Consider the following 72,089-nt stretch of genomic DNA (forward strand, 5'->3'; position numbering starts at 1 on the left):
ATCCAAGAGTTTTTGCATCTGTCAGGCTTTGCTTCAGTGCTGTGAACGCTTTCTTCTGCTCAGATCCAAAATGAAATGGTACACCTTTCCTTAGTGGTTCTGCCACTGTAGCGAAATTAGGAATGAACTTTGCACAAAAATTGAGCAATCCCAGGAAACTCCTCACCTCTGTTGCGTTCTGAGGTGCACGTGCCTCTGCAATAGCTTTCAGCTTGGCCTCTGCAGGGTTTAGTCCTTCCCGTGTAAGTCTGTGTCCCATGAAGTCCATTTCTGACACACTGAACTGGCACTTGTTTCCATTCACGGTAAGGCCTGCCTCCTGTAGTCTAGATAGTACACGCCTCAACCGTTTCTCATGCTCTTCCTTCGTTGGTGCATGGACTATGATGTCGTCAGAAATGTTGGCAACTCCAGGAATGCCTTGAATCACTCGATGGATTTCATACTGGTAGATCTCCGAAGCTGCATTAATTCCAAATGATAGTCTCTTGTAACGATACAATCCACAGTGAGTCACAAATGTTGTCACAGCTCAGGAACCTGGATCCAGCTCTAGTTGATGATAGCCCCATTTCAGATCAATTTTTGAGAAAACCTTGCTGGTAGTTAGTTATTGAAGTATTTCCTCCACTGTTGGTATAGGGTGTCGTTCTCTAATTATAGTTTAATTGGCCATTCTCATTTCAACACATAGTCTTATGTCACCATTTGGTTTGGGCACAATCACAACGGGACTGACCCATTGTGTCGAATGTTCCACCGGTTCAATAATGTCTTGTTCCATCAATTCTTTAATTTTGGCTTCGACTTTCCCACGAAGTCCAAACGAAGTTCGGCGCATTGGTTGTGCCTTGGGTTTGACCTTTTCATCTACCGCTAGCTTCAATTGTCGACCTTTCAGCTTTCCTACTCCTTGGAAGACTGCGGGGAATTCTTGCTTCATATCCTCGTATGACTGAATTGAATTGACACAAGCTCCAATATGAAGTATTGCCAGATCTTGCGCTGTGCTACTACTCAGCAATGGTTCTCCCCTCTCTTCTATGACCATAAACTCTGCTTCGCTGTACTTATCTCCAGCTTCAACAGTTGCAGTAAAACATCCAATGGTCTGCAATGGCTTGGTTGCTGTGTATGGATACAGTTTCTTGGAACACTTCCTTGAGGTACAGATGATCTTTTTCCTTTTCAACTTCTCCCATAAATGTCGATCAATCGCATTACTGTCACTGCCTGAGTCTACAATGACCTGCACTGTCACTCCACCAATGATCACTGGGACCTTCTCATGATGTACTTCATTCAACGTAAATTGGTAACAACTCTGTTCCTCCTGGGTATCATCATCGTCAACGTCTATCTGGCGAATGGTATCTTTCTTTCCAGGATACTTTCCTTTCCCCCAGGCTTTGGCTTTGGAAGTTGTACTCTTCCTATTCTGGTCTGCATTGGACTTGCTTTTCCATTTCTTTGCAAAGTGGTCCTTACCTCTACACTTTCTGCAAACTTTGCCTTTGGCTGGGCAATATGGGTCTTTTCCAAAGTGACCTCGGTTTCCACATCGATAACACTCCACGTCCTGTGTCAACGTATATCTTGGCTGGTTATGGCGATGTGAGAGCCTCTTAATTTGCTGGCTTGAGTTGTCTTTCAGGGTCATGGTATGAAATTGCCCTTCAACAGCCTCTAATGCAGCAGCAATGGTTAAAGCATTGGTGAGTTCCAACTCACTCCCTCTTTCCATTAGACGTCTTCTGAGTTTATCTGATCTGCAGTGCTGTACGACTTGATCCAATAATTGGTTGTCCAAATCAGCTGGCATGTAATTGCATCCAACAGCTAGCTTGCGTAGTCTCGTCACGTACTGAGCAATTGTCTGGCCATCTTCTTGTCTCGTTCTCCGAAACAAATGGCGTTGAAATGTAGCATTCGGTGTCGCTACATAGTGTGCATTTAATGCATCTACCGCTTTCCGGTACTCATTCTTACTTCCAGTATTTAAAAGTGTCTTAAATGTTTCCCGAACTGCGGGTCCAGCAGTGAAAAGAAGTAACGCCCTTCTCTGCGCTTTTTGTTCAACCGTACCGGTGTCTAGAAATAGGCCACGACTGTCGGCGTAGGATTCAAATTCTTCCAGCCATGCCTTCCACTTCACACTTCCAGTGCTTGCATCACCCGTTGGGTCAAAATGAGCAATTCCACTATGTGTTAGAAAGTCACCGTCTGCCCCAGCTATGAGGAAATATTCCAGCCCCAAAAGTACTGAGTCAAAGAGAAAATTCTTATCACCTTGAAGTTGTCTGTAATCCTCTGTAATCTTGTTTAGTCTTTAATTTTCTTCAAGCTTCTTTCATCCACGTCGCCAATGTCACTTTTGTGGCCCGAAATGTGAAGTTAATAAAACATTTAACACAAGTTTTATCAGGTAAACTTCTCAGAGTCTTTATTCTCCAGTTTTCCTTTGTTCTCCTGCTTGCGCTCTTATCTCCCTCTCATACCACGTGACTTCCGGTACATCTCATACATATTCATTATCATGACAATGCCCAGTTACCCCTAATTCATATAACTCTGTTGAGTTTGGATTGGGAGTAAGCTGGGGTACCAATGGGATTCCCATGCAGGTCACGGCAGGTACTACGTTTAGACATTTCCCGGATTCTGAACAGACGCTGTGCTGAAATAACGTTACAATCTCGCTACCTAACGGCACAGCCAAAATTATCCAAAGAAAATATTACTAAATCGCTACAACCGCGGGACACGGACGAGAACTTCAATGTTATCCTCAAATATCCTTCCAAATAACACCGTCAAAATACTTCCAGCGTCCCTGAAGAATTTGTATTTGAGTCGCCTGTCCTTCGATGTAATAATAGTTGAATATTCAGCATTTATTCAGTTGCCTGTAGCTAATTTGTCAGCGGAGAGCACCGGCTGACTAAATATAGATCGTTCTGCAGTATAAAAGTTCGGTGAACCGATGTACACAGGCAACTGTTCTGTGTCGTACAACCTTTCGCAGCACCGGGCCAAAAAATGGGATATCCAGCAATTTACCAGTTAGTCAGGATTTAGTATCCTGTTCTGGTGGCGGTTGGTAAGCCAGAAGATAATTTTAGTAAGCATGCCACAATGTAGATCAGTTGTCTATTAATATGCATTTGCTGAATCTAGTTTCGCGGGATGTTATTTGAACGAAAACACGCTGGCAGATTTAAATCTGAAATATAATTGATATCAATGCTAACTGTTACTTTACTGTCAGAAGTTAATTTTTTTAAATCTTCATTTAATTTATTATAAATTTATGCATGAACTCCGAATGTTTCTTGTATCATTTCCATCAAACAGAAGAATTGGTGTTGCACAGCGGGGAAAAAAAATCCACCAGGTCCCCAATTACATTTTCGCCATATGCGTCCCTGCCCTGAGATGTGTCACTCTCCAGCTGAGACCAGGACACAGCCAACCTCCCTTTGAGCGCTAATGCTGTTCTCTTGCTTCTGACTGTCTGAGGTTCAGCTCCTTCCTTTTAAAGGGGAGCATTAAACCATATGTGCCTGATGACGTTAATCTCGCGGATAATGGGCCGTTAATTTGCTTGAACACGTTTACCATCTCACCAGGTCATCGGTTAATTTCCAACCTTTTTTCTTGGATGGGGTCTTCAGTTATTTTCAGATATTATTTGAATTGCATATTTCGCATCTTATTTGCAATAATCGCGATTTTCCCACCAACATCTGATGGAGAATCTAGAATTACAACATGGAAAATCGCTTTACTGGTCAGCTTGCCCTCACCAGATCTTATTTCACACTTGGCCCATATTCCTTGAACACGTTCCTTCACATGTTCCGGTGTGGTTGAATTTGGAAGGGTACAGTTTTTCCGATTCTCTCACCTCCTCTGGCTGTTCGTTCACCGATTATTTTAAGTCTACGTCCTGCTGCTGTCTATTAGAAATTGGAGAAAACTGCTGGAGAAACTGGCCCGCATTCCCCTGGGAGTCAAGGCTTTACAACCTGACCACCTTCCCCCAGAAAAAAAATAAATAAAATGAAAAAATAAAAATAAAATTTTTTAAAAATTGGAAAAAGGATTATGAAAGTAAATTGGCACAAAATATTAAAACAGAAAGCAAAAATTTAAATATATAAAACGGAAGAGGGTGGCCAGAGTTAACATAGGACCCTTGGAGGATGAGAAAGGAAAACTAGTAGCAAAAAATGAGGAAATGACCGAGGCATTAAACAAATATTTTTTGTCAATCTTCACGGTGGAAGACACATCCAGCAAGCCCAAGTGCGGAGTTAAGGATGCGAATGTTGGGGAGAGCCTTGATAAAATAGTTGTTACAAAGGAAGTAGTGATGGCAAAACTAATGGGACTAAAGCCAGACAAATCACCTGGTCCTGACGATATGCATCCAAAGGTTCTGAAGGAAATAGCAGAAGTTATAGTTGATGCATTGTTGGTCATATACCAAAATTTCTTGGATTCTGGGCAGGTCCCGGCAGACTGAAAGACAGCAAATGTCACGCCACTTTTCAAGAAGGGATGTAGGCAGAAGACTGGAAATTATCAGCCAATTAGCTTGACGTCTGTAGTTGGTAAAATGCTTGAAGCCGTCATTAGAGATGAAATAGTGAAACTTTTGGAACGTAAGGGTTCAATCAGGCAGACGCAGCATGGTTTTAGAAAGGGACGATCTTGTTTGACAAACTTGTTAGGATTTTTTGAGAATATAATGGGTGCGGTGGATAGAGGGGAACAGGTTGATGTATATTTGTATTTCGAGAAAGTGTTTTATAAAGTGCCACACAAGAGACTTATCAGTAAGTTACAGGAAAGTGGAGTCTGGGGAAGTATATTGGCCTGGATTGAAAATTGCTTGTCTGACAGGAGGCAGAGAGTCGGGAAAAATAGGAGTTTTTCAGGTTGGCAGAGAGTGGTAAGTGGGGTGCTGCAGGGGTCAGTGTTAGGCCCACAAATGTTCATCATTTACTTTGATTACTTGGAGGAGGGGACAAAATGTGGTGTAGCCAAGTTTGCAGATGACACCAAATTAGGTGGAAGAGCAAATTATAATGAGGATGTGGAGAGTCTTCAGAGGGATAAAGGTAAGCTTGATGAGTGGGCAAAGGTCTGGCAGATGGAGTACAATGTTAGTAAGTGTGAGGTTATCTACTTTGGCAAGAAAAATAAAAGGGCTGAATATTATTTAAATGGTGAAAAACTACAGCATGCTGTTGTGCGGAGGGACTTGGGAGTGCTTGCGCATGAATCGCAAAAAGTTAGGTTGCAGGTGCAGCAGGTTATTAAGAAGGCAAATGGAATGTTGGCCTTCATCACTAGAGGAATTGAATTCAGGAGTAGGGAGGTAATGTTGCAACTGTATAAGGTACTAGTGAGACCGCACCTGGAGTACTGTGTCCAGTTCTGGTCTCCATATTTGAGGAAGGATATATTGGCTTTGGAGACAGTCCAGAGGAGGTTTATAAGGTTGATCCCTGGGATGAAGAGGTTGACTTATGATGAAAGATTAAATCATCTAGGATTGTATTCGCTCGAGTTCAGAAGAATGAGAGGAGATCTTATAGAAACATATAGGATTATGAAGGGTATGGATAGGATAGATGTAGGGAGGTTTTTTCGAGCTGGCCAGGGAAACTAAAATGAGAGGACACAGTCTAAAGATTCGGGGGAGTAGATTTAGGACAGAGATGAGGAAAAATAGTTTTTCCCAGAGAGTAGTGAATGTTTGGAATTCTCTAACCAGGGATGTGGTTGAGGCTGCCACATTAAACATATTTAAAATTCTGTTAGATAAATTTTTACATGATAGAGGAATTAGGGGAAATGGGGAGAAGGCAGGAAGGTGGAGTTAGGTCATAAATTATATCAGACATGATCTTATTGAATAGTGGAGCAGGCGCCATTGGCCATTTTTGGCCTACTCCTGTTCCTACTTCCTATGTTCCAATGTTCATATTCACGCAATCTAAGTACCAAACTGTTAGCATTTAATTTATCGTTTCAAATCTTGGATTCATGAACTTCTGTGAGCAGTAATTTGGCGTCATATGGTCCATCTTCTCCTTGTAATTGAATCTTTCGGGCAGCAATTCCATCTTCATTTAATGTTTCCAATGTTTGGGTTTCATTAAGTGTGCCTTTTCTTCCAATTGTTTTCATCCACTCATGGAACACTTTCTTCGTGAGCTCCTTACACTTCAACCCAACTTCTGGACTGATACAAGCCAGCGAGGAAAAAATATATCTTCATCTCCCTGTCCACCCTCCTCGTCAGGTTCAGAGGAATATGAGCCTATTCTCTTAATATTAACCTGAAAAACTCCCATTTATCCCGACTCTCTGCCTCCTGTCAGATAACCAATTTTCAAAGCGTTGAGCCTTAATCGCTCAACGCTTCCCGCTACACCACCATTCAATGTTCATTCTCTCACCAATTTGACTGCAAATTGACATGAACTTCTGATCCCAGAATATTCCGTAAACAAATTAACACTGGACGGACTCATCTGATCTGTAAATATCCAAGGACATGAACACTCATAAAACGTTTTTTAGGCCAAGACCTTGAAGTAAAAAATAGTGTGACGTTACACATTTTTAATGCGGGGTGGGTGTGGGGGGAAGAGGGCGATACCTATCTCTGAGAATGAAACAGAAAATGGGAATAATGTGAGAGTGGAGGGGCGGTTACCAAAGGGTGAGGAGGGGGAAGGAATGGAGATGGAAAAGTGCGTGAGGCGACGGTGAGTGAAATTTTGAAATAAATATAGATGGACGCGCAGTTGCATTGGAGACGTCTCATGAGGGAAATGATTTTTTTTTCTAGCATTAACGTTCGGCCTCAGCCGACAAGGGAATAGGGTGATGACCGGCATCTGTAGAGGATTTGAAATTATTAACCTGTCGGGGTTAAATCTTAGACTCGCACACAGATATAAGGGAAAGCATTCATTAATTCAAGGTGCCAATGGACCCATATACTTACTTGCTCCCGCCGCTCATGCACCTAAGTGATACCTGCTTTCATGAGATAACATATAAGAGAACAATATGATTTGGGCAAATAAAAAAGATACAAATAAAATCATTCGTGAATAAATGTTCACAATTGCATTTACTGGAAGAATAAAGGTGATGTTTAAAGAATCCAATTCCACACGACCATTTATCATTGGTCAATCACCATTGTATATCCTGCAACAATTTGGGCTCATGTTAAAGTTGCTCTGTACCTGCACCACCACATTTATTTATGGACTGACACAAAGGAAGTTCAGAGAGGAGCTGAAAGGTTTTGTGAAATATTTGTTCAGAGTAAGCGGGTAGCTCCTCATTTAAATTGTAAGCGGATTAATCTGTTTGATTACTTAAATTTGATACGTGAAATATTCGCCCTACCCCAGGCATCAATAAATCTGATAATTCACAATGAGGTAACTCTTCGCTTGGTGATATCAAAGGATCATTTACCCACTCAACATCATCTTAAGGACTGCTCTCAGAATAAAGAAAAATACCAACTTGATCCAAAGAACATTAAACCATAGAAAACAATCCATTCGCCCCTTCTAATCTGTGCAGAAATATTATTCCGCTAATCCCACCAATTGCATAATCCCTCCGACATCTCCAATCCATGTTTCTATCCAATTTATTCTGAAAACTCAACAGTGAGCCCGCATTTACCACGTCTGATGGCAGCTCGTTCCACACTTCCACCACTATCTGAGTGCAAACGTTCCCCCAGTGTTCTGCCTTCGGAAAGAGTCTATTGCTTTGACTCTACCTATAGTAATGGATAAATAATGGGAGGCATTTGATAAAATTAGAGTAGGTTACATACATATACAATTTTAAAACATATTATTTGAAAAACTGGAGAATTTATATTCAGTAAAATTGCAGGATCTATGGAGAATTTCACAAGTAGGTGCTAATTCAAATGACATCATGAAATAAATAGCTATTGTTTAGATTGGATACAGGCTGGCTGTTTGCAAGTACATACAGGGTGCTCACAGAAAGGTCAAACCTGGGTTTTGTTTATATAAGACTACAACTTGACCAAGAAAGCAGAACTCCTGTTGATTGTTGAAGAAGCTGGTGGTTTTTCAAAGTGAGAGAGTCACATTGGATTTCTGACAGTTTCAGTTGGAAAAAGGGAGAGAGGGAGAGAAAGATAGACACAGAGAGAGAAAGAGAGAGAGAGAGAGAGAGAGAGAGAGAGAGAGAAAGGGGTGAGAGGAGAGAGAGAGAGAGGAGAGAGAGAGAGAGAGAGAGAGATAGAGAGAGAGAGAGAGAGAGGAGAGAGAGAGAGAGAGAGAGAGAGAGAGAGAGAGAGAGAGAGAGAGAGAGAGAGGTGGAAATTTAGTGATTGCCAACGAAATTAACTGATGTGAGCCTTGAGTTTTGTTTTACAGCCTCTATTTCACATGGTGCATCATTGCTATTTGGTGGCAGTCTTCATACTTACAGACTCCAAAATCACATCTCGAAACATCCATATTTATGCAGAGGTGCTAAAAAGCTGTTACAGGAAATAGTATTATATCACGGAATAATAATATCTTTCATGTATTTTTTGTATATTAGCATCTTAGTTTTATCATTGGTCAATCACCAATGTTAATGCCCTTGACTATATTTTCAGCTACCATTTATGTTCTGTAACCTATCTCGCTAATTAGGTGCTGCCTTAAAACGGGCTGTTTGCCAATAATGTCAGTGCCAATGTCAAAGCTGTTATCTCTATCTTTCTTTCACACATCGGTGCCAACTATATTTTCTTCTTATTTGGCTTGGCTTCGCGGACGAAGATTTATGGAGGGGTATGTCCACGTCTGCTGCAGGCTTGTTGGTGACTGACAAGTCTGATGCGGGACAGGCAGGCACGGTTGGAGCGGTTGCAAGGGAAAATTGGTTGGTTGGGGTTGGGTGTTGGGTTTTTCCTCCTTTGTCTTTTGTCAGCGAGGTGGACTCTGCGGTCTTCTTCAAAGGAGGTTGCTGCCCACCGAACTGTGAGGCGCCAAGATGCATGGTTGGAGGTGATATCAGCCCACTGGCGGTGGTCAATGTGGCAGACACCAAGAGATTTGTTTAAGCAGTCCTTTCCCTCTTCTTTGGTGCACCTCTGTCTCGGTTGCCAGTGGAGACCTCGCCATAGAACACGATCTTGGGAAGGCAATGGTCCTCCATTCTGGAGACATGACCGGCCCAGCGCAGTTGGGTCTTCAGCAGCATGAATTCGATGCTTGTGGACTCTGCCAGCTCGAGTACTTCGATGTTGGTGATGAAGTCATTTCAATGAATGTTGAGGATGGAGCAGAGAGAGCGCTGATGGAAGCATTCTTGGAGCCGTAGGTGATGCCAGTAGAGGACCCATGATTCGGAGCCGGACAGGAGCATGGGTATGACAACGGCTCTGAACACGCTGATCTTTGTGTGTTTTTCAGGTGATTGTTTTTCCAGACTCTTTTGTGTAGTCTTCCAAAGGCGCTATTTGCCTTGGCGAGTATGTTGTCTATCTCTTTGTCGATCCTTGCATCAGATGAAATGGTGCAGCCGAGGAAGGTAAACTGGTTGACCGTTTTGAGTTCTGTGTGTTCGATGGAAATGTGGGGGGCTGGTGGTCATGGTGGGGAGCTGGCTGATGGAGGACCTCAGTTTTCTTCAGGCTGACTTTTATTACAGTGTGAATTGTTCTTTGTTAAGTATCTTCCACAGTTTCCTCCTAATTAATAATTAAAAATTGAAACACAACATATTTTCGTTTTAATTCATCACACTCATTTATGTTTACACTGTATGAATTATACAGCTTCAGGTATTATTCACCATAAATGGGTTAGGGGGTGGGCTGTTATAAACCATAAGCTCCACACATTCCTTGAAAGACATTTATTTTTATTTCATATCTCTTGGTTCCGTAATTCCTTTCCAGGGAAGCTGGTTTGTTTAATTGATGACCACAGACTAACTAATAGCAATGTGTCCTTTATCTATAACGTTAAGAAACAGCATCCACCAAATTGCATCCAATTTCACATTCGCTTCTCCTGACCGCACTTCTACTACTGACGACTCGCAGAAATCATGATTGCCCTCTCTCGTGTGACCTAACACTACGCCATGGACATTAATATCGATTGTAATGAGGCAGGTACAATTTCAGGAAGGCGATGATTATGTATGCATGCTGGAAACCAGTACTGGAGATCTGGAGCGTTTGAATGGTCACCGGACCTGTTTCGGCTAGAAATGATGGAAAAAGAGAGATTACTCCTTTAACTTGCTTAGTTCGAACTCTATACCAATAGAGATCCTGCCGTCAATGACAAATTTGGTAACAAAACTAAGTGATTGGAAAACTCGGGTCTCTTTTTTGAAGAGCTATTGGCGATCTAGTTAAGAAGGTCTATAAGAGGTACAGGCAACAAGGAGCAAATGAGATACTAGAAGAGTATAGAAAACGTAAGTAAATAGTTAACAAGAACATTATGACTGCTATAAGAAGACATGAAGTTTATTTGGGAGATAACGTGGAATGTAAACTCGATCGTATTGTCTTGGGTAAACTTATACCTCTCATTTAGTTCGTTTTAGATTGGTCACAGTGTTTGAGCTACCGAATGAAAATAGACACACATACCGAGAGCAGTTCTGTTTATACAAATGTTTATTACAAATTCAAAAGCTGATTTCACACTACAATATGCAAGCCCTTCCCAACTATACTTATCAATGCTTGGACTGGTCCCAACTGCCGAAGCGAGGCAACGATTGCACACTTTAGTAGGTTGTCAGGGCGCCGGTAGTAGCTTCTCCACCTCCCCTGACCGGGACGTTGGCTGGACTCCAAAAGTTCTTCTTCTTGCTGAGAGATGTTGCCACCTCTCAGAGAGTCTCAAACTTCAGCAGCGGGACCATAGCTTATATTACCCAAAAACTGCTAACCCAAGCATTTATTCCCAGCACAGCAAGAAAGATAAGGAAGCAAGCTAGCATGCTAGGCTTCTAACGAATAACATAATTTTCAGCTTATCACTTTGAATACAATGGTTTATTTTGCATCAAGGCTAGGCCTCCGACAGTCTGTGACCAAAACAAGCAGGAAGATTAAATGTTCTTGATACACAGATGTCCTTTCGTCAGATAACTGCAGCTCTGGCCCCTTGGTGGAATTTAGCTTATGTCTGCTGATTCTAAAACACAAGCAGGTTCTCAGCCTTGCAGAACCCAAAGCTGCAAGTTTTTTTTAAAAAAAAAGGTTCTCAGCTCTACAGAAGCAAGAGCTGGGAATTAAGAAAAAATAGGTTAAAAAATAGGTGTTAAAAATAGGTTAGAATCTTCCATTACATTCCACCCCTTGGTCACAGGCTGTCAGACACGAGACTTGACAAGCATTTGAGTACAAAAGGAGCGTAAAAGAGAAATTAAAACTACAATAATCACAAAAACAAGCAATAATGCGAGCAACCAACGGAGAATATGGTGGCCCAACCCCCCAAATGTACCAGATAACCATGAAAAAGGATTCCAACCAAGGCTCACATTATCCTTGTTGGCCACAATACGCAGACACTGGAGCTCACGAACAGATTTTGAAACATGCTGAACAATAACATATTTATATAAGCTGCACTTGAGGCGGGTGACCGAGTACTTCCTTGATGTAATGCATCGGACCGTGTCTCCCACGGGCAACACACTCGGAACGTCCTCGTTATTACAAATCCAATTGTTGTTGGCACCAAAGCAGCTGTTAAGCCAAATCACCAGGAGCGTAAAACGGAGAACCTGGAACAAAGAAGCCTGACACATGTCACTCACGATACCGTAAGCGTTCAGTGTTTAAACAGACTAAATCATCCTGTCCCTCAATAGCTACCCATCGAGTGTTACCCTGGGCAGGTATCACTATTTCTCCTTTTACAGGAGGGCCACTACCTGGTGGTGCCACCCATACCTTTCGTCCGGCATTCTCTAGTTCAGGAGTGGGGGTCAATGATTATTTTTCCTCTGGAATAGGCTGTAGTTCAGAGGCGTGAAGAAGTCGGTGGAAAGGTGTACCTCCTTTTAAAGGGCGATGATTGAAATTGTCGACTGCTTGCTGCAGCACATGACACCACCCCTTCAGGGTTCCCAGTGGTGTTAGCAAACGAATTTGTTCCTTCAGTAAGCCATTCATTCGTTCAACTAATCCAGCAGCCTGCGGGTAATAAGGAATATGGTGAACCCATAAGATACCGTTGTCATTTGCCCAATCACAGATTGCTTTCCCGGAGAAGTGCGAGCCATTATCAGACTGAATCTCCTCTGGAACATCATAGCGAGAAATTAAATTATTTAGTCCTTGTATAGTACTAGCTTGGTCAGCCGTCTTGGTGGGAAAGGCAAAAACCATTACTAGAACGTAACGTTTACCCATACAGTCTGGCATGGGGCCTATGTAATCAATTTGCCAAACCACAGCTGGGCGAGCCCCCGTTTTATTCGACCATGAGGACCAGGAGGAATGACACAGGACTTCACAAGTTGATATTCTGGGCATGTACGCATGACCATGCAGGCATCATCCTGATGGACGGGTAAAGCATGTGTTTGGGCCCACATAGCTGATCCCTTCTTCCCCAAATGACCACTCTGTTCATGTGCCCATCGAGCCAGGGGGACGGTATCAGCACGGCTGATGGTAGCAAGCTGATCTGCAACTGCATTATGTTGTGCCATGTTAGTCACCACATTAGTATGGCCATCAACGTGATACACAGTTATCTCACGGTGGTGGGAAGCATCCCACAACAGCTGCCACAACTCTTTGCCCCACACTGGGCGGTCATGTATCATCCAGTCATTCTTTTGTCAATCAGGCATCCATACTACAAGTCCATTAGCCACAGCCCAGGAATCAGTAAACAGACGAAGAGGGTGATCATGGGGATCTAATGGTAAAGTAACTGCCTTCAACTCAGCATACTGACTGGAGCCACCATCCCCCTCCTCTGATACGTGAGTTCCTGACTTGGGATGGTAAGCACTGCCTTCCACTTTTGCTTTCCTTGCACCCACCGGCTGCTACCATCAGTAAACCAGGCATCCTCTTGTTCTGCTGGAGTGAGCAAATCATATGGTTTACCCCACTGAACTGGTGAAGGGGGTAAAGGAGGGGGAAAGGCAGGTTCAACGTCCTCATGACGAGACGGAAGATAAGCCACCTGTTCGTGTATGTGGCCCACCCCTTCAGGCCCTCTGGTTGCACGACTCTGAATATACCACTTACATTTAACAATAGAAGACTGCTGCGCCTGCCCGATCTTTAGATTAGCATCATTAGCCAAAACCCAATTCATTATTGGAAGTGCAGGTCTCAATTGAACATCTGCATCACCTGTCATTCTTTCAGTCTCCAGCAGGGCCCAGTAACAGGCTAGTAAATGTCGTTCAAAAGCAGAATAACGAGTGGCAGCCTCAGGCATGATACGTGACAAGAATCCCAGCGGGACTCGGCGACCCTCTTGTTTCTGCCAGAGGTTCCAGCAGACCACATCATCAGTAATGGAGACCTGTAGTTCGTAGGGGGTATCTGGAATGCGGGGAGCAATGGGCAGGGCCTGAAGAATAGCCTGCTTGGCGGACTGGAACGCCCTTTCCTGATCGTCACCCCAAACAAAATCTGTTTTCTTTCGGGTAACCTTATACAGAGGACGTAAAAGCAATGCAAAATGTGGAATATGGCGTCGCCAGTATCCCAATAACCCCAGGAAACGCTGGGTCTCTTGTTTGTTAGTAGGAGTGGCCAAGTCTGCGATTTTATTGCGAACTTTATCGGGAACCACTTGTTCTCCAGCATGCCACTGAATTCCAAGGAAAATAACTGTCTGGGGCGGGCCCTGTACCTTGGCGGGGTTAATGGCCCACACTCTTTGCATCAGGGTATCTTGGACACTCTCCAAACCTTCCTGTAACATCTCTTCTGTGGCCCCTTGGATCATCACATCATCAATATAATGGTGAATTGAGAGGGAAGGCGATACTGGCACCGTCTCCAGGTCACGGGCAATTAGGCTGTGGCAAGTAGTGGGAGAGTATACATAACCCTGAGGGAGGCGAGTGAAGTTATACTGACGCCCCTTCCAGGTAAAGGCGAACTGATCCTGTGAGTCCTCAGCTATAAGGATACTGAAGAAGGCGTTAGCAAGATCAATGAAAGCATACCATGTTCCTGAGTTCCCAGTAGCAATGTTTTCAATAAGGGTAACAATGTCCGGAACTGCAGAAGCAAGTGGTGGGGCATGTTTGTTCAAAAAGCGGTAATCAACTGTCATTCTCCAGGAGCCGTCCGGCTTCTGGACCGGCCAAACAGGGCTGTTAAAGGGCGACGATGCAGGTCTCACTACCCCTTCTTCTTGCAAAGCATCAATGGTGGCACTAATCTCTTCTTGCCCTCCAGGGAGGCGATATTGTGGAATGCACACTGGTTTCATGGGGGGTGGCACCATTACAGGATCCCACTTAGCCTGACCAATACTAGTTTTTTGTAATAGTTCGAATTCCAAATGCAAATCCCCATTGGCTAGTATTAAGGGCCGTACCAGCCAACATATTAAACCCAGGATACACTCGTCAGTTGCAACCACAAGGGCATGTAACTAGATAGGGGAAGGGCTATCACCCACCGTGGCACGGACTTTTATTTCATTTGCCAGGGTGACTGCCCCTCCCAACCCCTCTATTCGAAAGGTCGGTCCAGTCCAGAGGTCGGGGTTACCCAGAATCACCGAGTGCTCAGCAACGGTATCGACCCAAGGCCAAATATTGGCGGTCATTACCCCCAACCCAATGGATGTTAACGGTATGTAGGGCCGTGGGTCCCCGTGTATCTGCTGTATCTCAATGGTGTAGACACGGGAGCCCTGCCCACACCTTCATGGTTTAGTAGGGTTCGGGGGCTTCCAGGCTCACATGCCACTATTATCCATAAGAGCCTTGTTAACCATTTGTTGTATCACATCACGGGTAACTGGGGCAGGAGATGCTTGCTCAATAGAAGCAGCAGAGGGAGCAGAGCGCACAGCTGGGCCAGGAGCACTCAGCAGCTGGGGATGATGTTCCCATGCTTTTCTCTTACAAAGGGCATAAAGGACTGCAGTAGGTTTCCCATCAATATCACTTTTAGGTACACCTAACTTTAACAAGGTTAGAAAAAGGTCCTTTCTTGTCGGTCCGTTATTAGCAGCAGCCCCTCTCTTTTCATCCTGCTTGTCTGATGTAACCTGGGCTGTACGTGAGTGGATTTTACCTCCCAGTTCTAATTCTCTAAGCCCAGATAAGGCATGCACCGCCTCAGACACAGGGTGCCCAATTAGTGGACTAGTTACGGACAGAACCAGCCCCCGGATAGTAGGTTGGGCGGAACGAACCAGTCTGGTATGCATTCCGGCCATGAATATCTCTTCATCAGGGTTCCCCCCGTGTACCCACAGCCTCAATCGCCCTGCATACAAGGCAGAGGCATACTGCTATGCCCTCCTCTGGGGTTCTCCAATTGTTCTACAAATGTAAATCCCAATCTACTGGTGATGGGTATACTCGTAGCAGGGCAACCCCTATAGTAGTCAGTAAGTAATCCATCTCTCTCCCTCTACCCCGCAGCTCAGCAGTGACCATGATATCAGTAAACAATGTTCCTAATCCCAACGATTCCTCAGGGGTTAAAAATACATTACCCCCTCCTTGTTCCCAGACATGCAGGAGCCAGGCTCCCAGAGTTTCTCCTGCCTTTTGCCTAAATCGATCTCCAATGGCAGCCAGCTCTTTTACAGAGAAATCACATATCATTGACTCCTTCCGACCCCTGTTCCCACTTTGGCTCGCAGGGACCTCCACCCAGTCTAGGGGAGGATTCCAAGGCCATCCTGTAGAGGGAGTAGGCCATAGAGCATAAGCAGGGCCACTTGAGAGACCGGGGTATCTATCCCTTCAATCTCTACCCTTACATCATCTCCCCTTCTGTCTGTTTGGGAAATCTGCTGTCTTATGGGGCGGGTGTGAACAGCAGGAGGTGGAGAGGGTAGTATGTTAGACACATGCTGAAGAGTATCTGTATTATTACCATTGTCATTCCAGATATTCCCATCCCAATCCTCAATTACATTAGGATCGTCACCGTTCCTTATCAGGGCATGAATACGATATGGATCGGGTTCTACTCCATGCCTTTCCTTATCTGCATAGAGCTGCTGCCGGAGTTTAATATTACGGCAGATCATTTGGACATGCTTATCTTCCCATTCTTTGGCTCTGTCCTGACTGATACGAACAATTTCACTCATCATGGAGCAGCGTTGTCGCATGGCTTCTAGCTCCTCCTCTAATTGCTTTCTCTTGCACTGAGATTCTACTTCTCTTTGAACTGATTCTGCTTCACGCTGAACGGAGTGGCGTAAGGCTGTGGCCAGCAACCAAAAACCATCCGTCAGCGTCCCCTTTTTATCAGGAAATCTTTTTTCTCGAAGGAGAGTGGCAACCCGCTCTCCCAGAGGTACACTTGATAAATCTAACTTCTCATCCCAACTAATGGGTGGTCCCAACAAAGCCAGGGTAATGGCCAACATGCCAAACCCATCGTCTTTGGAAGTCCATCCTGGAATCAAGAACTGCTCAGGGCTCACCTCTTTCTTTCGGCGAAACATCTTGAGACCAACCATGCTCGCTGCGCCAATTGTCCTGGGTAAATTTATACCGCTCATTTCGTTCGTTTTAGATTGGTCACAGTGTTTGAGCTACCGAAAGAAAATAGACACACACACCGAGAGCAGTTCAGTTTATACAAATGTTTATTACAAATTCAAAAGCTGATTTCACACTACCATATGCAAGCCCTTCCCAACTATACTTATCAATGCTTGGACTGGTCCCAACTGCCAAAGCGAGGCAACGACTGCACACTTGTAGTAGGTTGTCAGGGCGCCGGTAGCAGCTTCTCCACCTCCCCTGACCGGGACGTTGGCTGGACTCCAGAAGTTCTTTTTCTTGCTGAGAGATGTTGCCACCTCTCGGAGAGTCTCAAACTTCAGCAGCGGGACCATGGCTTATATTACCCAAAAACTGCTAACCCAAGCACCTACTCCCAGCACAGCAAGAAAGATAAGGAAGCAAGCTAGCATGCTAGGCTTCTAACGAATAACATAATTTTCATCTTATCACTTTGAATACAATGGTTTATTTTGCATCAAGGCTAGGCCTCTGACAGTCTGTGACCAAAACAAGCAGGAAGATTAAATGTTCTTGGTACACAGATGTCCTTTCGTCAGATAACTGCAGTTCTGGCCCCTTGGTGGAATTTAGCTTATGTCTGCTGATTCTAAAACACAAGCAGTTTCTCAGCCTTGCAGAACCCAAAGCTGCAAGTTTTTTTAAAAAAAAAATGTTCTCAGCTCTACAGAATCAAGAGCTAGGAATTAAGAAAAAATAGGTTAAAAAATAGGTGTTAAAAATATGTTAGAATCTTCCATTACACGTATTTCACAATAATGTTAAGAGTAAAGGGATAGTAAGGAATAAAATTGGCCCCTTAAAAGATCAGGGTTTTTGCATATATGTAGAGCTTCACGAGATGTGGGTGATTTAAATATGTTTGTTTTGCATTATTATTATTCATAAATTTGGCACGGTGTAGAAGGAAGGAAGGGAAACAGGACGTAGTGGCATGGAACATATTGAGATTAAAGAAGAGGCGGTGTTTACTCTATTACAGAAAATAACGGTAGACAAATCCCCCGAGCCTGGCATGATATTCCCTCTGACCTTGAGAGAGACGTGTGTAAAATGTCAGCAGCCCAAGTTCAGGCGCCAGTGGTTTGAAGTGTAAGTCATGTTGCTCCGTTCTTTACAAAAGGCTCCAAAAGTAAACTAGGAAACTACGAAATTGCAGGTTGTTGAGCCCGACATCAGAGTAGGCTTATTATTGGAGGCTATTCTGAGAGATCAGATATACACGATGGAACAGCCAAGAGATGATTGTCAGCATGGTGTTATATGTGGTACATTGAGTTTTACAAAACTTATGGAGGTCTTCGAGAGGTTAGCAAGATATTAAATGAATGGAATGCTGTGGATTTTGTCTACATGGACTCTTGTAAGGCCTTTGGCAAGGTACAACACGGCAGGTTCAGATGAAAGGTATCCATGGAAAGATTGTAAAGCGGATTCGAAATTGGGTGAAAGGTAGAAGATAGAGAGAGGTAGATGATGGCTTCTCAGAATGGTGGCCTGCGATTAGTGGTGTTCCTCATGTATCAGGGCTGGTGCTATTCTTGTTTGTTGTCTCCATCAATTATCTTCATGATAATGTGCTAAATTGGACCAGCAAGTTTGCTGATGACACTAAGATTGGAGGTGTTGTGGACAGTGAGGAAGGCTTTCAAATCGTCTGAATGGATCTTGAGCAACTGGCAGATGGAATTTAATGCAGACAATGCTGAATTGTTGCAATTTGGAAGGACAAGCCAAGGTAGGAGATACGTGGTAAATGGTCGGGCACTGAGGAGTGCGGAGGAACAAAGTGATCCGAGAATTTAGAGATATATTTTCCCGAAAGTGGCGTTACAGTTAGACAGGGTTGAGAGGAAATTTCTTTAGCATCCTGGCCTCCATAAATCAAAGTATTGAGTACAGGAGGTGGAATGATATGGTGAAGTTATATAAGATACTGTTGCGTTGAAGTTTGGAGTCTTGTGTGCAGTTCTGGTCGTCAAACGAGAGGAAGGATATCAATAAGATTGAAAGGGTTTAGAGAAGATTTAAATGGATGTTGCCGGGTTCAGGAGTTGAGTTACAGGGAAAATTTAAGCAGGTTTTGACTTTATTCGTTCGAGGGTAGAAGAATGAGGGGAGATGGGACAGAAGTTTGCACAATTATGAGAAGTGTAGACAGAGTAAATGCATGGAGACTCTCTCCACTTAGAGTAGGAGAGATGACTACCATAGGACATGGCTTTAGGATGAAAGGGGAAGGTTTAGGGGGAACATAGGTGTGAACAATTTCACTCATATAGTCGTGGCAGCGTGGAACAAGTTGCAATTGACGCTGTAAAGGCGGAATCACTTTTACATTCTTATTTTGGATGAATGCGGTCTGGAATGGTGCATCTCAGTGAGAATAGAGGCATGATGGTTTTTGCACAGACTGGAAGGGTCGAATGGCATGTTCTCTGCGCTGTAGTGTTCTATAGTTCTATGATATATCATGATTGCTAGAGGGAGATTTAAATACAGGTTTGTAACATAATATATCTTTCAGCTTGTCAAATGCTTCCTGACACATGGCTTCCCATTCAAACTTTCCACTCTTCCTCAAAAGATTAGTCAAAGAAATACCAATGTCAGCAAAGTTTTTAAAGAACTTCCTACAATACACTACTATTCCGAAAAATTCCCTTTCTTACATGTGGGTATAGGAAATTCAGAAATGGTCTGAACTTTAACTTCAACAGGCTCCAGTTTTCTTTGGCCAACATCATAACCAACTGAAATCACGTGAACATGAAAAATTCACTCTTTGCTAAATTAACAGTAAGATTGGCTTTCAAAAGTTTATCAATCAACTTCTATTTAAAATAAGTCTCACAAAAGTCAACTTGCATGGTTTCATAACCCTCAATCGTTGCAGTTTATTTACAATTAAGACCTCTGGAGAATGTTGTTTCTGGCTGACTCACATTTTTAAAATAACGTTTTATCGTGCTATCACAGTTGCTCTGTGCTTTGAGTCTCACATTTACTGTAGATTTTATTTCATAAATGCTGAGATATTTGCTCTCAGAGGATTATAAATTGTTGAGATGAGAATTAACACACTATCTCCAGTTTAAAATACTCTGTTTATCTTTTATGTCATCCCTGATATTAATTTTTATCTTGAGCCACTTTCAAATCTTCCACAACTATCTTCAACTCTTTTTTTCCAATTATTGGAATTTAGAAACATAATCTATCACTTCAAATGCACATTCTCGTTAACACTTTTCTTTTTAGAATATTAAAGGCCCCCCTAACGTCATGTCCAAACACTAATTCAAAAGACCTAAAATCTAAGGATTCTTTTACCAATTCCCTTACGGTAAACAAACGTAAATGAGCACTTCCATCACTATCTTTTTCATTCTCACAACAATAGGTCTTCGTCATAGTTATCATAATATGAATGCAACCTCTCCCACGCTCCCTAAAATTCCAGGTGAGATGATGATGGAGTTTATCTCCCAAATTATGAACTAACTGTTGATATACACATGATTTCTATTTTTTAGTCAAATGAAACAACGTAGTTTATGTACACTCTTATGTTAGCATAAAAATCTCCAAAATAAGAATCTGTTTTAAATGGTCCATTTAAAATGTACCATTATTACGTTTTGACACCACTTGACAAGTGTATCGGGTCTTACAAAATGCTTTAGCAACTTTTCTCAAGTTAGGCCAATAAAAGAGTTTCATAATTTTATAGATGGTTTTCTTTACCCCAAGCTGCCCACCAAAATTTTAGCTATGGGGAATGTTTAAAGGTTAATCCCGATAGGCTTTTTGAATTACTACCTGATTAACAACTGTCAATTTTTCATTAGCAGGAAACTCACGTCACCTCCATTTGATCATCAATAAACCCGCATTAATATAATATCCAACTGGCACTTTCTAAATGTCCTCATCAGAGAGTGCTCTAACTTCAACAAGATCTGTACCTTTTTACTCTTTTTCTGTTAATTATGCTCCTTTTCCAGATGCTGTCCACTGTCACTATCTCCCAAACCTTTTGCATAATTTTGGAAATCACTGTTTACACTGACAAGATTTCCCTCTATCGCCCTAATCACTGCACACGCTATATGTACATTTCATCAATGACTGCGGGACATCCTAACCATGTCAATTCAAAATTGGAATATTTTAAATCACTAAAAGAATAGTTTGAAAATAGATCAAAAATCACTTCATTATTCTCTGCGCAAACTAAAGCCCTGAATCATATGCTGGAAGTGAGTACGAAATGTCTCTGCTGATATCAAAACATGGGAAGAATCACAAGATTGGGGAGGAACTGATTAAATGTGGAATATAATTGTTTCATAAAACAATTCTGAAAAAACGATGACAAAGATGTTCGACCAATGCCATTGAGTTATGTATTGTCTGCACTTTATTGAATCTTTATGCACGTAATATAAATGATCAGCGGTTTATTTCAGAAGCTTTTTTTATTGTTAACTCAAGCTCATGAAAACCTTTTAGTTGTAGGTGATTGCCATAGTGATCTAGACCCTTTATTGGTGAGAAATCACAAAAGTATAAATAAATCAAAGATGGCAGTACAAATTAATGCGTTCATGAAAGATATAAAACTGGTGGATTTGGAGAAAGTTAACACGACAGAGAAAGATTTTCCTTTTTAATATTCTAGACATGATTCGTTTTCTAGAATTGATTTATTTTTGATACCAGCACATTTAGAAAGTAGATTATTAAGAGCTGAATATAATTAGAGTTCTATATGATCACTCGCTATTACTTGTTTCTTGTGAAAGTTTGGAATTAGTATGTCTGTCGTTTAGATGGAGGTATTATGTAATGCTATTGAAGAATCCTGAGTTTGTTATATTTTTAAAGAGTATATTTCTTTACTTGTTTCTGAAAATGTTAATTCTATGGATAGTTGTTTTGTAATATTGGATGCTTTAAAAGCTTATTTGAGAGGGCAGATCATTAGTTATTCTACGAAATTTAAGGAACAATATATGACAGAACGTTTAGAGCTAGAAAATAAGATTGTTGAGTAAGAGAAGGAATTTCAGAAATGCATAACAGAAGATAAAAAAAAGTTGCATTAGAGGGGTTGAACTTGCGTTATAATACTTTACAAACTTATCACTTTGAGCGCTAAAAGAATCGATCTAAACAATGATTTTATGAGTTGGGGAAAGAGCTCATAAGGTAATTGCTTGGCAATTGAAAGCTGAACAGGGGTCTTGACCATTAATGCTGTTCAGAAGAATTCAATAATAACTAAAAAGCCTCAGGAAATTAATTATCAATTTTGTTCATTTATAAAAATATATATGTCTACTTCTGACGGGAAACAGGATAATGGTTCTATTGACTCTTACTTATCTAAATTAAAGTTACCGGTATTAGATGGAATTGCTGTTCAGGAATTGATATCTCTATTTACGGATTTGAAATTAAGGAAGCTATTCAGGAAATGCCGAAAGGAAAGTCCCCAGTGGACGATGGATTCCCTAATGAATTTTATAAACTTTTTTATTATGATTTGGAGAGGTGTTGAATCAAGTTACTGAAGACCACAATTTACCACAATCATGTTCTTGTTCTTTAATAACTGTTATTCCAAAAAATAGAGCTCCATTTAAAGTATCTTCATATAGAACTAGTTCTTTATTAAATGTGGATTATAAAATTATTGCGGAAGTAGTAGCTAATAGACTTGCTAAATATTTGCCTAAATGGGTACATATTGATCAAACAGGTTTTATTAAGAATAGAAATGCATCAGAAATTGACTTGTTCATCTCGGTAGGGCTGCCCGTTGTCAGTCGCCTCATTTGAATTGTTTACTGAACCGTTAGCTCAGGATATTCGACAAAATGAAGAAATTAGAGTGACGAGGGTTAAGAATGAAGAATATAAAATTAACTTATTTGCAGATGACGTGTTGGTATACTTGACGGAACCGGAATGGTCATTGAAACAACTGCAAGAGTGTTTATTGTAATTTGGAGCTTTTTCACGATATAAAATTAATTGGTATAAAAGTGAAATTTTACTAGTTTGAGTGGGAGATTGTACTGAATTTAAAACGATTTAAAAATTAAGGTAACCATGTAAAATGAAATATTTAGCTGTGCTCATGGATACAAATTATCAATCATTATATCAATTAAATTATGTACCGATATTAAGACGGATTATAGCAGATTTGATGAAGTGGAAATATCTTCCAATAACTTGGATTGAACTTGTTTTTCCTCGAATTCAATATTTATTCCAGTCACTACCTTGTTTACTTTTTAAGGCTTTTTTTTTTCAAGATTTAAATAAAGCATTGCGAGAGTTTTTATGGAAAGATAGATAATCTTGAATGATGTTGCATAGACTTACATGGAAGTATACATTGGGTGGATTACAACCACATTTTCAAAATTGAAAATTTTATGAAGCGGTTCAGTTGAAATTCATTAGTAGATTGGTGGAGTTAGATGAGCCTCCTAGTCGGGCTAAAGTATTTCTCGGGTTGAAATACATGAATTTATATTTCGTTGGAACTCGAATTTGTTAAAGCAATATGATTTTCTGATATTGAAACATTTATTAAAGATTTGGTTAAAAAATAGGGTGTTAGGTTGGGAAGATAAATTATCTATTTTAACTCCAATGTATAATAATCTGCTTATTAATTTTTAAATGTTTAATAATCAGTTGAAGATTTTGGGATCCTAGGGGTATAAAGACAATACAATATAGTTTTCTAGAGGGACTATTTATTTCTTTTAATCAATTGAGAGAAGGATTTGATATACCTGTAAATTCTTTGTTTGTCTATTATCAACATAAAGCTTTGATAAAAGATAATTATGGTAGAGAGATGATTTTACCTACTTTGTCCAGAATTGAATCTTTGATTTCCTCTGTACAAAAATGGGTTATATTTCTGTTATGTATAAATTCTTACAAGATAGTCTGGATAAACAAGATTGGGAGAAATCTAAACTTAAATCTGAGAGTGATTTAGTATTTATTTTTTCGTGAAGAAGATTCGGCGAATATGTGTCAAGACAATGTTATTAAATTGACTAATGTGTGATAGAGAATGGTTCAATATATTTTTTTACATCAATTATAATTGACCACCGAAAAGTTTACAAATATATGCGTTTAGTAATTCGGATTCTTGTTTTGGATGTGGTTCATGTATTGGAACTTTTTTCAAATGTTGCATGGAATTGTGTTAAAGTTCAATAATTTTGGCTAGGAATTAAAGCAGTTTTGGAGAAATTATATAATTTTATACTACCGTAAGTTCCAATGATTTTCTCGTTGGGAAATTTATATTCGTTAAGAAGAATGGGATTTGATAAAATATAAATTGGTTTTGAACGTTTGATATTATCAGTAGTGCGTAAATGAGTTCATAACACCTGGAAGGATGATATTGAGATTAATATAGCTCGTTGACATAATTACTTGAAAGTATGTGTTATTGTAGGAAAAAATAACGTATACCTATATGATAATTATTTTTTTATTTTTGTTAGTGAGTGATCTTCGTATTTGAAATATATGCATTTAAATATTCTTTGAAATGTTGTTAACATTTTTTTAAAAAGTTATTTTAATTAGTATTTTTTGCACACCTTAAGGGAGCTGGCTGTAAAGCTGGGAGGGAGGATTGTATGACTGAAATGTTTTTCTGACAATATTTCTATTGTATGCTATGTTTCTATTATCTTTTAAATGAACTTTGAAAAAAAGCTAACGCCAAATATTTTTCCCTATAGATCCAAATGTAATTTTTGAAAAACATGTATGAACCACCATCAGTGTGAAAAGTTATATATTTAAAATAAGTTTTCATTAAATTATTTATTGCAAGTGCATTTCAATGCAATTGGGTCGGGAATACACGGGAACACATATTTCATATTCAACTACTACTTCAATACGTAAACCATCTCAAACACATATTCAACAATTATCGTCACTTCAGTACGCACATCCACCCTGAGGCAGGTTGCAGATTTCTTTTGATTCGTGGGAATACCTTTGTTCGTTTCAACCTTAAATCTCGACGTTTTGTAATTTCTCCTAACATGCAGAAAATCACTGACAGCACTGAAACCGCATTCTACGAAATAAGAGGATGGAAAATGCATAATTAGTTCCCTTGCTAAAGTAGTCCAGTTCAGTATTTCTTAACATCATGGTTCCTTTCAGCTTGAACAGAATTTTTGACAGAGTTCTAATAACTCATCTTGGTGGAATTTCAATTAAGTCCACCAGCAATAGCTCAGCTAACCGTTACCTTTAAATCACAAATTCTATCATTGATATCGGTCACCAACATTTGCAAATGGACAACAATCACGTTTGTCGCAGCGTTAGTTACATCACACTTGTTCAAACAATAGAAATTATAGTAATTTCTTGCAGAAATATTCATTTTACGCAATTCGAGAAGTCTCATGAATTCAAAATTCTTAGGTTTTGCATCAACGACCATCACCTTTGCGATTTGCTTATTCAATGTATTTAGTTTCTCAAAAATATCCGCCAAGTAACTCTGAAGGTTAGGGCTGGTGCCGCAGTCAGTCTGAATGCAGGCTGCTGTTCTAAAAGGTTCATGTGCTTGTGTGTGTGTGTGTGTGTGTGTGTGTGTGTGTGTGTGTGTGTGTGTGTGTGTGTGTGTGTGTGTGTGTGTGTGTGTGTGTGTGTGTGTGTGTGTGTGTGAGTGTGTGTGTGTGTGTGTGTGTGTGTGTGTGTGTGTGTCTTGTGTGTGTATGAGGTAGACAGAGAGAGAGGGAGGTGGAGGGAGAGAGAGTGATGGAGAGAGAATCGAGTTACAGTTCTACAGTTCAGCAGCAACACCTGGGACTAGAACCGGACAAGCTGGAAAGCTTGTGGGAAAACTCCATTTTGAAGACGTGTTTTGAATGCTTAGTTCAGCCGGGTCAAAGCCCTTGTGGTTCATAAAAGAGGAGAGGACTGACTGCATTATGTTTCTCTTGAAATACGGAAAACAAAAAGGAAACCTCTGGTGAACTGAAAAAGTTCATCATCCAGAAAACCCGGATGGGGCAATTTTGTTCAGCAAGACACCGAAGTGTCGGAAAAAACCCTGTTGGGGCAATAATGTAGAAATTAGTAAATTTCCCTATGGTCGGTTGGTACTGCAGATGCCGATGTATGAAATCTATGATTAATTGCTGGACTGTATTAAACACAGAATGGCAAACCGAAGCTGAAGAGAAGAATGTCAGTGTCCTCCTCTGGATAGAAGCTCGCAACACGTGGCGATCTGCATGGATATGTGTTGGATCTTCTCTATTCGTGACCACGATCAAGATGCATCTGGATGGAAACGTCGCAGAGTGTTTCCGTCAGTTTACGGGTGAATCTAAGAATGGAGGAGCAGTGGACAGTGTAAAAAGCCATCAGATAACTGAAAATAACATAGTTCAGTTGCAGACGTGGACCGGGAAATGGACGATAGAGGTTGATCCAGACAAGTGAGTGCTCAAATGTATGCGCAGAGTCTCCAGCAAATGTTTTCAAACATATTCTCCCTCGCTCTTATCAGTGCCCCACTGGAAAATCTCTGATCGTTCCCTGACATTCGCCATCTCCTCTCTGTTCTTAATTGATATCACCGTGGAAGAATTTTTATCATGAAAAGACTGATCGAGTTACAAACATATTTGCTATCGAACGGAGGTATAAAGTTCCAATTGACACTTTGGACATTAGCTCGAACAGAATTGGAAAGAACACGTTTAGTTACAGCATCCAAAACAGCGAGACCTATTATGTGGAAGCTAAGTTATATCTTTAACAATAGTCAAAGACGTTAACAGTGGTTCTGCACACAATTGTGTTCATATTGGTGAAAATCCAGAATTTAACATTGAAAAAATATAATATATATCTTCATGCTGATCTCACCATCCTCTTCTATGATGCGATTAAATTTTCTGTAACAGATTATTTGTCTATCTTCATAAATTGCGTGTATGTGTTTGCAGAAATACGTTTTAGAGGAGATTGAAAGAAGAGACGCCCCCGAGCGATCATGATATATCATACAATCATATAACAATACAGCACAGAATACATGTCAATTGGCCCTTCTCGTCTGCGCAGAAAACATCATGTCTCTAGTCCCACTGACCTGCACCTTTCCATCACCTTTCAGACCACTCTCATCCAATGTAAGAATGTAAGAGTGATTCCGCATTTAGAGTGTCAATGGCAACTTGTTCCACGCTGCCACGACTCTATGAGTGAAAACGTTCACACTTATATTTCCCCCAATCCTTCTCCTTTCACCCTAAATCAATGTCCTATGGTATTTATCTCTCTAAATCTATGTGGGGAGCGTCTCCATGCATTTACTCTGTCTACACATCTAATAATTTTGTAAACCAATATCTAATCTCCACTCATTATTCAACATAGTAAGGAATAAAGTCTTAACTTGTTTATTGCTCCCTGTAATTCAACTCCAGAAACCCAGTAACATCCATGTCATCAGCAAACTTTCTGGTCAAATGTACCACATTACCATTTAGAACATTGATAGATACATCAAACAAGAATAACACCAGCGATGGTCCATAAGGAACACTACTAATCACAGGACACCTGTCTGAGAAGCCATCATCTACCTTACTCTGTCTTCTACCTTTCCACCAATTTCGAATCCGGTTTACATTTTCTCTGAACCTCCCGCGTGGTATCTTATCAAAGGCCTTACTAGAGTCCATATAGACAACATCTACAACCTTTCTTTCGTCTACTTTCTTGATAACCTCCTCGAAGACCTCGATAAGTTTCATAAAACACAATGTACCACGCATAACACCGTGCTGACAATCATGCCTTGGCTGTCCCATCGTGCATATCTGATCTCTCAGAATAACCTCCAATAATAAGCCTACTCTGATGTCAGACTCATCATCCTCCAATTCCCTTGTTTTCTATCTTACATTTGGAGCCTTTTGTAAACTACGGCACAGCATGAATTACCCTCCAATACATTGGCACCTGAAACAAGGCCCCTGACATTTCTACACTCGTCTCTCTCAAGGTTCGAGGGAATATGATCCCAGGCTCGAGGGATTTGTCTACCTTTATTTTCAATAAGACAGCTAACACCTCCTCTTCTTTCATCTCTATATGTTCCTTCGACTAAGTCTTGTTTCCCTTCCATCCTTATATATCATGCCAACTTTATGATTAAATATTGATGCAAAGTAACATAGTTAAGATCACCCAATCTCGTGAATTTCTATTTATAGACAACCATCATGATTTTCTAAGAAGCCAATTTTGTCCCTTAATATTATTTTACTCTTAACATTTTTGAGAAATCACTTCGAGTTTACCTTCAAGTTATCTCCCAAATAAATCTCATGTCTTCTTTTTGCCGTTCTAATGATCTTCTTAAATATTTCCTTACATTTTCTAAACTCTTCCAGTACCTCATTTACTCGTTGTTTCTTGTACCTGTCATGGACCTTATTCACCAGATCACCAATACCTCTTCAAAACTATGAGAAATAAAGTATGCAAAAAGATACACGAGATTTCCCAACAATTACTCTTGTTACCAAAATTGGTGTTGACGTCAGGATCTCTATTGGAACAGGGTACGAACTAAGTAAGTAAAAGGAGGGATCTCTCATTTTCCATCGTTTATAGCCGAAAAAATGCCGGTAACCATTCAAACACCCCAGATCTCCAGCAGTGGGTTTCAGCAGGGTACCATATCATTGCCTTCCTGAAATAGTACCTGCCTCATTACAATCGATGTTAACGTCCCTGGCACAGTGTTATGTCACTCGAGAGTAGGGAAATCATGATTTCTACGAGTTGTCAGCTGTAGAAGTGCAGTCGGCAGAACCGAATGTGACATTAAATGCAATTGGGTACATACTGTTTCCTAACCTGATAGATAAAGGGTACATTGATATTACTTAGACTGAAGTCATAAATTAAACAAACCAACTTCCCTGGCAAGGAACTATGGAACCAAGAGATGTGAAATAAAAATAAATGTATTTCAAACAAAGTGTGGACACTGTGAGTTATTATCTGCACCCCCCCCACCCCCCACGCACACATACAAACACACACACACACCATTCGTGGCGAATAATACCTGAAACTGTAGAATTCAAACACTGTGAAAGTAAATGAGGGTGATGATTTAAAACGAAAATATGTGGTGTGTTTCAATTTTTAATTATTAATTAGGAGGAATCTGTGGAAGAAACTTATCAAAGAATAATTGACACAGTCATAAAAATAGTTGTCAGCGATCTGTGAAAGAAAGAAATAACAGGTTTGACATTGGCACTAACATAATTGGCAAACAGCCCGTTTTAAGGAGCGAGATAGGTTACACAACCTAAATGGTAGACGTAAATATAGTCAAGGGCATTAACATTTGTGATTGACACATCATATTGGATAAAACTAAGATGCTAATACACAGAAATTATTAGAAATATATTATTATTTCGTGATGTAATCCTATTTCCTGTAACAACTTCTTCGCACCTCTGCATAAATATACATGCTGATGGAGGTTATTTAGGAGTCAGTAAGTATGGAGACTGCCGCCAACTACCAATGATGCCCCATGCAAAATAAAGGGTGTAAAACGATACTTAAGCCTTCTATCGGTTAATCCATTGCCATTCACTAATTTTCCTCCTCTCTCTTCTCTCATCTCTCTCTCTCTCTCTCTCTCTCTCTCTCTCTCTCTCTCTCTCAGAGAGTGTGAAATGCTCTGTCATTATCCACATGCCATGCTACTGCGTTGAAAAAAATAGTATTTGTCTCTTCATCCCTCTTCGAAGCACATAATGTGTTCAACTGCATCACAACACCTTTGTTCCTTATCAGTTTAATTCTATTATTTAATGTTTTAACAATCAGTCATATATTTGTAAATAAATTGCGTCAGAGACTCCAAAACAAAAGTGGGTTACAGTGAGATGCGGAGGAAGTCAATGATTTTATTTTTCGCTCTACCCATCAAACTTATTTTGATGTGGATTCATTTTACCATATTTCTCTTCACTTGGCCAGTCGACAATTATTTTTACACAGACAAATACTTGAATACTCTGACATACGTCCAGCAGCATGTGGATTCATGTTGCAAATTCTCAGTACCTGTACCAACACGTGCATTTGTACATTGAAACAGAGGGCATTAAGGAGGCAGCTGGAGAATGGGTAAAACATTTCTTTACAGTAACTGGATATCTTTGTCAATAAATGCACTTGCTATTACAACTCCTGTTGAGAATTGACAAATAAATGGTCGAAAATCTCCATGCGTTTTGTAGACATCATTAAAGGATGCACCAACACGACTGAGCATCTGTGCCTCTATTTCCATTGATGACAGAACATTTTTTGAGTGTGGAAACCAGTCCAACAGTTCAACTCCTGTGATAGAGATCTTTTGTTGCCAGAATTATATTTGAGTTTTTAAAATGCTGCTGCAATCCGTCAAGAGAAACTAGAGGATAGATGCGATTATGATATTAGGGAATTAATATTCTAAATCACTGGGTTATTGATATCTTTTAAATACGAGGATGCGCACGTTCTTTTGGGAACTTAACTTGTAACATACACGGCGGTAAGGAAAATGTTGTGGAAAAGGAAATTAGCTGGGGTCGCATTGTAGAAATTGACTTGGGAATATGCTTTAGGTAGACGTCAACTGCCTTCGTCTCAGAATTGCCCTGAGACTACACAATTAAAATTTGTCAATAGTGTTAGAAATAGAAGTACCTTAACAGAAATTGCTCGAGACAAAAATTGAGAACAAAGAACATTTATTTTACAACAATGCAAAGTTGGGTCCTTACCCTGGGAATACACACATACACTGGGGCTCACCCAAATTTTATACAGTGAATTTCAGTATCAGAATACCCTCCCCCTTACATTCTTCTGCCCCCTGGATGGGCTTGGCATAGGCAATCCTTCCTGCCTACGTGCAGTTTCAGTAGACTTGGAGGACCAGGGGGTATCCTGTCGGCGTCTTCTCATGTCATTATCCCCATTGTCCTTATTCACAACCTTGCCCTTGTCCCCATTCACACCTTTCCAACTCTCAGAGCTACAGTCCCTTCATATGCAGAGTTCGCCAATCCTGTCTAGGGTTTACTAATTAAATATGCATAACTTGATCAATCTGTGTATGGCTTACTAATTATATATGTGGAACTTGGTACTTCTGTCTAGGGCTAGGAGACCCTTATCTCATCCTTATCTCACCCTTATCACAACTTCCTACATTCTATTATTCCTTACCTCTATGGGCTCACTGATCCTGTCGGAAAGACAAGAAGATTCTTATCTTACAGAGGCTGACTCTGCTTCCTGCATTCTAATTTCTATTCTTAGCCTGTTCATACTGGTTTAATCCATCACTACATGTGTCTGTACTAGTTTCCCCATCTTTCATATTTTTATGTCAAGTTTACTCATCTCTCACTATAGGATGTTAGATGTTACACAACCTCCTGTTTGGGCTAAAGTTGAATTGGCTCCCCGAACAAACTCAACAATCTTCCCACGTGATCGGGGATTCCGGGAAAATATTCAGAAGCTTTTTCTAAAATATGTTGCAAACAACATGAAAACCATTTGCTCGTCGTCTCCCCTGACGATTGTCATTCATTGAACCTTGTCCAATGGAGGAACAAGTACTGCAGCATGTTTGTTCAATGAGACGAGCCTGATGCGATTAACAGCAAGGTCACGCTAGTTGTCTCGGTGGACTCTGCTTTTCTACAATAAGAGGGCGTTGAATCAATCCCCATTGAACCTGCTCGTTTGAACCTTCTTTACATTGATCGTTACCACGCACGGAAAATGGGATATGCCGCCATTTACTACATTACATCCATTTATTTCCCACTGCTGGCAGTGGTGGGGATTCCTGGTACGTACCTGGAGCTGGCAACTGCCCGTCATGTCCATCCTTTTGATTGATCTGTCGCACTGCAGAAAATCGTTTTGATATCCCTTACAGAAGATGAGTCTCGGGATTAAAGATTTTCAGAATGCTCAAGCTTCGACCTTTACATCTTTTCTTTTTTGTTCTCTATTTAACCTTCTCCAGACTGTTCATTCATTCATTTCAGCAGCAGGTTCCGTGCTAAAACTGATCCTGTTCCAGCATTTTCTTTGCTCCGCTTTACAACGCAAGGCTGAGAAATATGGGTCCATGTATTCGAATTTAACGACAAAACCTTGAAACCTGACAGCTGTGAATTATAACACAGCTCTTCCTTTACGTTTCCTGTTTATCTCCGACGTGGAAAATTGAACCCCTCCCTCACGTCTCCATAATTGAGCTGAAGAAGAACGAGAATAGCCCACTCTCATTCCGTTCAGTGTGCTCTTGCCAGCTTGATATTTATATTTAAGTTTCCATTTGGCGAAGGCTCTATTCCTGAAGAAACACAGGATTTATGGCCCCACTTTCTACCCACTATCAATGCACCCAGCATTTGTAGATCCCAACGGAGGACTAATTCTGAGGTGAATATCTACTCTCTGGTAAAGCTGTGGACCTCAGAGTCCGCTTAACATTGCTGGAACATGTGGCGCAATCTCCGTTCCGGTTCCCCGTTCGCGCCACATCGAAGGGACAAACGGAGCTCCAGGCAGCTGACTTTGCACTCAATGATTGTCAGCCAACCTGCCGGACAAAGAATAGGTTGAGACAGGATCCATGATGGGCTAGATGCACCAAGTAAAACAGGTCAGGTTTACATCAATTGAACGATCTTTTTTTCTCCTCGTTCCAGGTAATTTGCTTGTGATTGTGATTCTCTCACGTGGAAAATGTGGACTGTCCAAATGCACAGCTCGTTACTTGGCTGGAATGGCAATGGCAGATTTAATAAGCGTTGTGTCTGGCGTTCTGTTGGATCAAATAAATAATATCTATCATTATTCCCGTTATTTGCTTATAACTCCAATATGCACTCTCAACCTTGTCGTGAGGCTTTCAGCCATGGACGCTTCAGTCTGGCTGACGGTGGTTTTTACGTTCGATCGCTCTATCGCTATTTGTAGTCAAAAGCTGAAGGAACGTTATTGCACCGAGAGAACGGCGGCTGTGCTGACGGTACTGGTGCCGATAGTAACCTGTGCCAGATTTGTTCCCTGCTACTTTGCCGTGCAACCGCTCTACGTTATTGACCGCGTTCCATGGTACTGCATTCAAAACGATGAATTTGTTGCTTCACCCCTATTCCAGGCATACCGTGTGTTCATCTCCATCATGACACCTTTGTTGCCTTTCTGTTTAATTGTATTATTCAATGGTTTAATAATCAGTCATATTATATTTGTAAATAAATTGCGTCGCAAACTCCGAAACAGTAGTGGATCGCAGAGAGATTCGGAGGTGGAACATCGGAGGAAGTCAATGATATTATTGTTCGCTCTGTCAATCAACTTTATTTTCTTGTGGATTCCTTTTACCATATTTAACTTGAAATGGGAATATGAAAATTATTTTTATGCAAACAAATATTTAAATACCCCGACATATGTCCTGCAGCAATGTGGATTCATGTTGCAATTTCTCAGTACCTGTACCAATACGTGCATTTATACATTGTCACAGAGGGAATTCAGGAAACAGCTGCAGAATGGGGTAAAATATTTCTTTACATTAAATGGATATCTTTGTCATTAAATGCACTTGCTATTACAACCACTGTTGGGAATTTACAAATAAATGGTCGATAATCTTCGTGCGTTTTGTTGATATCTTTAAAGGATTCAGCAACGTAATTGAACATCTGTTGCCTCTATTTCAGTTGATGACAGTACATTGTTTGAGTGTGGAAACCAGCCTAACAATTCAATTCCGTTGATATATCTGTTTGGTTGGCAGAATTGTATTCGTGTTTTTCAAATGCTGCTGCAATGCGTCAAGAGAAATGAAAGGTGTTGAGTGATTATCATATTTGGGGATTCAAATTCTAAATCACTGGGTTTTCGATATCTTTTAAACACGAGGAGGCGCACACTGTTTCAAACACTTAACTTGGAACATAAAAGCTCCTGTAAATGCATTGGACGTACCGGATTTTCATTTATAAATGTTCAACAATGTGAACATACTTACTCATTCCAGACATCCACCTCTTTTTATCAGCGTAGAATAAAAATACATGTGCTGAAGAAGAAGGCACTAAAAACAGCTGGAGCTCCTCGGCCGGTCGAGCACCATCATTGCAAGAAAATGCTTCCTCCGCTTTTCGGAATGGTCCCCTTGCTCGAGTCTGCATGGACAGAGATGACATAACCAGTATCAAGAGTCCAGGGTCACGTGATTAGACAAGACGTTTGTTTATATCTTAACTGGAGAGCGGTGAACCATGACAGGTGATGGAGGGGATTAGGGGTCAAGATAGGGATATATATTGGAAAGGCAGGCTGCAAGACAGATAAGTAACAGTAAAAAGGGGAGGAAAATATTGAGACGACTAGAGGCATGCGAAAAATATTTAAGAATGGATGGGCCAGTAAAGAATGGGGAGTGTGGGTGTGAATGGACGGCAGAAGGAAGGTGCAGTGTTTGAAAATGGGACAAATGCGGGAATCAGGACATCTGAAGTGTACCCGTGGAAAGTGGCATGTATAGATACCTGAACTCGTTACCACTTCCAATGATTTCGATAAGGCAGTATGTGAGCTCTTCAGCCTCGCCCTGCAGTGGGGTAAAAGATGAAGACGTTTGTGTGGACATGAAAAGCGGTATCTAAACTTAATGCTGCACCGAGCTTGTGTTTCCATCACAGAAAAAGCAGAGATGCTTCGCAAAATCCCGCCGAAACCAACCCATTCTGTTTCCACCGTCGCCTTTCCTCATTCCTTCAAGAGAGAATGATCTGGCTATGATTCCTCCTGGTGTCATTTGCTGTTCACCTCCTGCCTCATCCCTCCTTCAGTGCACTTCCACGTGTCAGTTTCTACCACCTGCAGCCTTCGATTGAAGCTTCCATTCTCCAACAGTGATCACACATTTCACACCGTGTTCTCGATATTCCTTCTCGTGGAGCCTTTATTTTCTCTTGCCCCTCGGCCCCTTTATCAGACCCCTGACCCGCATCCTACGTCCAACTTTATCCATCTCTAAATCAATCTTCATCCTCCATATTTCAACAATTTGCTGCTGTGTCTCCTCTGCACTCTCGGTTAGGAACAATATGTCAACCATTCCTTTTCTCCCACTGATATTATTCCGCCCACTGTGTTCTCCCATTAAATTGCTTATGGCTTCAAATTCCAGCATCAGATACGATGGATGACCTCACGACTATTCGGGAGGCTGAGGAGGTGCTAGACAGGATTAACAGGGATACAATCACGTCTGATAAGACGGGGTAAGTCAGATGGGTGACTGAAGAGGGAAGGTTGATAGGATCGGAAGCTAAGCAGGCTCAGGACTGATTGATACTTGGATTAGAGATGGTCCAGGCACACCAGGTGCTGTCGGATTCTTTGAGGAATGCAGGGCTAAGTGGCGACTCTCTGCCGGCATTAAAGTAGGACAAAGTTTTAAATATCATTTATGTTAAAATCTAAATGTAGTCTTATATAGAAATAATGGAACCTTTACATTTACCTGTACCTGAGTACCCCGGTGACCATTCAATTTAACAACAAGTATAAATATTTGGATGCTGTTTAGGGGAATGAACTACCTGGGCCTGGCGGTAGCCTAATGAATAGCTCAATAGTGGCATCTGAGTCTCACAAGGGAAGGGTGAATTCTGCTCGAAGACAGTTGGGTGAAACTAGAGGAGAATCTGAGGCCGTATAAGAGACTCCAGGAGATTGTGTTGTCTCACGGGTGTCGGGTCCAGGCTGCCGATGAGCGTGTAGATATATTTCTTAGGGGAATGTTTCACCAAAAGTTGATCTTGGCGCAGTGGGAGGGGTTTCAAACTTTGCATCATTGGGACATTTCTTCGGGAAGGGTTGACCTGGAAACGTAGGAGATGTTGCAACTTAACTCGAGAGGAAACAATATCCAAACAGGAGGGTTTGCTTATTCTGTTTGGGCTATTTAAACTTGACTGACAGGGGATGGAAACCAAAGTGAAGAGGACGATGAAATTGGCCCAAAACCATCTCCAACTGGTAGGGACTATTTGTGGAGGACCATGCAGTTAGGGAAAAGTTGCAGCCAATGGAATGACTGAACATTCAATAGGGAGACAAAGACAAATGTAATAAGTAATGGGCAAAAGAATTTGCATTTATATTCAGGCACCACTCGACATTAAGTGGATGTCTATGATGTTGAGCTGCACATTGGCAAGTATGATTGCGTGGTCACTGCGGAGTCGGAGCTGAAGAGCGGATGTTATTGGGAGCTTAATATCCAAGTTTGCAGTGTATCCAAAGCTTCCACAGATTACAAGATAGGGTCATTTTGTATCTGTTGCTGAGGAACAGAGTTGATTTGTTTGTGGAGGTGCATTTGTTAAATAGGTCATATGCATTAAATTGTAGGCTATTGTGATGTGCAGAGCAACAAAGGGATTTAGGAGTGATGTACCCTCAAGGCTGATACTCAGGTAGATGGTGTGGTGAAGAAGGCATTTGGAATGTAGGCCTTCATAAATCGGAGTATTGAATTCAAGAGTAAGGAGGTTATGATGAAATTGTACAAGGCATTGGTGAGGCCAAATTTGGAGTACTGTGTACAGTTTTGGTCACCAAATTATAGGAAAGATATAAACAAAATAGAGAGAGTACAGAGAAGGTTCACGAGAATGTTGACAGGATTTCAAGGTTTGAGTTACAGGGAAAGGTTGTGCAGACTAGGGCTTTTTTCTCTGGAGCGTAGAATATTGAGGGGGTACTTGATAGAGGTGTTTAAGATTTTAAAATGGACAGACAGAGTAAATGTGGATAGGCTTTTTCAATTAAGAGTGGGGGAGATTCAAACTAGAGGGCATGGTTTAAGATTGAAGGGGGAAAATTATAAGGGGAACATGAGGGGAAGTTTCTTTATGCAAAGGGTGGTAGGGATGTGGAATGAGCTTCCAGCAGACGTGGTTGAAGCGGGATCATTGGTTACATTTAAGGATAGACTGGATAGTTACATGGAGAGGAGAGGACTGGAGGAGTATGGACTGGGTGCTGGTCAGTGGGACTAGGAGGGTGGGAATTAGTTACCGCATGGAATAATAGGGCCGAACTTGCCTGTTCTGTGCTGCAAGTGGTTATATGCTTATATGGTAAGATATAGAACCTTTGTTGATCGAATTTGGAAATTGCAAGGGTTAAAATGTACAGCTGACTGTCTTTTGACGGACCTCAAATCACTAGCCAGGATGTGGCCAACAAATTACAATAGCAAAGAGACAAAGCATGCGTGAATGGCAACGTTGTGAAAATCCTGCGGTATTTTAATATTCAGGTACATTGGGGAAATTGTGTTTGTTCTAGATCTGAAGAGAGAGTGAATTTGCTGAAAACCTTGGAGATTGCTTTTAACATCAGCCTGTTGATGAGTGCACCATGGGATTGGCTGCAATGCAATCTACAAGAGATGAGGAGAGTGTTTAGAGCAGTGGTTCCCAACATTTTTTGCCCTATAGACCCCACTTTAATTTTTCAAAAACTTGTCCGCCCCAACGTTAGAGGGAAAAGTGATGTATACAAATAAGTTTTCATTAAATCATTTAATGCAAGTGCATTTCAATGCAATTTGGTCGGTAATACACGGTAACACTTATTTCATATTCAACTACTACTTCAATACGTCAACTCGACCCTGTCGCTGGCTACATATTTCTTTTGATTTAAGCGACTAACTTTGTTAGTTTTAACTTTAAACCTCAACGTTTTGTCATTTCTCTTAACCTGAAGCAAATTACGGACAGCACTGAAGCTGAAATCTACTAAATAGAACGAAGGAAAATGTATCAATTCGTCCCTTGCTAAAGTAGTCCAGTTCAGTTTTTCTTTACGATCTCGTTAGACGGCCACATCATGGTTCTTTTCAGCTTGAACAGTTTTCAAGATTCATCACGTTACAACTCCGATAACACCTCTTTGTATTGCGCTGGACCTTCACACAAATCCACCATCATGACCTAAACAAGAGGGAAATCCGTTGACTTTAAATAACAAAATCTATCATTGGAGTCGGTCACTAACATTTCCCAATGGTCAACCATGATGTTTGTAGCAGCATTAGCTACCTCACATTTATTCAACCAATAGAATTGTCTGAAATGTCTTGCAGAAATATTCCTTTGGCGTCATTCTAGAAGTGTCGTGAATTCAAATATCTGTGTTTTTGCATCAACGAGCAAATGTAACGTTAATGATCGAAACAAAGGAAGAATAGTGACACTGAAGAAAATGAACAAAATCACTGGCGCGGGTCCTGACATGCTATTTAGAGTTGTTTGTTCAAAGTATATAGTGTCTCAAAATTATCCTCAGAATAAATCAGCAGGTAGGTTTCATAGCAAGCTTGAAAGGTTGTATTCAGGACGTCAGTTTGCGCAGCGAATAATGAAGTGATTTTTGATCGAATTTCAAACTTCTCTTTCAGTGATTTAACATATTCCAATTTTGAATTGGCATGGTTGGGACTTTCGCCCTGAAATGAGCATCAAGACGGTCTGCATTCATTTTTTCATTTGTCAAAGTCTGTTGGCATAATAGGCAAAAGGGTGCATGTCGGCCGCGTACATCAATTAAATCCCCAAACTTCAAGAACCCCTCTGAATATTGACAACCCCTTTACTTGGTTGGTCTGCTCATTGTGATTATGCCACAGGGATGACACAGATGAATATAACAGCGTGAGCTCCCTGAAAGAGGTTATTCAATATTTTATCATGTCTTAGAATTGAAAAATGTAACGTTAATGATCGAAACAAAGGAAGAATAGTGACACTGAAGAAAATGAACGAAACCACTAGCGCGGGTCCTGACATTTGTTTCTCGTATAGAGTGCATCAGAACTGCACTAGGTTCCTGGTTTACTCTTTCTGGTATACGGAGTCCAGAGGCCCCCAAAAACCAGCAGCAATAAATAAGCAACGCAACACAAGGTTACTAAAACAAAAATAGTTTTAAATTATATCTGAACAAGAAAACAGAATTAAACTTTAACTTATTACTTAACCTACCTAACTACTTAATCCCCCCTCTAATACTAAACGCAAGTGGTGTGAATGTATATTTAAGATTAGAAAAGTTATTTGGAGCACAGTCCAATCTCACTGGTTGCACGCAATTCTTGTACTGCGCACAGAAGTTAGCATTAACAATGTTCACCATTGTGCTTAACAGGTAAATGGTTACCAATCAGGAGGGTTCTTGCTGGTTTTCAGAGAGAGAAACCTTTTCCAGGACATCCACAACTGATTCCTTCTCAATCAGTCTTGATGATGAAACCTGCCCCCTTCAGGGTTCTCCAGATGATCATCTTTCTTTCAGGTAACCTTTCACACCACCATACTTCCCCTTCAACCAAGCAGACTTCCAAAGTTTGCCGGCTTTGTCCTTCTGGAAATAATTTCTGTGTCTCCTCTCATTGTTTCACACATCACTATCTGAGACCAAAACAGATCTTCTCTTCCCGCAATGATCAATGCTCTCCCAGGCAAGCTGCTGTCGATACTTTGTTGTCTCCTGCAAAAAGCATTCTGTAAAAGTCCGGCAAATATTCAGTGTTTTAAAATGTGTTTGTGCACGCTGCTCTAACAATTCCTCCCAAATGACATCAAAATGTACGTCCCCATTATTTCCAATCTTGTCATCCTCCTTCACCTCTGTCGGACATATCCCCCCTCGTCACCAACAGCCATACACTCGTGGAGAAACATTCATCCAGATACACACCTCACTATTAACCTGAAAATGAAAAGGGGTCTGGAAGGAGAAATGATTGTTAGGATCATTTGTAATCCTCATCGCCAATTAGATCATTTGGAATGAACAGTCAAAAAAAGCCAAGGATAAAATAAGAGAAACAATGGGGAAACAAGGGTAGAGCTGAAACACGAATTATGAAAATAAAAAGATCAAAATCATTTTACTTAGAAGTTACGAAAATGGTGTACTCACACTGTTGCCAAGTCTCACCTTTCAAACCAAGATAACGAGTATATTTTTTCAAACCAACTTTTAATTGTTTCCCAAAATGTTTTTTTCCTCCCACTACAATATTCCTATGACCCAGGACGATATTCCAACGCCCCACCACAATATATCCACGCCCCAGCACAATATTCCCATATCCCACCACGATATTCCCGCGTCCCACCACAATATTCCCAAGCAGCTCCAAAATATCCCCATCCAAAACACAATATTCCCATGGCCAACCACAATATTCCCAAGCCACAATATTCCCATGGCCCACCACAATATTCCCACATCGACCACAATATTCCCAGACCCTGCCACAATAATCGAACGTCCATTCACAATATTCCCATCCAGAAGACAATATTCCCACGCCCCACCACAATATTCCTATGTCCCACCGCAATATCCCCATGCCACACCACAATATTTGCAGCCCAGCACAATATTCTGACAACCCACCACAATGTTCCCACGTCCCACCACAATATTCCCACGTCATGCCAAGGTATTCCCACACCTCCCACAATATCCCAACAATCCAACACAATATCGTCACGCCCCACCACAATATTCCCACCTCCCACCATAATATTCTTGCGTCTTACCAAAATATTCCCACGCTCTACCACGATATCCCATCGCTGCACCACAATATCCCCACACCCAGAAGCAATATTCCCATCCCCAGCACAATATTCCCACCCATAACATTCTCGCGACTCACCACAATATTCCCACCGCCACCACAACATTCGCACCTCAGCACAATATTCCCACTCCCCACCACAATATGCCCATCCTGAGCAATATTCCCACGCCTCACCGCAATATTCCCACCACCAGCACCATATTCACACGCCCCAGGACAATATTCCCACGTCCCACCACAATATACCCACCCAGCGCAATATTCCCACGCCCCACCACAATATCCCCACGCCCCACCACAAAATTCCCACGCCTTACTAAAATATTCCCACGCCCCACCACAATATCCCAACACCCCACCACAATCCCCAGACCAAAAAGCAATATTTTCATCCCCAGCACAATATTCCCACCCCCTCCACAATATTCGCACGACTCACTGCAATATTCCCACCCCCACCACAACATTCCCACCTCAGTTCAATATTCCCACTCCCCGCCACAATATACCCATCCAGCGCAATATTTCCACGCCTCACCGCAATATTTCCACCACCAGTACCATATTCACACGCCCCAGCACAATATCCCGTCGTCCCACCACAATATCCCCGTCCCACCACAATATCCCCACGCCCAACCACAATTTCCCCACGCCCAACCACAATATTTCCACCACCAGCACAATATTAACACAGCCCACCATAATTTTCCCACAGCCCACCTCTGAAACTACACCCTATCTTGAGAATCTATTGGTTAAAATCGCTTTTCTTTCCTTTTTTACATGTAGTTTTATTTTGCACTCATGGGCAGATGCATTTTAGTGGCCATTCGCGTCCGGAGGAGCTTACACCACCTCAGGAGTGACACCGAGCAGGATAACCGCGCTTTGTTGTCCATTGATTTGCCGCGTGCGATAGCCAGCACTTTTCCCCACTCTGGGCCACATTTCCTGTGTTATCTCAGTGTGATATCTTTTCCATTCACAGGATTTGGATCAACCCTCTGTCAACATTTCTGCGAAATGGAACAGTGTGCTCCAGCTTCATAGCTCTGGCACAAACACGACCATCGACACTGCCATCCAAAGAAGTTCAGGCAGGAGCTTCTCCATGCACTGATCTATCCATTTACTAGAATGAAGTAATTAATGCATCTGTATTGTAAATAAATGCAACTACATTATCTTATGGACCGATAGTATGAGGTCACACCGATATTCAAACAACAGTTAGAGGAGGATCAGAGTTTTTCTTCTGTCCAGTCGCTGCACTCCTCACTAAACTCTGGCATGATCTGAATTTTTGGTCAAATATTGCATTCCAAAGTTCCGAATAATATTTCACGCTTCTGTTTCTATACAAAGGCTGCCCGACACAGCATAAATATTCTATTTCATTCGAATTCTGACAGAGGTAAATTTCAAATACTCAAATAATCTGTGACAGATTATGTTATACTTCATATTGTTTATCAATATGTTTTATAGGAGATAAATTCATAGGAGATAAATTGTGGCAGGTTTTTTTTTTAATGTTGGTTACATACAAACATTTCGAATCAGATCCAACTGAAAAAGCTGGAGCTTTGCTCAAGCCAGACAGTCCAGGTTCCGAGTGGCTTAGCAAAACTTTGAAGAATGCCTATGAGGCCTTCACAAGTAGCTGTTAATTGAACATGCAGTGGAGTAATGGATATTGTTTTGGAAAGCAGCAAATGAATTAACTCAGTAAGTCAGGCTCAGTGCCGCAATCTGTCTGAATGCATTGGCAGTTCTAAAAGGGTCTTGTTGTTTTCTCTGAGAGTGTGTGTGTGTGTGTGTGTGTGTGTGTGTGTGTGTGTGTGTGTGTGTGTGTGTGTGTGTGTGTGTGTGTGTGTGTGTGTGTGTGTGTGTGTGTGTGTGTGTGTGTGTGTGTGTGTGTGTGTGTGCGTGTGTGTGTGTGAGAGAGAGAGAGAGAGAGAGAGAGAGAGAGAGAGAGAGAGAGAGAGATGGAGAGATAATGGAGTTACAGTTCTAAAGTTCAGCAGCAGCAGCTGGGATTGGAACAGGACAAACTGGAAAGCTTGTGGAAAAACCTCATTTTGAAGACGGATTGTGAGTTCTTAGTTTAGCCTGCTCAAAGCCGTTGTGGTCCAGACTAGAGGAGAGGACTGGCTGCCTAATATTTCACTTGAAATACGGGAAACAAAAAGAAAATATGTGGTGACCTGAAAGAATGAGGTTATACTTGTAAACACCTGATGGTGCACGTTTCTTCAACAAGACACTGACGTGGATGATGGGAAGAAGCAGTTTGTGTCCAATGAGCATCGTATCTCTCTGAAAACCTTCCTGACTGGTAACCATATACCTTTCACACCAAACCCTGATGAACTTTATAAATACTAAATTCTGAGCACATTTTTCTCATTGCCTGCAACCAGTGAACCTGGAGGAATGAAACATGAGCTTGGACTGTGAATTAAATAACTTTTCTGAACTTACACACACGTTAAACACACGTGCGCTGAGAATTATACGGGGTTAAGTTAGGTTAGTTAGGTTAATAGTAATAAGTTATTGATTGATCCTGTTTTTTTGTTTAAAGATAATTAAAACCAACTTCTGTTTAGGTAAGTATTTGACTTCGTGAATTTCGATTGCCGCTGGTTTTCGGGGTCCACTGGGTTCATAAAAAGGGTTATCCATCGGAGACAGAATCCTGTTTTAAGTAAGTATTCAATCGACATATTCTTTTTAAAAAAACATAATTTGCACGTAATATCTTCCCAAATGAGTGGTATCATACGCGTTTGTGACGTCCATGACCATGGATCTGCCCTGGTGTAAATATTATTTTTTTTAATATCAGGCAGCCAGCAGCAGCGGGGTGAATGCGTTACTGTCCATTGACTTTATCAAGTTTATATATTGTCTCATCGAGTAGGTTTGGTATTGGTGCCTTCAAGAATATCTCTTAACACCAGATATTTATCTGTGTCTTTTTGACACATGCAGCATAGCAACAGGCCAATTCGGCCCACAATCCAGTGCCTCGCAATTACACCTCATTAACATAGTAACGGTGCAACAAATCCTGAACCACACCCCCACCCCCATCCCCAGTCTTAGAGACAAAGCGGGATTCGAACCCTGGGCCCAATCGCTAGCGCTGTAAAGGATGCGGCGCTGAACGTGATCTTCCTTCCTGTTGGTCTGATCAAAACCCGCGAGATGTATTGATTACTTGAAATGGCACACACTTATTCAGTAAAATTTGTTGGCCAAAGTCCTTTATTTTACTTTTAAAATACGTTATTGGTATTTAATATTTAAACAATTGCACGATACAATTATACAATGTGCAATTAACTTAAAAAGAGTAAATAATATTCAGAGACAACGTACATTGTGTAGTCAAACTGTCAAAAAAAAGAAAAAACCCAACCCAACCCAAAATGAAGAGAAAGAGAAGAAATGAAAGTTAAACGTTCTTTTCGAGTGATTTGCAAAAGTGAGATTTTCATTTGGGGATGTGGACTCTTTGGACCACTTTACAAATGCAACAGCGTCATGCACAAAAGGAGGCCGTATTAATCACCTCCAAACTCGCTTTATAACAGTGTGAAATGTTGTAACGGTAATATCCCTGAAGCTGAAAGAACCAATGTTCATTCATTGTCTCATCAGATTTTTTTTTACACTTTCGTATTTCTCAATTACGTCTCTGAAGGAAACCGACGGCCCCAGCAGGGAATATTGTCGGTTACAGTTTGCCGCGTAATTAAAGTCGCTATTCTGTAACATCGTGGAAATCTATGCCTCTGCGGAGATGCGCGTATATAAACGAAGGGAGTTGGTCGCCTCAAAGTTTCAATTGGAGATGTTGATGGTCGCACAGAAAATTTCGTCATCATATCGCAGTGTCGAGAAGATACTGTAGATGACGATTGCCTTCATCGGAGTTCCTGGTAAGAGATACTGTGATTCCACTTGTTTATCTCACGTTGTGAAAATGTAATCCAGAATTTATCAGAAAGATGTCATAAAGTTCTTCGACGATAGCGGGAAGTTATTTTGAAAGGTCATCTTGAGCTCGCTCACTGGAAACGGGCAAACTTAATGCAGTTTCTGAAAAGATGTGGCTCATAGCATAATTCGAGAGAATCAACAGATGTGGAATATTTGTACCTCAATGGCGTTTGATAACGATACAGTATATTTCAGAGATTCTTGTCAGGATATATCGAGCTAATTAATGTTGATCGACAAAACAAAAAACACAGAGATTAGATTTTCTTTTCGTATGGCAGTGTATGGGTATCAGGACCGCTGGATTCACTGTCAGGGTCATTAGATTCTCCTTTTGTGTCGCAGTACAAGTTGGAATAAAGGGCGTTCGGCAGAACACGTGCATTGCGACTATGTTCCCGACCTCAGCTCCAAGTGTTTGATGCGATCGACCCATTATCATTCTGCACCTTCCTATCCTTGTCATTAGACCTGTAAATGTATCCGGCTCCTTTGACAGATCGCACCACATACGCACCCCCTGGATTTGGAAATATTCTTCGCCCTGCTCTATTTAAGATATCCCCGCTGACCTTGAATCAATGCCTCAAATTTTACTTTCCTGTCCCCTGGGCAAAAAGACTGCGATGACACATATAACACTGTATGATCGCCGCAAGGCATCGACACCTCGGTGGAAATAAAAGTTTGGGTCTGTTCACATGTCCAGTCCCAGGAAGATGCATGTGAATCTTTTCCTAAACCGTTCGTCGCTTTTTTTAAAATTTGTCCGACAGTCCGGTGCCGTCCAATTATATCCAGTCAACGAAGGTGGAAGAAAACGGGAGAACCCGGTGAAAACCCACACAGACATGACGGGAACGTACAAACTGCTGGCAGTGCGCGATTCAAAGCATGGAGACTGTACCAAACGTTTCGCTGACTGCCTCACGAACCCTGCCGCCCTCAACCGCGCCGCTGAATGAAATTTTATCTCTCGTTGCCTGACGGATGAGCCACCCAATTTCACACGTCTGTTGAGATTACGAGGCGTGAGACGGACAACAACCAGTTTAATTTTCATTTGTATATGACTGGGAGCAGGTAAAATCAAGATTTTAAAGTACACTAAGATGGAAACAGACAGAAAAAAGAGAGATGTGGACCAACTGTAGACACAGGAGAAGAGCTGAGATCAGTGGTTCTCAACCTTTTTCTTCCCACTCAAGTAATCCCTACACTATCGGTGCTCTGTGAGTGGGAGAGGATGGTTGAGAATCTCTGCTCCGTACCCCATTGTTACTGAAATATATTGCTTGAGAAAAATTGTCATTGGCCCGTTTCCTTTAGAGTTCTGAAACAGTGCTCATGGCGAGTCATTAGGATTTTCAATCTTTTCCTTTCCACTCACTTTCCACCTGAAGCAATCCCTGACTAATCACAGAGTCCTGATGGCAGTTTTCTGTAAAACTGATTTATTTATTTTAGCGTGAATGCTACTAGCTGCCCAACGCAATTGGAAGTGATGTTGCCTCTTCCAGTTTAACATAAAGATACACAACAGAGTTCATCGTATTCAGCGAACTGAACCATTCGTATGTAATCCACTCTGAATTACGATTTTTTTCATCCTCGTTGCGATTAATATTTGTGCATTGAAGCTGTGACGCCGCGATAAAATATTACAGCAGCATCTTCCTGTGGGAAAGGCGTGAGTTTATGAACGAGTGCAAGTTAATTTTTGGGACCCGCGAAGCTCATTGAATTCCTTCCCTTGTATCTTGAGGGAAATTGATGGGCGACGTTTGGGGTCGAGGCCCTCTAGCAGTACGGACATGGCAAATGAAGATGGCCAGTATGAAAACAATGCTGGATGCCACAGTGTCCAATCCGTGGACCACGGAGAAGTGGCAACGAAATTAATAGGTTCAGTGACAACACTTTCCTGCCAATCTCCCAGGGCCTTCAGATTACATTCCCTCGGGGGGACGGATAGGCCCGTGAGTCCATCCTGATTGCCTGTGTTTCCTGCTGCCTTGGATTTTACTGGATGAACAGGCTGTTGTAAAACGTCCTGAGAGACAGAGCGGAATTCGAAACCAGGTCTCAATCGCTGACGCTATAGCAGCGCTGCGCCACCCACGGGCCCGAGACTTTACTCCATCGAGGGCATCAATAAACTTTTAACAATTACGGTACGGAAACAGGCACCTCTGGTCCGTACCGATTAAAGTGAGCTCTTCTCGTCCCATCAACCTGCTAACTGTCGAGGAGTCACGTGATGGAGTAGTGGCCGGACGGTGAACTCCAGCCCTCTCCAGAAAAGTCGGGAAAAACAAGAGAAAATACAAAGGCACAGAAATACAAGTTAAAGAAAAGTGAGTATAAAGGTGGAAAGAAGATGGAGACAAAAGGAGAAAAATCAAAATCAACGGAAAGAAGAGAAGAAGAGAAGACAACGGAGGAAAAAGGTGAAGGCCTTACCTGTCCGAAGAGGCCCGCGGTGGAGAGAAGACCCCACTACCTCAGGTCGGTAGAAAGAGAACTACAACAATGGCTCACAGAGCCGAGTAAAAGTGCGCAACCGCGCATGCGCGACTCCTCGCGCATGCGCGATGCGCATGAAAAAACACACCGACGGGAGGGGGGACCAGCTGGGGAGTCGATCTCCACAGCCGGCAACGACAGCTGCAGAACACCTGCAGCAAGAAGAGACCACAGAAGACAATGGAAACAAGAAAGAAGAGGAGGAAAGGGCAGCAAAGAAACAACAGATGGTCAACCTAGAGGAAGAAGAAGAGGAAGAGGAAGAGTACAGGGAAATAGAAGAAGAAAAGAAAGGCAAGGTAAAGGAGGTACTTGCTCTTGTTAGAGGATACATGGAGTCATTTAAAGAATGGCAAACACAGGAATTCAATGATTTAAGAAGAAGAATAAACAACACAGAAAAGAAAATAAATAAAATGGATATGACCTTAACAGAAATGGGGAAAAAAATGGACAAGATGGAAGAACGGGCAATAGCAGCAGAAATGGAGGTAGAAGACTTAAAAAAGAAATTGGAGGAATCTAATAAAAAAACTAAAGAGACACAAGAATTACTAGCCCAAAAAATAGATATAATGGAAAATTATAACAGAAGAAATAACATAAAGATAGTGGGCCTTAAGGAAGATGTAGAAGGCAAGAATATGAGGGAGTTTATAAAAGAATGGATCCCTAAGGCCCTAGGATGTCCAGAACTACAGCAAGAAATGGAAATAGAAAGGGCACATAGAGCATTGGCCCCTAAACCACAACCACAACAAAAACCAAGATCTATTGTAGTAAAATTCCTAAGATATACTACAAGAGAAAAGGTACTGGAGAAGACAATGGAAAAAGTAAGAGAGGGCAACAAACCACTGGAGTATAAAGGGCAAAAAATCTTCATTTATCCAGATATAAGCTTTGAACTCCTAAAGAAGAGAAAAGAGTTCAATGCAGCAAAAGCGATTTTATGGAAGAAAGGATATAAATTTACACTGAAGCATCCTGCGGTATTGAAAATATTTATTCCAGGACAACAAAACAGACTAATAATAATAAGTTATGCAACCAAGATGAAGAAGGACTATAATCAGGAAACAGAGCAGTTGGAAAGGGAAATAATAAACATAGGAAAAAAATTAGCAATAAAGGAAGATACAACCAAAAGAAGAGAATTGGCGGATAAAAAAATAAATATGAAACATTACAAACATATAAGGTGGAGAAGAATATAATGAAGACAAAACAGAAATATTATGAACTAGGGGAAAAAACACACAAAATCCTAGCATGGCAGCTTAAGACAGAGCAAACTAAGAAAATGGTATTGGCAACAAGGAAAAAAGACAAACAAATTACATATAATCCAAAAGAAATTAAGGAAAACTTCAGAGAATTCTATGAACAATTATACCGAACCGAAAACGAAGGGAAAGAAGGGAAAATAGATGAATTTTTGACTAAAATTGAACTACCAAAACTACAAATAGAGGAACAAAATAAATTAACAGAACCATTTGGAACAGTAGAAATACAAGAGATAATAAAAAATTTACCAAATAATAAGACACCAGGAGAGGATGGACTCCCAATAGAATTCTACAAAACATTTAAAGACCTAATAATACCGCCCCTCCTGGATGTAATCAACCAGATTGATGAGACACAAAACTTACCAGATTCATGTAAAACAGCAATAATTACAGTGATACTAAAACAAGGGAAAGATCCACTCTCACCAGCGTCATATAGACCAATATCTCTGCTAAACACAGATTATAAGATAATAGCTAAACTATTAGCGAACAGATTAGCAGAACAGGTACCGAAAATGGTAAATTTAGACCAAACTGGATTTATCAAAAAAAGATGCACAACAGACAATATTTGTAAATTTATTAACTTAATTCATGCAGTAGAAGGAAATAAAGCACCGGCAGTAGCAGTTGCTTTAGACGCAGAGAAGGCCTTCGACAGAGTAGAATGGAATTACTTGTTCAAAGTATTGCAAAAATTCAGTTTACCGGAGAAGTATATTAATTGGATTAAAGCATTATATAAGGGACCGTTAGCGAAAGTGACAGTAAATGGACATGTATCAAAGCAATTTAACTTAAGCAGGAATGCCCACTATCACCATTATTGTTTGCGCTAGCTATAGAACCACTAGCAGAATCGATAAGAAGAGATAATAATATAAAAGGAATAAAAATAAAAGACAGGGAATATAAAATCAGTCTGTTTGCGGATGATGTGATAGTGTACTTAACAGAACCAGAACTATCAATAAAAGAACTATATAAGAAATTGAAGGAATATGGAGAAGTGTCGGGATACAAGATAAACGTAAATAAAAGTGAAGCAATGCCTATGAATAACGCGGATTTCTCAAAATTTAAGGAGGAATCCCCATTCAGATGGCAAACGCAGGCAATAAGATACCTAGGTGTGCAAATAAACAAAAATCTAGGCCAATTATATAAACTCAATTACAATCCACTAATGAAAAAATTACAGGACGATTTAGAGCATTGGAAAGAGCTACCACTAACACTGATAGGAAGGATAAACTGTATTAAAATGAACATTTTTCCAAGGATACTATACTTATTTCAGGCATTGCCAATACAACTGACAGAAAAATTCTTCAAAGAGTTAAAGAAAATAATAAGGAGATTTTTATGGAGAGGGGGGAAACCGAGGATAGCACTAGATAAATTAACAGAATGGTATAAACAAGGAGGCTTACAATTGCCAAACTTCAAAAATTATTATAGAGCCGCACAATTAAGGTACCTATCAGATTTTTATCAAACAAGGGAAAAACCAGACTGGATGAGACTAGAATTAGATAAAATAGGGGAAAAGATACCTGAACACATATTATATAAATGGGACGAAAAATTGGTACAACATAGAACTTCTCCAGTATTACACCATCTCCTCAATATATGGAAGAAGATTCATGTAGAAAGAAATAAAATAAATTACCAAATACCAAAACTAATATTGACGCAAAATAAGCTACTCCCTTTTACAATAGACAACCTTGCCTTTAGAAAATGGGAAAAAAAGGGATTAAAAGAATAGAAAATTGTTTTTCAGGAAGTAGATTCTTATCCTTTGAACAAATGAGAGATAAGTACAATATAAAGGGAGATACAGCGCTGGCATATTACCAACTGAGATCCTACTTGAAAGATAAATTAGGAAGCAACTTGAGTTTACCAGAGGGAAGTAACCTTGAATATGTGATTACAGATACAATGTTAATCAAAAGATTTATAAAAAATATGTATATTAAACTGCAAGAAAAGGAAAATGAGGAAACAAATGGTAAAACTAAACAAAAATGGGAACAAGATTTAAATATAAAGATAAAAAAGGAAACATGGGAGAAGTTATGCTCTGGAACGATGAGAAATACAATAAATACGAGGCTGCGTATGATACAATATAATTGGTTACACAGACTATACATTACACCGCAAAAGTTAAATAAATGGGACCCAACAGTATCTGATAGATGTTTTCGATGTAAAAAAGAAAGGGGAACAACAATTCATGCAATCTGGACATGTGAGAGAGTAGAAAAATTTTGGGATGATCTCAATCAGATATTAAATAAAATAACAGAAAACAATATACCAAAGAATCCAGAGATCTTTCTCCTAAGTAACATAAAAAATAAAGAATTTGGAATTGACTTGGAGGATGCACAAAAAAGATTTGTTAAGATAGCCCTAGCTGTAGCAAAAAAATGTATTATGTCAACCTGGAAATTGGAAGATAATTTGAAAATACAACAATGGTATATAGAAATGAATAAATGTATTCCATTAGAAAAAATAACATATAGTTTAAGAAATAATATTGAAATATTCGAACAAGTATGGGAGCCTTACATTAAATACAATAGCGAAAACCTACCGGGAACAAACATTACCTAAGTTGATGGAAGGAGAAGAAAAGAAAAGAATGGACTCAGTAGAATTTCTGGTGTATTTTTGTTGAATGACAACATTGTCTAACTGAATTAATGCAACCTAGATTGTATAACTAAAATGGATGAGAGGGGGGGGGATGGGGGGGTGGCTTGGGAGGAGGGAGGGGGGAGGGAGAAAAAGTCACTGTAAATGTGTGGAAAAGAAAAAGTGTATATCATGGCTATTGTGATTTATGGTGTGAAAAATAAAAAATTTTAAAAAAAAACAAAAAAAAACCTGCTAACTGTCCATAACCTTACAACCCCCTCACATCCATGCACTGATCCAACATTTTTTTTAAATAACAAAATTGACCTTGCTGCAACCACCTCTTCCCGAAGGTCATTCCATTCAGCCACCACTCTCTGAGTGAAGAAGCTCCCTCCCAAATTACTGCTACATTGTGTGGTGCGTTTAAAAAGCAGCATTTATTCTCCAAGTCGCGCACCACCCAGGCCAATCCCTCTTCACTGTGCTATAATCGAGGTAATGTTCCAGGAGCCTGAAGTGTCAGCTTCTTCCCAGCTGCCATCAGATTCGTGAATGATCAATGAATGCAAAGACACTGCCTTACTTTGACGTTTAATGCAATATTTTTATTTATTGTTGAAAGGTGGTTTATATGAAAGTTTGCCCTGTGTTGCCACGCAAAACCACAAATTTCGCGACTTCTTCATAACAATAAATCCAGATTCTGTTTCAATATGTTGGATACAAAGGGCAGGTCGCGTGCACCGTGCAGCTAAAATTGTGAAATGCTTTTAACATTGAACAGGTCCCCAATTCATAATTACGATTGACAAATTGACGGCAAAATTATCAATATTTCACGTAGAGTTGAAAGTTATCTTGAACCTCACCAATCAATTTCCTCGCTGCCTTTTAAACCCATGATCATGAAGCTGTGTTAGAATAATACAGCACAGTACAGACCATTCTGCACTCGATGTTGTGCCAACCCATATCTCCCTTCCTACCTCATAGCCCTCTATTTTTCTTTGCGTCTGTCTAAGTGTCTTTTAAATGCCACCCCCCCCCCCCCCCCGAAAAAGTGTTTTAGCATCCACCACCGACCCGGCCACCACAACACTTTGTGTAAAACTTACCACTGATGACTCCACATACTTCCATCCCCTCACTTTGCACATTCGTGAACACACAGATAGGGTTGTGTTATTAGCCATCTGAGAGAATTGGCAGAGAAAATCTGTAGAGAAGAAACAGAAAGTTCCAATAGTTGGAGAGTTTATCTTTCCTTATATTGACTGGGACATCCATGCTGTAAAAAGGCTGGATGGCTTGGAGTTTGTCACTGTGTTCAGGAAAACTGTTTAAATAAATATATAGATGATCCATTGAGAGAGTATGCAATATTCGATCTGCTATTAGAGGAGACTGACAGGTCAGGCGTCAAAACTATGTGTAGGCGGATATGCTGTTTCTCGTGACTATAATGACATTAGTTTCAAGTTAATTATGGAGAAGGATAGGTTTACTCCTCGGGTTCAGGTTATAGGAAGGCCAATTTTGTGGAAATTAGTAAGGGTCTGGGAAGACTGGATTAGGAAATGTTGTTTTATGGCAACTATGTCAGTAATTGGAAGGACTTCAAAAGCGATATTTTGAGAGGGCGGAGTTTGCATATACCTCTCAGGATTAAAGATAAATTTAACAGGCATAGGGAACCTACATTTTCAAGGGATTGGTAATCTGGTGAGAAGGGTGAAGTGCATAGTAGATGCAGACAACAAGGAAAAAACGAGACACTATAAGAACATAGGGAATGTACGATAATACATCAGAGGGCAACCAGGAAGGAAAAAAGAAGACATGAGAATTCTTAGGCAAAAATGTGAAATTAAACACGCAGGATTTCAACAATTACGTTACAAGTAAAAGAATAGTAAGGGACAAAATTGGCCCTCTAGAAGATGAAAGTAGACTACAAGTCTGGAACCTCACGAGATGGGGAGAGTTTAACCAGATTTAGGGAAACAAGAGCAATGGGAGAGAACATTTAAGAGGACAGGGTGCCTGTTGCCTTACAGCAAATAAAGAATAAATACCTCGGGCAAGATATGATATTAATTAGGATTCTGAGAGAGGAAATTTCAGGGCTCCTTGCAAATAAATTCAAAATGTCAATCGCTACTCATGAGGTTCTGGTGTATTGGAGGGCACCTCATGTTGTTCCGTGGTTTAAAAAAGGCTCCACAAATTAATCAAGTACCTTTAGGCCGATGAGCGTGACATCAGCAGCAGATAAATTATTTGGAACGAGTTCTGAGAGATAGAATATCCAGATATTTGGACAGCCATGGGCTTATTAAGGATAGTCAGTTGACTTTGTGCGAGGTACATCGTGTTTAATGAATCTGATAGAGTTTTTCGAAGAGATTACTGTTACGATCCCAAAGGACCCAAAATCTTGCAGCAATAGATAATCACCACGACAAATGGTTATTTAAACAAAAGTTGTTTCAATTAACTTTAAACATGGATATAGAATCAAACTTAATCTCTATTCACTTAACTAAACCAAATTAATCCCCTTCTAATACTAAGTGCACGTATATGATATGGATGTCAATTTAAGAAACGTTCTTTAGTTCACATTTCAATCTCATTTCTCCTTCTTCCAAGTTCTCTGATTGCAACCAATTCTTATACTTGTGTACAAAATTTAACATGTATGAAGTTCAGCAGGTTTTGGTGCTCGAAAGGTAAATGTTTACCGCTCAGGTATGTTCTCGTATGGTTTTGTGAGAGATGGGAAAATTGATCTAAAATTATGAACATGGAAGAAACTAAAGTTCATCAGTAAATGGCTGTAACCAGTTCAAACAGGATAAGCTTGGGGCTTAGGATGCAGGAAAGCAGAGTCAGCACGATTAACATAAGAATCTTCTAGTCTTTGTGACAAGACCATAAGACTAAGATAAGGAATGGTAAGGTACAATAGAATGTAGGAAGTTGAGGTAGTCTGGATCAGATAAGGGTCTCCTAGCCCTGGACAGAAGTACCAAGTCATACTTTTCTAATTAGCTAACCATACACAGATTTATACATATGAAATTAGCCAACCCTAGATAGAATGAGTCAACTCTGCATATCAAGAGACTGTAGCCCCGAGAATCAGGAAGGTGTGAATAAGGACAATGACATGATGGGGCACCCACAGGATACCCCCTGGTCCTCCAAGTGTACTGAAACTGCACGTAGGCAGGAAAGATTGCCTATGCCAAACCCATCCAGGGGGCAGAAGAATGTAAGGGGGAGGGCACTCTGATACTGAAATTGACTGTATAAAAGTTGGGTGAGCCCCAGTATGTGTGTGTATTCCCAGGGTAAGGGGAAGCACCAAACTTTGCATTGTTGTAAAATAAATGTTCTTTGTTCCCAATTTTTGTCTCGAGCAATTTCTTTAAAGGTACTTTAATTTCTAACAAATGGGGGTTCGTCCGGGATCACACTCCCTCCACTGACAGAGTACCCCAACGACGAGAGTAGGTGCACCCCGGCTGATTCAGCTGGACTCACGGGCGACGGGTGGCTGGTCAGTGGAAGAAGCGAGTGATATCCAAGAAGAGGCATTGAGAACAAACGACGGAAGGAAGCGCACTAGAGCAGTACTACTAGAACTCGGTAAGAGTATTTTACTTGTTTATAAGCATGGGAATAATGGAGAGCAAGGAGGAGAGTCCTGGTACAGGATGTGAACACCAGATAGCTACGTACAGCCCACTTGGGTTGATGTTATCTGAGTGGGGCACAGGAAAGACCCGTGGTAAAGAGAAACTGACGATGGTCAGGTATTGTTGTATTGAATGGGTTAAATACCCGGTTAAAGGGAGCTCCGTGTACTGGCCAAAATTCGGATCCGAGGATGAATGGATGTGTAAAGCTTTGAACCTATGGCTCTATCAAAACCAGAAAGACAATGTTGAGAGCAGGGAATATGCAGCCTGCTGGCTCAAGGGATCCATTGAACAGCTGGTTTTGAATGAGAAAGAATTCAGGGATAAGAGAGAGGAGGAACTTTTTGTCCCTGAATCACAGGGTTTGGATGTGTTACATTCCCTCCCTCCACCTTATGTTCCTCCTATGCCGGCTCCTATCTTTCCTTCCCCTCCTATGACCTACCCCTCTGCACCTTCCCCACCTCCCCCACCACTAGAGAAGAGAGAAGAGAGCAGGAGTGGTATGATAACTTGCTCACAAAGCACTCGATTACCACCTCTGTTGACAGGAGAGAGAGGTAACTTTAATTCAGAACAGCGTGAGACTCTTCAGGAAGAAAGGGCAGAACCCTTTGATTCATTTCCCAGGGAGCAGGAACCCAGACCTAATAAGCCAGAAACCAATTGGATGAGACCACTGCGGGAAGTTCCCATGGGAGAGGGTCTCGGTTTCGTAAATGTGCCCCTGACCAGTACTGAAGTGCGTAACTTTAAGAAAGAACTGATCTCCCTGATAGAAGATCCCCAGGGATGTGCCGAACAGTTAGACCAATTTTTGGGACCAAATATATATACAATATGGGGGCCTCGACATAGAATCCCCAGCAGGGGAACAATTGGTACTAACAGGTTTTGTTACCAACTCAGCCCCAGACATTAGGAGAAAATTACAAAAGACAGAAAATTGGCATGAGCAGGGAATAACCCAGCTTCTACAGATCACACAAAAAGCATTTGTCCAGACATCTGAGGATAAGCAGAAAGCAAAGGCTAACATTTTGATGCAAGCAGTTAAAGTAATAGTAGATGAGTAACATGAAAAAGGCAGGGACTGTGTGCCAGCTCCTGAATGTTGGGAGAAGCGTCGGGAGTGGGAGAGTAGAGACCAGAGATAATTTGATAAATCACGACTTCCCACTTCAGTCACTGACCAATATTGATTAAAATTCATGCTAAAATTTTAATGTCATAAAGGATCGTTTATCAATACTGTAGAATGAGCGAATTTAACTACCAGTTAATTCCAATTTATGAAATAAATTGTATTCAAATGTGATTTTACACAGGGAGAACCTAAGAGTTGAGTGATGTTATAACATTTGCAGGGAGAAATGTTTGCGCAAATTGGGTGAGTTCTATACATCTTAACTTTAAGTGTATGTGAGATAAAGAAAGGATCTGATGTGTAAAGTGGCTGGATCAGCCAATTGAAGGGGGAGTGTGCATGTCCCTTTAAGTGCACTGTGGCACTTGAAATTGAGGTTTCAGGCTCTTGTCTTGCAGTTAGAGGTATGGAGTCCTATCAATACATTTAGTACATTACTTCTACACATTCAGCAGTCAAGGTCCGTGAGTTTAAAGATCACCCACCTCTGGAGAATAAAGATACCTCTGGGGATTCCTATGGGGATTCCTATAAGTTTAATCATTCATTTCTCTGGTGCATTTTCCTCTGGAGTGAAATTAATGCCTCAGCACAATTTCTCTCTATTGCCGCTGTTATTTAATTCATGATAACTTTCCCCCATTCATTAGGTTTATATTTAAATCAGGTAGTGCGGAAGTTACATTGTAAATAATCACGGAGGTAAACCCTGCGCAACTGGATTCAGCTTAATGGAGAAATAAACCTGCGAACTGGTCTATGGTGCTGTGTGAGTACTACAATAGGTGGAATATGATTTAAATTGGTGGCATGGATCAGAACAATTGGGTGCATAAGAATAATAATATCATTAAGAACTCACAGATCTTGTACCAGATGCTATTCAGTACATCTTGACTTAAGGACTGGAGAAATTGGCATGTTAGAATGAGATTGGCATGGTACCAATATTTCTTGATTCAATAATGACTCCACAAGCTCCAGGATTCATGAAGCAGAACTTTTAAGTGGAATATAATAGAAACTAGCCTGTACTTAAATTATTGTGTGTGCAATCTTCATAAGAACATCTTTTAACTTTTTTTGGTGCCTGTTTTACAGACTGTTTTAAATAAGGCCAGCTCCTGTGAGCTGTGGCACAAGGCATTTTACTTAAGGCAGAACTAAAGGTTGAATATGTTTCAAGTTCTCTTGCAGGGGCTCTTGTGCTGCAATGTCTGCTATGTACTCACTCTAACAAATTGGAGGGTTGTGCCCCATACAGACAAGCAGCTCCAACTGCATTTTAATAAGGTCTAACATATTCAAAACCCATGCAAATATGGTTTCTGTTTCATTTTACAATTTTTACACTAACACAAAGGAAAGTCAGATTGTTATTCATTTTATTAAAATCTAGTGATTGGTTATATGTAAAAGCATGGCAAGAGGATCAACTAAAACCTGCCTGGGATGGTCCCTTCTGTGTACTTTTAATTACAGACACCGCAGTAAGAACAAGAGAGAAAGGCTGGACCCACATTCAAAGAAGCAAACCAGCTTCTGAACCACAACATCACGACACACAGATTCAACCCTCAACCTGGCGTGCAGTTCCTCATCCTTCAGACCTGAAACTTACACTGCGCCGTGACAAAGTGCCGTAATGTTACATTTATTGTTGTATTTTTTAACTGTTTATACATTTATTGTTGTATTTTTAACTGTTTATTTTTTTAACTGTTTATTCATTTATTGGGGTATTGTTTGTTAACTGTTTATGTCACTTCATTACTCGCTATGTTTTAAGTCCTCCTGGAATAGGGGCAGCAGTGGTTACAATTGTGCTCCTTTAGAATGTAGACAGGGCATCGATTTAATGTATAGTCATAGTGGGATATGGGTTAACAAGGGATTCCAATACGGACCAGGGGAACTGAACAGCTTTAGTGGAGTACATTTAATTTGTATCTTAGCCTACACAGGTATTAAAGACAGGAGTTTTGAGGCGATAGCACAAAGGACATGGTGGGACAAAGACAGACAGAATGGTAGTCAGGATTGTACATGTAGCAGAGAGAGAGAGTTAATACATATGCTAATGTACACAGATAGGCTGCAACTCACAAGTTCAATGATATATATGCTAATGTTAGCAGACAAGCTGCAACACACAGTTAAATCACAAGAAACAATCCCCCCCCCCACAGCTTGGTCACTTTTCATCACCCCGTGAAGGGGAGCACCAGTTTCCAACAACGTGAGCTGCTTGACACTTTAATATCAGGCTCCAAACAGCCTTCAGAGATCGGTGGCCCTAGGGTTCGGTGCTGAAGAGGACATCAGATACTAGCCACAATTCAACGGAACCGCCTAACTCTCGCTACTCGTTTGCTGCTGAAGGCAGCGTTTCTCACAGACTTCGTCAGGACAATGCTTACAAAAGTCGGGTGGTTAAAAGACACTGCTTCAATGTTTCAACGTGAATCTGCCCATGTCCAGACGTGGCAACTTCGGACTGATGTGGGATGGACTAGACTCTTTACTGAGAACTTGAGCCTGATACTCACAACCCTAATAAGCAGCTGGACTCGCTACTCTGACCTTCATGGTGCTCCCCTACCTAAAGACTTTACACAGGTGTTACATTTCGGTTATTGACCAGCTGGGTAAAACTACACCTTATACTTGAAAGATCAGTATTACTGATCTAAAAGAAAAGTGAGGAAGAGGGGGGGGGGAATCAGTCACACTGACACTAGTAACCAAAGATCAGTAACACTGATCATGGTGAAAGATCAGTATTACTGATCTAAAAGAAAAGTGAGGATTGTGAGAGATGGGAAAATTGATCTAAAATTATGAACATGGAAGAAACTAAAGTTCATCAGTAAATGGCTGTAACCAGTTCAAACAGGATAAGCTTGGGGCTTAGGATGCAGGAAAGCAGAGTCAGCACGATTAACATAAGAATCTTCTAGTCTTTGTGACAAGACCATAAGACTAAGATAAGGAATGGTAAGGTACAATAGAATGTTGGAAGTTGAGGTAGTCTGTATCAGATAAGGGTCTCCTAGCCCTGGACAGAAGTACCAAGTCATACATTTCTAATTAGCTAACCATACACAGATTTATACATATGAAATTAGCCAACCCTAGATAGAATGAGTCAACTCTGCATATCAAGAGACTGTAGCCCCGAGAATCAGGAAGGTGTGAATAAGGACAATGACATGATGGGGCACCCACAGGATACCCCCTGGTCCTCCAAGTGTACTGAAACTGCACGTAGGCAGGAAGGATTGCCTATGCCAAACCCATCCAGGGGGCAGAAGAATGTAAGGGGGAGGGCACTCTGATACTGAAATTGACTGTATAAAAGTTGGGTGAGCCCCAGTGTGTGTGTGTATTCCCAGGGTAAGGGGAAGCACCCAACTTTGCATTGTTGTTGTAATAAATGTTCTTTGTTCTCAATTTTTGTCTCGAGCAATTTCTTTAAAGGTACTTTAATTTCTAACAGTTTTCATAAAGAGATTTGCTGTTCCAGGATTTCCACGACTGAGGTATTACCATCAGTCATCCCAATGTTTCGCTGATGAAACTGCCCCATCAGGGTTCTCCAGATGATAACCTCTTTCATTCAGGCTATCACAGAATTCCTTTCTATTCCACTTATTCCAAGAGAAACATCAGATAGATAGCACTTCCAGCCATCTGCCTCTCTGAAGCTTTCTGTTTACCATCAGCTTTTCCTGGCTTGTTTCAGCTGTAACTGTTCAGCCTCTTTCAGTGTCTCACACACACTGGCTGAGAGAGCTTGTTGAGCTTGGTCTAACCTCTCTATTTTCAACTGAGCCTGTTAGAAAGCCATGTGACTCTCCCTTGCAAAATCCCCACCTTCTTCAGCAAACCACTGGAGTTCTCCTTCTTGTTCAAGCTGTTGTCTGAAGTAAACAAAACCCAATTGTGAACTTTCTGTGAGCACTTTGTAAAAAGGTCACAAGCTTTGTAGTTCTTCAACCAGCCAGCCTGTCTACAATCCAAACAATGGCTATTATTTTCATGACGTCATTTCAATTATCACCTACTTGTGAAATGTGCTTAGTATTCTCCATTGTTTCTAAAAGGTTCACTGATGTGAATTCTTCACTCTTTCAAATAAGATCTGTTTTAAAATGTGTGTATGTATGTAACCTACACTAATCTCACCAAATTATTCCAATATTTATCCATTACATTACCAAGAACGTAGATGATGAAAAGAATATGGATGTTGTCTAAGTGGAATTTAGTAAGCCTTTGACAGGACTCACATGGAAATAAATTTCTGAAGTATCAGGCACAAGATTGTAACTGGATTCAAAATTGACTGAACAGTAAAAGACAGAGATGGGAGTGAATTATTATTTCTCAAATTGAAGGCTTATGATGTGCCTCAGAGGTCGGTGCTGCGACCATTATTATTTATCGTATTTAAAACTGATCGGGATGATAATGTGTTGAATTGGATCAGCTTATATGCTATGACATTAAGATTTGAGCATTGTGAAGAGCGAGAAAGGCTTTGAGATTTGGTATCTGTTTTCAAGATAAATAGAGATTTACAATAGGTATTGCCAGCGTGGATGCAAATAGGCTTTTTTTCCATTTAGTTTGGTGGAGTTAAATAAGAGAGGCAAAAGGAAAAATAGGTATTGCCAGCGTGGATGCAAATAGACTTTTTTTTTCATTTAGTTTGGTGGAGTTAAATAAGAGAGGCAAAAGGAAAAATTATGGGACAATTCCTAACTAAGAGAATGAATGAGCTGCCATCTGATGTGGTGAATGTGGGCTCGATCTTGAGTTTAGGGTGTAGCGATCTATGGTTCGAATCGGCCCCAATGCACAAATGTGCGGCTGATACTCCATAGGTCAAACAGAAATAAAGGTACACAACCATTCGCTCCTGAGATTTTCTCTCTCCTAATGAAACGCTCTTGGCCAAAGAAAGCCAGTTGTCATTGACTTACAATGCATGTGGCGTATCCTGGTGAGTTCTATTCAGCTCATTTATATGTTGCCCTCGAATCTCAGCATCTACAAGATTTCTTCATTTAGCCTATCGAAATGAAACAAACCTTTTATGCCATTAACAAGAGAATACAGTCTTAATGTGGCCAACGCCAGTTGAACCTTTCAAATCTCAGTCATGGATTTGAAGGAGTGATGGTTGTTTCCAGAACGAACACACCGAGGAGGTATCAAGGGAGCAGTCACTCTGTCGTTCATTTCACTCCAACCTCTTGTTAGAAATTAAAGTACCTTTAAAGAAATTGCTCGAGACAAAAATTGAGAACAAAGAACATTTATTACTACAACAATGCAAAGTTGGGTGCTTCCCCTTACCCTGGGAATACACACAGACACTGGGGCTCACCCAACTTTTATACAGTTGATTTCAGTGTAGGAATACCCTCCCCCTTACATTCTTCTGCCTCCTGCTGGAGAGGTTTGGCATTAGGCAATCCTGCCTGCCTACGTGCAATTTCAGTATACTTGGAGAACCGGGGGGGGGGGTATCCTGTCGGTGTCCCTTCATGTCATTGTCCTTATTCACACCTTCCTGATTCTCGGGGCTACAGTCTCTTGATATGCAGAGTTGACTCATTCTATCTAGGGTTGGCTAATTTCATATGTATAAATCTGTGTATGGTTAGCTAATTAGAAATGTATGACTTGGTACTTCTGTCCAGGGCTAGGAGACCCTTATCTGATCCAGACTACCTCAACTTCCTACATTCTATTGTACCTTACCATTCCTTATCTTAGTCTTATGGTCTTGTCACAAAGACTAGAAGATTCTTATGTTAATCGTGCTGACTCTGCTTTCCTGCATCCTAAGCCCCAAGCTTATCCTGTTTGTACTGGTTACAGCCATTTACTGATGAACTTTAGTTTCTTCCATGTTCATAATTTTAGATCAATTTTCCCATCTCTCACAATCCTCACTTTTCTTTTAGATCAGTAATACTGATCTTTCACCATGATCAGTGTTACTGATCTTTGGTTACTAGTGTCAGTGTGACTGATCCCCCCCCCCCCCCCCTTCCTCACTTTTCTTTCAATTGTAAGGTGTAGTTTTACCCAGCTGGTCAATAACCGAATTGTAACACCTGTGTAAAGTCTTTAGGTAGGGGAGCACCATGAAGGTCAGAGTAGCGAGTCCAGCTGCTTATTAGGGTTGTGAGTATCAGGCTCCAGTTCTCAGTAAGGAGTTTAGTCCATCCCACATCAGTCCGAAGTTGCCACGTCTGAACATGGGCATGGGCAGATTCACGTTGAAACATTGAAGCAGTGCCACCCGACTTTTGTAAGCATTGTCCTGACGAAGTCTGTGAGAAACGCTGCCTTCAGCAGCGAACGAGTAGCAGTCTGTGAGAAACGCTGCCTTCAGCAGCGAACGAGTAGCAGTAGTCAGGCGGTTCCGTTGAATTGTGGCTAGTATCTGATGTCCTCTTCAGCCCCGAACCCTAGGGCCACCGATCTCCGAAGGCTGTTTGGAGCCTGATATTAAAGTGTCAAGCAGCTCACGTTGTTGGAAACTGGTGCTCCCCTTCACGGGGTGATGAAAAGTGACCAAGCTGGGGGGGGATTGTTTCTTGTGATTTAACTGTGTGTTGCAGCTTGTCTGCTAACATTAGCATATGTATCATTGAACTTGTGAGTTGCAGCCTGTCTGTGTACATTAGCATATGTATTAACTCTCTCCCTCTCTGCTACATGTACAATCCTGACTACCATTCTGTCTGTCTTTGTCCCACCATGTCCTTTGTGCTATCGCTTCAAAACTCCTGTCTTTAATACCTGTGTAGGCTAAGATACAAATTAGATGTACTCCACTAAAGCTGTTCAGTTCCCCTGGTCCGTATTGGAATCCCTTGTTAACCCATATTCCACTATGACTATACATTAAATCCATGCCCTGTCTACATTCTAAAGGAGCACAATTGTAACCTCTGCTGCCCCTATTCCAGGAGGACTTAAAACATAGCGAGTAATGAAGTGACATAAACAGTTAACAAACAATACCCCAATAAATGAATAAACAGTTAAAAAAATAAACAGTTAAAAATACAACAATAAATGTATAAACAGTTAAAAAAATACAACAATAAATGTAACATTACGGCACTTTGTCACGGTGCAGTGTAAGTTTCAGGTCTGAAGGATGAGGAACTGCACGCCAGGTTGAGGGTTGAATCTGTGTGTCGTGATGTTGTGGTTCAGAAGCTGGTTTAATTCTTTGAATGTGGGTCCAGCCTTTCTCTCTTGTTCTTACTGCGGTGTCTGTAATTAAAAGTACACAGCAGGGACCATCCCATGCAGGTTTTAGTTGATCCTCTTGCCATGCTTTTACATATAACCAATCACTAGATTTTAATAAAATGAATAACAATCTGACTTTCCTTTGTGTTAGTGTAAAAATTGTAAAATGAAACACAAACCATATTTGCATGGGTTTTGAATATGTTAGACCTTATTAAAATGCAGTTGGAGCTGCTTGTCTGTATGGGGCACAACCCTCCAATTAGTTAGAGTACATAACAGACATTGTAGCACAAGAGCCTCTGCAAGAGAACTTGAAACATATTCAACCTTTAGTTCTGCCTTAAGTAAAATGCCTTGTGCCACAGCTCACAGGAGCTGGCCTTATTTAAAACAGTCTGTAAAACAGGCATCAAAAAATTAAAAGATGTTCTTATGAAGATTGCACACACAATAATTTAAGTACAGGCTAGTTTCTATTATATTCCACTTAAAAGTTCCGCTGCATGAATCCTGGAGCTTGTGGAGTCATTATTGAATCAAGAAATATTGGTACCATGCCAATCTCATTCTAACATGCCAATTTCTCCAGTCATTAAGTCAAGATGTACTGAATAGCATCCGGTACAAGATCTGTGAGTTCTTAATGATATTATTATTCTTATGCACCCAATTGTTCTGAACTATGCCACCAATTTAAATCATATTCCACCTATTGCAGTACTCACACAGCACCATAGACCAGTTCGCAGGTTTATTTCTCCATTAAGCTGAATCCAGTCGCGCAGGGTTTACCTCCGTGATTATCTACAATGTAACTTCCGCACTACAGGATTTAAATATAAACCTGATGAATGGGGAAAGTTATCATGAATTAAATAACAGCGACAATACAGAGAAATTGTGCTGAGGCATTAATTTCACTCCGGAGGAAAATGCACCAGAGAAATGAATGATTAAACTTATAGGAATCCCCATAGGAATCCCCAGAGGTATCTTTATTCTCCAGAGGTGGGTGAACTTTAAACTCACGGACCTTGACTGCTGAATGTGTAGAAGAAATACCTCTAACTGCAAGACAAGAGCCTGAAGCCTCAATTTCAAGTGCCACAGTGCACTTAAATGGACATGCACACTCCCCCTTCAACTGGCTGATCCAGCCACTTTACACATCAGATCCTTTCTTTATCTCACATACACTTAAAGTTAAGATGTATAGAACTCACCCTATTTGCGCAAACATTTCTCCCTGCAAATGTTATAACATCACTCAACTCTCAGGTACTCCCTGTGCAAAATCACATTTAAATACAATTTATTTCATAAATTGGAATTAACTGGTAGTTAAATTCGATAATTCTACAGTATTGAAAAACGATCCTTTATGACATTTAAATTTTAGCATGAATTTTAATCAATATTGGTCAGTGACTGAAGTGGGAAGTCGTGATTTATCAAATTATCTCTGGTCTCTACTCTCCCACTCCCTGCACTTCTCCCAACATTCAGGAGCTGGCACACAGTCCCTGCCTTTTTTCATGTTACTCATCTACTATTCCTTTAACTGCTTGCATCAAAATGTTAGCCTTTGCTTTCTGCTTATCCTCAGATGTCTGGACAAATGCTTTTTGTGTGATCTGTAGAAGCTGGGTTATTCCCTGCTCATGCCAATTTTCTGTCTTTTGTAATTTTCTCCTAATGTCTGGGGCTGAGTTGGTAACAAAACCTGTTAGTACCAATTGTTCCCCTGCTGGGGATTCTATGTCGAGACCCCCATATTGTATATATATTTGGTCCCAAAAATTGGTCTAACTGTTCGGCACATCCCTGGGGATCTTCTATCAGGGAGGTCAGTTCTTTCTTAAAGTTACACACTTCAGTACTGGTCGGGGGCACATTTACGAAACCGAGACCCTCTCCCATGGGAACTTCCCGCAGTGGTCTCATCCAATTGGTTTCTGGCTTATTAGGTCTGGGTTCCTGCTCCCTGGGAAATGAATCAAAGGGTTCTACCCTTTCTTCCTGAAGAGTCTCACGCTGTTCTGAATTAAAGTTACCTCTCTCTCCTGCCAACAGAGGTGGTAATCGAGTGCTTTGTGAGCGTTATCATACCACTCCTGCTCTCTTCTCTCTTCTCTAGTGGTGGGGGAGGTGGGGAAGGTGCAGAAGGGTAGGTCATAGGAGGGGAAGGAAAGATAGGAGCCGGCATAGGAGGAACATAGGGTGGAGGGAGGGAATGTAACACATCCCAACCCTGTGATTCAGGGACAAGAGGTTCCTCCTCTCTCTTATCCCTGAATTCTTTCTCATTCAAAACCAGCTGTTCAATGGATCCCTTGAGCCAGCAGGCTGCATATTCCCTGCTCTCAACATTGTCTTTCTGGTTTTGATAGAGCCATAGGTTCAAAGCTTTACACATCCATTCATCCTCGGATCCGAATTTTGGCCAGTACACGGAGCTCCCTTTAACCGGGTATTTAACCCATTCAATACAACAATACCTGACCATCGTCAGTTTCTCTTTACCACGGGTCTTTCCTGTGCCCCACTCAGATAACATCAACCCAAGTGGGCTGTACGTAGTTATCTGGTGTTCACATCCTGTACCAGGACTCTCCTCTTTGCTACCCATTATTCCCATGCTTATAAACAAGTAAAATACTCTTACCGAGTTCTAGTAGTACTGCTCTAGTGCGCTTCCTTCCGTCGTTTGTTCTTGTGAGAGATGGGAAAATTGATCTAAAATTATGAACATGGAAGAAACTAAAGTTCATCAGTAAAATGGCTGTAACCAGTTCAAACAGGATAAGCTTGGGGCTTAGGATGCAGGAAAGCAGAGTCAGCACGATTAACATAAGAATCTTCTAGTCTTTGTGACAAGACCATAGGACTAAGATAAGGAATGGTAAGGTACAATAGAATGTAGGAAGTTGAGGTAGTCTGGATCAGATAAGGGTCTCCTAGCCCTGGACAGAAGTACCAAGTCATACATTTCTAATTAGCTAACCATACACAGATTTATACATATGAAATTAGCCAACCCTAGATAGAATGAGTCAACTCTGCATATCAAGAGACTGTAGACCCGAGAATCAGGAAGGTGTGAATAAGGACAATGACATGAAGGGACACCGACAGGATACCCCCCCCTGGTTCTCCAAGTATACTGAAATTGCACGTAGGCAGGCAGGATTGCCTAATGCCAAACCTCTCCAGCAGGAGGCAGAGGAATGTAAGGGGGAGGGTATTCCTACACTGAAATCAACTGTATAAAAGTTGGGTGAGCCCCAGTGTGTGGGTGTATTCCCAGGGTAAGGGGAAGCACCCAACTTTGCATTGTTGTAGTAATAAATGTTCTTTGTTCTCAATTTTTGTCTCGAGCAATTTCTTTAAAGGTACTTTAATTCCTTACAAATGGGGGCTCGTCCGGGATCACACTCCCTCCACTGACAGAGTACCCCGACGACGAGAGTAGGTGCACCCCGGCTGATTCAGCTGGACTCACGGGCGACGGGTGGCTGGTCAGTGGAAGAAGCGAGTGATATCCGAGAAGAGGCATTGAGAACAAACGGCGGAAGGACGCGCGCTAGAGCAGTACTGCCAGAACTCGGTAAGAGTATTTTACTTGTTCCTAAGCATGGGAATAGCGGGCAGTAGAGATGAGAGTCCTGACACAGGACGTGACCACCAGATAGCTACGTACAGCCCGCTTGGGTTGATGTTATCTGAGTGGGGCACAGGAAAGACCCGCGGTAAAGACAAACTGACGATGGTCAGGTATTGTTGTAATGAATGGGTTAAATACCCGGTTAAAGGGAGCTCCGTGTACTGGCCAAAATTCGGATCCGAGGATGAATGGATGTGTAAAGCTTTGAACCTATGGCTCTATCAAAACCAGAAGGACAATGTTGAGAGCAGGGAATATGCAGCCTGCTGGCTCAAGGGATCCATTGAACAGCTGGTTTTGAATGAGAAAGAATCCAGGGATAAGAGAGAGGAGGAACCTCTTGTCCCTGAATCACAGGGTTGGGATGTGTTACATTCCCTCCCTCCACCCTATGTTCCTCCTATGCCAGCTCCTATCTTTCCTTCCCCTCCTATGACCTACCCTTCTGCACCTTCCCCACCTCCCCCACCACTAGAGAAGAGAGAAGAGAGCAGGAGTGGTATGATAACTTGCTCACAAAGCACTCGATTACCACCTCTGTTGGCAGGAGAGAGAGGTAACTTTAATTCAGAACAGCGTGAGACTCTTCAGGAAGAAAGGGCAGAACCCTTTGATTCATTTCCCATGGAGCAGGAACCCAGACCTAATAAGCCAGAAACCAATTGGATGAGACCACTGCGGGAAGTTCCCATGGGAGAGGGTCTCGGTTTCGTAAATGTGCCCCTGACCAGTACTGAAGTGTGTAACTTTAAGAAAGAACTGACCTCCCTGATAGAAGATCCCCAGGGATGTGCTGAACAGTTAGACCAATTTTTGGGACCATATATATATACAATATGGGGGTCTCGACATAGAATCCCCAGCAGGGGAACAATTGGTACTAACAGGTTTTGTTACCAACTCAGCCCCAGACATTAGGAGAAAATTACAAAAGACAGAAAATTGGCATGAGCAGGGAATAACCCAGCTTCTACAGATCACACAAAAAGCATTTGTCCAGACATCTGAGGATAAGCAGAAAGCAAAGGCTAACATTTTGATGCAAGCAGTTAAGGGAATAGTAGATGAGTAACATGAAAAAAAGGCAGGGACTGTGTGCCAGCTCCTGAATGTTGGGAGAAGTGCAGGGAGTGGGAGAGTGGAGACCAGAGATAATTTCATAAATCACGACTTCCCACTTCAGTCACTGACCAATATTGATTAAAATTCATGCTAAAAATTAAATGTCATAAATGATCATTTTTCAATACTGTAGAATTAGCGAATTTAACTACCAGTTAATTCCAATTTATGAAATAAATTGTATTTAAATGTGATTTTGCACAGGGAGTACCTGAGAGTTGAGTGATGTTATAACATTTGCAGGGAGAAATGTTTGCGCAAATAGGGTGAGTTCTATACATCTTAACTTTAAGTGTATGTGAGATAAAGAAAGGATCTGATGTGTAAAGTGGCTGGATCAGCCAGTTGAAGGGGGAGTGTGCATGTCCCTTTAAGTGCACTGTGGCACTTGAAATTGAGGCTTCAGGCTCTTGTCTTGCAGTTAGAGGTATGGAGCCCTATCAACACATTTAATACATTTCTTCTACACATTCAGCAGTCAAGGTCCGTGAGTTTAAAGATCACCCACCTCTGGAGAATAAAGATACCTCTGGGGATTCCTATGGGGATTCCTATAAGTTTAATCATTCATTTCTCTGGTGCATTTTCCTCTGGAGTGAAATTAATGCCTCAGCACAATTTCTCTGTATTGCCGCTGTTATTTAATTCATGATAACTTTCCCCATTCATCGGGTTTATATTTAAATCCGGTAGTGCAGAAGTTACATTTAAATAATCACGGAGGTAAACCCTGCGCGACTGGATTCAGCTTAATGGAGAAATAAACCTGCGAACTGGTCTATGGTGCTGTGTGAGTACTGCAATAGGTGGAATATGATTTAAATTGGTGGCATAGTTCAGAACAATTGGGTGCATAAGAATAATAATATCATTAAGAACTCACAGATCTTGTACCGGATGCTATTCAGTACATCTTGACTTAAGGACTGGAGAAATTGGCATGTTAGAATGAGATTGGCATGGCACCAATATTTCTTGATTCAATAATGACTCCACAAGCTCCAGGATTCATGCAGCAGAACTTTTAAGTGGAATATAATAGAAACTAGCCTGTACTTAAATTATTGTGTGTGCAATCTTCATAAGAACATCTTTTAACTTTTTTTGGTGCCTGTTTTACAGACTGTTTTAAATAAGGCCAGCTCCTGTGAGCTGTGGCACAAGGCATTTTACTTAAGGCAGAACTAAAGGTTGAATATGTTTCAAGTTCTCTTGCAGGGGCTCTTGTGCTGCAATGTCTGTTATGTACTCACTCTAACAAATTGGAGGGTTGTGCCCCATACAGACAAGCAGCTCCAACTGCATTTTAATAAGGTCTAACATATTCAAAACCCATGCAAATATGGTTTGTGTTTCATTTTACAATTTTTACACTAACACAAAGGAAAGTCAGATTGTTACAAAGTGCCGTAATTTAACATTTTTTTTCGTTTCTTTAATGGTTTATTCAGTTATTGTTGTATTTTATTGCTGTTTTCAATGAGCTTTACATTTATTGTGGTTTATTCAGTTATTGTTGTATTTTATTGCTGTTTTCAATGAGCTTTACATTTATTGTGGTTTATTCAGTTATTGTTGTATTTTATTGCTGTTTTCAATGAGCTTTACATTTTTTGTGGTTTATTCAGTTATTGTTGTATTTTATTGCTGTTTTCAATGAGCTTTACATTTATTGTTGTTTTACTCATTTTTTGGAATATTGTTCGTTAATGTTTTAAGTCCCCCTGGAATAGGGGCAGCAGAGGTTACAATTGTGCTCCTTTAGAATGTAGACAGGGCATAGATTTAATGTATAGTCATAGTGGGATATGGGTTAACAAGGGATTCCAATACGGACCAGGGGAACTGAACAGCTTTAGTGGAGTACATCTAATTTGTATCTTAGCCTACACAGGTATTAAAGACAGGAGTTTTGAAGCGATAGCACAAAGGACATGGTGGGACAAAGACAGACAGAATGGTAGTCAGGATTCTACATGTAACAGAGAGAGAGAGAGTTAATACATATGCTAATGTACACAGACAGGCTGCAACTCACAAGTTCAATGATACATATGCTAATGTTAGCAGACAAGCTGCAACACACAGTTAAATCACAAGAAACAATCCCCCCCCCAGCTTGGTCTCTTTTCATCAGCCCCGTGAAGGGGAGCACCAGTTTCCAACAACGTGAGCTGCTTGACACTTTAATATCAGGCTCCAAACAGCCTTCGGAGATCGGTGGCCCTAGGGTTCGGGGCTGAAGAGGACATCAGATACTAGCCACAATTCAACGGAACCGCCTGACTACTCGTTCGCTGCTGAAGGCAGCGTTTCTCAGAGACTGCTACTTGTTCGCTGCTGAAGGCAGCGTCTCTCACAGACTTCGTCAGGACAATGCTTACAAAAGTCGGGTGGTTAAAAGACACTGCTTCAATGTTTCAACGTGAATCTGCCCATGCCCATGTTCAGACGTGGCAACTTCGGACTGATGTGGGATGGACTAGACTCTTTACTGAGAACTGGAGCCTGATACTCACAACCCTAATAAGCAGCTGGACTCGCTACTCTGACCTTCATGGTGCTCCCCTACCTAAAGACTTTACACAGGTGTTACAATTCGGTTATTGACCAGCTGGGTAAAACTACACCTTACAATTGAAAGACCAGTATTACTGATCTAAAAGAAAAGTGAGGAAGGGGGGGGGGGGGGATCAGTCACACTGACACTAGTAACCAAAGATCAGTAACACTGATCATGGTGAAAGATCAGTATTACTGATCTAAAAGAAAAGTGAGGATTGTGAGAGATGGGAAAATTGATCTAAAATTATGAACATGGAAGAAACTAAAGTTCATCAGTAAAATGGCTGTAACCAGTTCAAACAGGATAAGCTTGGGGCTTAGGATGCAGGAAAGCAGAGTCAGCACGATTAACATAAGAATCTTCTAGTCTTTGTGACAAGACCATAGGACTAAGATAAGGAATGGTAAGGTACAATAGAATGTAGGAAGTTGAGGTAGTCTGGATCAGATAAGGGTCTCCTAGCCCTGGACAGAAGTACCAAGTCATACATTTCTAATTAGCTAACCATACACAGATTTATACATATGAAATTAGCCAACCCTAGATAGAATGAGTCAACTCTGCATATCAAGAGACTGTAGCCCCGAGAATCAGGAAGGTGTGAATAAGGACAATGACATGAAGGGACACCGACAGGATACCCCCCCCCCCTGGTTCTCCAAGTATACTGAAATTGCACGTAGGCAGGCAGGATTGCCTAATGCCAAACCTCTCCAGCAGGAGGCAGAAGAATGTAAGGGGGAGGGTATTCCTACACTGAAATCAACTGTATAAAAGTTGGGTGAGCCCCAGTGTGTGGGTGTATTCCCAGGGTAAGGGGAAGCACCCAACTTTGCATTGTTGTAGTAATAAATGTTCTTTGTTCTCAATTTTTGTCTCGAGCAATTTCTTTAAAGGTACTTTAATTCCTAACATTCTCAATGCCTCTTCTCGGATATCACTCGCTTCTTCCACTGACCAGCCACCCGTCGCCCGTGAGTCCAGCTGAATCAGCCGGGGTGCACCTAGTCTCGTCGTCGGGGTACTCTGTCAGTGGAGGGAGTGTGATCCCGGACGAGCCCCCATTTGTTAGAAATTAAAGTACCTTTAAAGAAATTGCTCGAGACAAAAATTGAGAACAAAGAACATTTATTACTACAACAATGCAAAGTTGGGTGCTTCCCCTTACCCTGGGAATACACACAGACACTGGGGCTCACCCAACTTTTATACAGTTGATTTCAGTGTAGGAATACCCTCCCCCTTACATTCTTCTGCCTCCTGCTGGAGAGGTTTGGCATTAGGCAATCCTGCCTGCCTACGTGCAATTTCAGTATACTTGGAGAACCGGGGGGGGGGGGTATCCTGTCGGTGTCCCTTCATGTCATTGTCCTTATTCACACCTTCCTGATTCTCGGGGCTACAGTCTCTTGATATGCAGAGTTGACTCATTCTATCTAG

General features: G+C 41.0%; 1 protein-coding gene across 1 annotated transcript; it reads left to right on the plus strand.

Moving 5' to 3' along the window:
• The first annotated feature begins 28,538 nt into the window (after positions 1 to 28,538).
• On the plus strand, positions 28,539 to 33,571 carry LOC138753079 (probable G-protein coupled receptor 139). The gene is made up of 4 exons (XM_069915670.1): positions 28,539 to 28,590; positions 31,658 to 31,801; positions 32,428 to 32,553; positions 32,673 to 33,571. The coding sequence occupies exons 1-4, from the start codon at positions 28,539 to 28,541 to the stop codon at positions 33,569 to 33,571; spliced, it is 1,221 nt and encodes a 406-aa protein (XP_069771771.1).
• The last annotated feature ends 38,518 nt before the right edge of the window (positions 33,572 to 72,089 follow it).

The sequence above is a fragment of the Narcine bancroftii genome, chromosome 2, assembly GCF_036971445.1.
Source record: "Narcine bancroftii isolate sNarBan1 chromosome 2, sNarBan1.hap1, whole genome shotgun sequence".
NCBI classification, from domain to species: Eukaryota; Metazoa; Chordata; class Chondrichthyes; order Torpediniformes; family Narcinidae; genus Narcine; species Narcine bancroftii.

Excerpts from the sequence above, each read along its gene's own strand:
- LOC138753079 (XM_069915670.1), top strand. The coding sequence starts at position 28,539 with ATGCCGGTAACCATTCAAACACCCCAGATCTCCAGCAGTGGGTTTCAG. Across the intron at positions 31,802-32,427 it reads GGCAGTGGTGGGGATTCCTG|CTGTGGACCTCAGAGTCCGC; the intron begins GTACGTACCTGG and ends TCTCTGGTAAAG. Across the intron at positions 32,554-32,672 it reads TGACTTTGCACTCAATGATT|GTAATTTGCTTGTGATTGTG; the intron begins GTCAGCCAACCT and ends TCCTCGTTCCAG.